At 36.2% G+C, this 56,221-nt stretch overlaps 3 protein-coding genes across 3 annotated transcripts; 2 read left to right on the forward strand and 1 right to left on the reverse strand.

Moving 5' to 3' along the window:
• Nucleotides 1-12,256: 12,256 nt before the first annotated feature.
• LOC100369168 (uncharacterized) lies at nucleotides 12,257-18,791 on the reverse strand. The gene is made up of 11 exons (XM_085500743.1): nucleotides 18,541-18,791; nucleotides 18,052-18,274; nucleotides 17,258-17,428; nucleotides 16,897-17,081; nucleotides 15,767-15,926; nucleotides 15,385-15,496; nucleotides 14,731-14,893; nucleotides 13,889-14,030; nucleotides 13,535-13,709; nucleotides 13,065-13,255; nucleotides 12,257-12,452 (listed from the first exon to the last, which is right to left on the reverse strand). The coding sequence occupies exons 1-11, from the start codon at nucleotides 18,757-18,759 to the stop codon at nucleotides 12,424-12,426; spliced, it is 1,770 nt and encodes a 589-aa protein (XP_085356869.1). The 5' UTR covers nucleotides 18,760-18,791; the 3' UTR covers nucleotides 12,257-12,423.
• Nucleotides 18,792-19,899: 1,108 nt separating this feature from the next.
• LOC100369307 (uncharacterized) lies at nucleotides 19,900-23,011 on the forward strand. Its single transcript, XM_002732840.2, has 2 exons — nucleotides 19,900-20,147; nucleotides 22,747-23,011. The coding sequence occupies exons 1-2, from the start codon at nucleotides 19,947-19,949 to the stop codon at nucleotides 22,936-22,938; spliced, it is 393 nt and encodes a 130-aa protein (XP_002732886.1). The 5' UTR covers nucleotides 19,900-19,946; the 3' UTR covers nucleotides 22,939-23,011.
• A 3,757-nt stretch (nucleotides 23,012-26,768) lies between these two features.
• LOC102808333 (uncharacterized) lies at nucleotides 26,769-31,566 on the forward strand. Its single transcript, XM_085500074.1, has 3 exons — nucleotides 26,769-27,016; nucleotides 27,142-27,208; nucleotides 27,401-31,566. The coding sequence occupies exons 1-3, from the start codon at nucleotides 26,795-26,797 to the stop codon at nucleotides 31,081-31,083; spliced, it is 3,972 nt and encodes a 1,323-aa protein (XP_085356200.1). The 5' UTR covers nucleotides 26,769-26,794; the 3' UTR covers nucleotides 31,084-31,566.
• Nucleotides 31,567-56,221: the final 24,655 nt, after the last annotated feature.

Raw genomic sequence — 56,221 nt, forward strand, 5'->3', positions numbered from 1 at the left:
TAATGCTGAAACTACCTGATTTTGTTTAACGTCAGAGCAATGTGTTACACGTTACAAAGGAATGTTTATGTGGGGATAAGTCAGTCTGGTGGATTGTGAATTCTCCAAAAATAAGAGACAACATTTGTTTGTGGGAGGCATGCATCTTGACTATATTACCCGATCAGGTGTTAAAAGAAACGGTAAAAATTGTACCGATGGGGGTGGTGGATTGACGAACATCTCACCGGCTTCCTAAATACGTAACATATGTATTATTCCGTGTTAAAACACGAAAACAATATTGGAATACGAAACTTAGTATAAAAAGTGATCCGAGCAACCGCTAATGCAATGTAATCGAATGACAATCACAATGATAGTCTATTGAAACCACTACCTTTGAAATATATTTGAAATTAAACTCCTTGAAATCATTCTGAAAAGAAACACATTCGAGTTTAATAATGAATATTATACCCAAACTTGTGGAGTTAGCATGAGATCACCATCTTCACCTGAGATTGCTGACATTACATTCCACCTACTGGAAACTCAGATTTTACTACTTGGTGCTTGTTATATTAAAACTTGGTATTGTTTTAGAGACGACATCTTCATGGTACTAGTATTCAAAGGTACCATACCTGAATTACACAAATTTGTTCAGGATGCCAATATGCTTCATGGCAGATACCGGCTCACATTTGAATACTCCATGACACAAGTCACGTAAACTGACCTTAACTTATATAAAGGTCAACGCTTCCATGATCTGAATATATTAGACGTGAAAACGCACACCAAGACAACGGAAACGTTTCAATATATAAAACGTAATTCTTGTCACCCTTCATCAGTATTCAAAGGATTTATTTAAGGCGAAACTATTCGGCATGCCAGTACATTTAATAATGTAAACGATTCTATACATAAACGTAAGTTTTTTATTGAAAAATTGCGTGAAAGAGACTACACAGATAACGATATCGAAAGATACTTTTAAATTAATGAACATGATAATCGTATCTCACATTTACGTGAATCAATGCAGTGGTGGATACAGGAGTTTTTGTGGAGGGGGTCCAAACTCAAAAATCGCTAGACTGAGTTAATTGTGTTTTTTATATTATACAAAAACAAATTGAGTAAATTTATTAATGGGGGGTCCCGGACCCCAAGAAACCACCCCCTAGATCTTCCACTGCAATGCCTAATAATGAAGGGCAAACAATATTCACAACTCATTCAACCCTCATATACAAGGGTCCTATTAAAACACTGGGACTTAATTCGGAATGATTTATTACTCAGTAACATTTTTCCAAATCCTCCCCTTATTGCATTTCGTAGAAATACTAACTTGAAAGCTAAACTTACAAGTTCTACTCCACGTACTGACAAACTCGTGAAAAACGACACACCAAACGACGAAGAATTACTTTCTATTTTAACTAAATTGTATAATGAAAGTAATAATGTCGAACATTCTGAAAGCTAAATAAATCGAACGATTAAGTACTGTTCCGACTGATGAAGGGTTCAACAAAGAACCGGAAACAGCACCATCACACTAGTGAATAATCCATTTACGGATAAATTTGAGTGCTGTATCGACATAGGCGTTCTTCGTACTCAGTTTCGTATTCCAATATTGTTTTCGTGTTCACTTCTATCGGGATCACACCTGAAATATTTTAACACGGTTAATAATACATATGTTACGTATTTAGTTAGCTAATGCAATACTGCCCTCAGTCGGTGAGATGTTCGTCAATCCACCACCCCCATCGATATAATATTATTGGACAATTGCCAGTCAGTGCCGAGGCTCTGTTCTCATTTATTTACACCGCCCAATGTACAGGGCTTCAAACCTTGCGACTGAGTTCTGCGTTCCTTGAAATGAAAGTTTATTTTATTTTCATCGTTAGCGAGTCCACCGCAGTTAATGTTTGTTCAGAATCTGTGGCACTATGTGGATTAACCTCGGTGGTACTCACATAGATGAGATATACGTAGTTTAGCGGTGAAGACAAAATGTTCACCGGGCGATATATATATATATATATATATATATATATATATATATATATATATATATCATCTTCAGTATCTTATAGAACCGAGTCTTCCCTTTGAACATCGTGTTTGGCGTTTTGTGAAAACTCAGACAACTAAAAATTAGTGAAGGTGAAAATGAGTACTTACCATATATTTTTATCAAAATGTAGAACGAAGAACTCTCAATAAAACTACCAGCGAGCATACTCTTAATGTGTTGGGATAAAAGTGCAGAGCAAACGACTGACATAACTGCGGGCTGTTTTCAAGAGAAATAACCAAACTGGTGATTCTGCGAAATAAGTTAGAGAGTTGTCACCTGCGCACGGGCGGGAATTGAGTCCCAAGCGATGATAACAACACACGGTATAAACGCAAAGACTCATGTGTAGGCGCTTGTTTGTAAACAATGACACGTCATGGCCATCTGACGCATGCGCAGGTGACGACTCCCCGGTTTTAAATTTTTGGGCGATCTAACCAGATGACCATGACAGGGACGGAGACAGAGACGACAACAACAGCTGTATTTATAAGGAATTTCCTTTATTGGCAGCACTAGACGGACAATTCATAAATTTTGAATTGTATGCGATATACATAGTCCAGTTATATAATGCGTTCTCTATATGTGAAACAGTACAATTAAAAAAAAAACTGTACATGGTCTCAGAGTGGATAATCCAGTGCAATCTCTACTAGTCTTGTGTAAGCCAATTTACCCCTAAAGACGACCGTCCTATGTGAACCACATTTCTTATACACTCGTTATTGTAACGCTAAATCAAATCAAGGAAATATCGCCGAAATAACGGCATAGCATTATGTTGAATGAAAGTAATCATGCACCGTGACTGCGTGAGTGATTCGAACCATACACCGTGTCGTGTATTCGGTGTTATTTCCTTGTATCATTCCCTATGTTGGCGGCTACTGTATTTTCGCTTGGAATTAATTTTCGCTATTATTGCCGAAGGAATGATTCAGTGAAAATAAAATCCAGAAAATATACCTTTTTTCCTATATTTTACATTCAACTCATCAGAAATCAGAGAAAATCAATTCCATACAAAACATCCAAAAATTCTTTTCAGCGAAAATTAATTCTACCTAAAATAAAGTTTTTTACAGTACTATGAGTTTATATCAAATTAAGCAAAAAGGAATTAATGATACATTTTTGATATACTGTAAAATACTTTATTTTTACTGGAATTAATTTTCGATGAAAAGACTTTTTAGGTGTGTTGTATGGAATTTATTTTTACTGATTTTTAGCGAGTTGAATGTAAAAGATAGGAAAAAAGGTATATTCACTGGATTTTATTTTCACTGAATCATACCTTCAGCGAAAATATGTTCCAAGCGAAAATAAAGTATTTCACAGTATTGTAAGTTCACAACCTGGTACCGGTTACTTTGCTTCTCTTGTACTTTTTATCTTCGGGAATTACCATTTAGACATTTCAAATCCGTTTTAACCATTCCCCATTGAAAATAATTCACAGAACATTGTATCATTATTTTTGTTTGTTGTATAACGTTTTTGCTACATTTCCACTAATCAAATATTCAATCACGGCGACTGTGTGATCTACATAAAATCCTACATAGAAGAGCACATATGTTCTTAGTTTGAATACTTCCTGGAAAACAAATACGTTTATACCGGGATAGGTTCTTTAGTTGAGAAAGTGTAGTAAATTATGGCGGCATTCTGTAGTATATATCATCGGTATATTTTTCGGCGCCACATACATTTATTTTTTTATATTTACAGCATTGTTCAATAAATGGCAAATATGCAAATTATTGCAATTTAGTTATTTTGTATGTCGATGTAATCACTTTGTTGGTTATTTATTTCACTGTACATGAAGTCAGAACAGTACAATAGCGCGCAAATTGCGTGTTTCGTAGCGCCCTCATGCGACTGTGGGGAATCTTAGCGAAACTCCGTAAATATATGTACACACAAGAGAATACTAGTATACGATATTTACGTAGACTTTATTATACTGATTACTGACAGTTATTTGTAGAATTATTTATTCAAAAAACATGTAACGTCATATCACATATATTACGTGGTAAATTCTTGGACATTGTTTCACGTATACATTCGATATTTTTGAAAAACAGCGCCCTCTGTGATTATTTTATAACATTTATCAATTATCGTTACTGTATTAGCCGCGAGTGAATTTTTTTTTTGAATCTCTGTAACAACTAAAAAAACACATGATACCCATATTTAAACAACAACAATAACACGCTACCATTTTTAGCTTATCATTTCCAAATAGTCATTGTGCGAGATCGACGGGTTTGTATTAAGAAAACAAAAGAATCACTATCCGCAAGCAAAAATGTATAAACTCGTCCCTCGTCATGGTTGCAGTGTATTTGTTCTTGTATTAGTTAGTGGTCTTATTCAGTTTTCAAATCCCGAAATAACAGAAGCATCTGTTTGAAAACGGTATCAAATATTGATAAACACGCAACAAACAACAGAACAGAACTACAGTGAAAAAATGTCGCACATATAGACAATAATGATTTAAAGGGGCATCTATTATTTTCGTTGATTACGTTACTGTCGTCAAATAGATACGTAAATTAAATGACCCCGTCACGTGACTGGAGTACAATGAATTCAATTATAGAAATATTGCAGCCAAGTAAAATGCATTTTCGAGCCTATGTATTATTTGTTGTGTCGTTTGAACCCCCAGTGTGATGTTAATTGCCACCGATTATACGGAGATAGTAAAATAGTATATAAACGTTCATCTTCTTTATTTTGGTCTTGGTGCACGGTTTTAACACATTTAACGTTTCCTGCAACACACAAGATGTTAATACATACTCTTATATTATCGTGGATGATGGTTATTGGAGCCATTGCTTCACAAAGCTTCGACTCTAGTGTTATCATTCGTTCTCGTTGGAAGAAACAGTTCATTGGCACCGTTGAAGTTGATGTTCTAGAGAAGGTGACGGATGGATGGAGCATTCATTTAAATTTTTCAACCCCGGTTACCAATTTGCAGGTATTCAAACGCATGTTTTTTTTTTATTTCAGTCTTTCCTTGTAGTCTAGAGAGCTGTTGGCATACATGACATTTCCCGTGTCTGTTGTTGTATGAATACCTAAATATAAGATTATGTTGAGAAGTTTATTTTATTCTACTCGTGAACCATGTACAAAATAATTTATTTGCCTACATTAGCATGGTATAACTGTTTATGAGAAATCACACAAGCCATTCAATATATTCAACTAATGCTCATGTTTTGACTGTTAAGTATATTAAGATACACGCCGTGAAAGTCGACACTCCCGAAAAACAATTACCTACTAACTATTTTATATTAACATATCGGGCGATTCCGTTCATAAGATGACAAAATACCAGAGCTAGGTAACGCGTGAAATTAGAGCTAGAGGTCGTTGACATATTCTCATGATAATACAAATGTATGTAAACAAAGAGAAATTATAATGACCCCTGTTTCATGGTACAGGTATGGGATGCAGAGTTGGTCTCCAGCGATAGTGGAAATTACCGCCACGTCTTATGCAATACACTGTATAACAGTGATCTGGAAGCCGGTAAACACCTCCATCTTATGTTGATGGGCAATGTCGATGAGGATAAACTATTAACCGTGGATGTTTCGATGTCTCACGAACCACTACCGGTAGCGGAAGCTGAGGAACAGAATCTACCTGGAAACTCGAGTAAGTTGTTCTAACGTGGTGGTGTGTTATTTTTCAAATATCCATTCCACACAATAAATTTTGAAAATAACGTACATGTTTTTGTTATTTTCTTAGCTACGTATGACTACAACATGGTCCTGCATCTATCCATTTTGTTTTACGAAGCCCAGCGTTCAGGCCATCTACCGTCGACCACGAGAGTTCCCTGGCGGTATGATTCCGCACTATATGACATGGGGAAGCACGGCGAAGATTTGACAGGCGGTTATTACGACGGTGAGTTCTACGTCAAAATATTTTCAGTATATATAGTCAGCAAGATACCAGAACCAATAAGTCCTGTTCTGTATCAATTGACAGTACTATAAAACTCTTGCCTGAAAAGGACACAAAACAATTCGATGTTTTTCAACAGAGTCTCTGTACTGAACAAAATCTGAATAGAACAGTTCATCTCACAAACTTACTCTATTTGGATACAAAACCCCTAGGATACCCGTCGAGTTTATGCGGTCGTGGCTCCATTCTACGTCGACTCTCCCACTCACTTAATGCACTGTATAATATTATTATAATTGTTTTCACGGTACGCAAACTGTGATGCCGTTCTAGTTAATTGGCTTGTTTTGTAGTCTATTTAAAGTATGGACTGTAGAACAATTACCCCATGTTACTTGCTAGTGGCACTGCTGGGTTATAGAAATCACGATAGTTTCAATCACAGCATGGGGCGTATTTTGAAGAAAAATAAGTACATTGTTTACAACATTTCGTCGCGTGTATTGCTGAAAGTACTTTATTATATCGCTCGTATTTTAAAACGCAAATTTGTTATTTCTCGTCCTGTTTAGCTGGCGACCATTTGAAGTTTACTCACACTAATGCTTACGCTGCCTCTGTCCTGGCCTGGGGCTTGATAGAGTATGTTGATGCTTACGAAGCAGGTGGCATGGTGGGTCAAATGCTAGATACCATTAGATGGGCAACTGACTATCTCATCAAATCACACACGGGACTTGAGGAGTTCTATTACATGGTAAGATTTAAAGCCAGAAATGTTATTATGTAAATAGAACAGAAATATTTTATTAGTAATGTAAGCCAAAATGCAAATTAAAAATTACAATAAACGAACAACTGTTATTTAAATTGACCTTTTATTAGGTCGGTGATGCAAATGATCATGCTTATTGGGGGCGTCCTGAAGACATGACAATGATCCGTCCTGCATCTGTAATCACGCCACAGAATCCTGGAACTGAACCATGCGCCTCTGCAGCCGCCGCCCTGGCTGCCGCTGCCATTGCGTTTCGAGACACAGGTGAGTATTTATATTACAGCGATGACGTCACCAGGATGTTTTTTCACATCAAGCGAAAAGAAGTATCGACATATTTTTTTTATATACAAAAACATTTACTACATATATCATCGATTTGTGATAAAGGTGTTAAGTGTAAGTTGTAATACTTGATAAGCATACCAAATGTTATTTCATTACCTTGATGTCCACAGATTCGACGTACTCGGACACAATGACACAACACGCAAAGGAACTCTATGACTTGGGTAACAACTACAGACTCAACTACAACGACAATGGGTTTTATAAGTGAGTTATATTTGTTTACAGAATATTGCCAAAGACTTATATATTTGTTAATACAAATGTATTATTGTTTGATAATTCATGCTTTAGCGAATTGTGATTTATCATAAACTAAAAATTTTGCATTTACAGAACACACAACAGTAATTCGTTGGATGAAAAATCAAAAAAACTACTACGCATGCGCAGTGATTGTTATTGTACGTACTAAAACCTTCAGTGCACATGCGTATTGGGGATTTTTTTTCATCGAACGAATACTGAGATACATGCTACAAGAACAGCGTTTTCAGTTCGTGATAAAGTATCAAACAACAATAATAAAAACTGTATATTCTCGTCCCGATAAGTTGCATCTTCGAACCGGCATAACTTTTATGGTGACAATTAACATATAAAATGATGTATTGAGTGAGGAATGTGTGGACACTCGCACAATATGCTGTCAGCGTTGACTACGAAATGTAGGCGACATTTTCTGACAATAATGTTGAAATTTGCCTGGCGTATTATATATTATCCCCGTAGTTTAGTTAGAAATGTCACGTGACTCGTTCTAGGTCTGGTTCTTACGCGGACGATCTGTGCTGGGCAGCTATCTGGTTGTATAGAGCTACAAGTGAACAGCGGTATTTGGACGATGCCGAGCAGCATTATATAGAGTTCGAGTTGTTTAAAAAAGGTTATTCGTTTGCATGGGGTGATGTGAAGGCTGGTTGTCAGGTAGGTTACGAACAAGACGGTTAATTAAAGCGGGGGAGTCGTCGCCTGCGCATGCGTCAGATAGCCATAGCGTGTCATTGTTTACAGACAAGAGTCTTGAGCCTTTGCGTTTTTAGCGCGTGTTATCGTGCGCAGGTGAAGACCCTCCCGCTTTAATACTTACACTGGGATACGTACATTTCAAATGCAATACGTTGAAATCCATTTGTAGTTGTAACAGATGTTATTTAAAGAATGGCTAGTAACTTCATTTTCAATTTCACATGATACCATGATATATCTATTCCTGTCATGTATTTACAGTTGATGCTATTCCTCGTCACAAACAACGCTGAATATTACAACGATTTTGTGACATTCATGGATGGCTGGCTGCCTGGTGGTACCATTCCGTACACAGATAATGGTTTGGTATTTCGCGATGAATGGGGTTCTTTGCGATATGCAGGTTAATCTAAAATTGTCATTACGTAATATCAACACAAACATGTTCCCTTATATTATTTATGATTTGTAAACAACAATGAACAGTGTTCACGGTCATGTGATCTCGATTGAGATAGACAAGTAAGCCGGTTTATTCAGTTTCGAACAGGGTCATAGATATAAGACCTTGCTTCAGCCAATCAGATGGTTAGATGTAGACTACCCATTATAAGCAGTAGCTTGAATAGGAACTTCGACGATATAATGTTTTGGTACAGTTCCAATTTGCGGATCAATGATATGTCGGGGTTCAAGCAACTTACTTAAGGACTCGTTTATCTTTTCCAGGTGGCGCCTCGTGGATTGCATTGGTTGCCGCTGACAACGGCATCAGAGTTAACACATATCGTGAATTTGCAAAAAGTCAGATAGGATATATCTTGGGTGATACTGGAAGAAGTTATTTGATTGGATTCGGCAAGGATTATCCACATTACCCTCACCACAGATCCAGGTGTGAAACTCGCATTTAACACTTGCTAAAACGGAGGCTTGAATGGTGTGAACATTTCTAGTATTTCTACTATGAGGTCTGCGAATTCAGAAAGTGCTGCCATCAACGTACATGGGACATAACAGTAAATTAAAAAAACAACGACCAGCGTCTCTGTATATGCAACAGACGTGTTAATTTGTCCCCAGCTATAAATAAGTAACAATGCATGAATAGTCGACATTAGTTGAAATAAATATTTCGATATATCTTAAAGCGGGGGAGTCGTCTGATGGCCATAGCGTGTCACCGTTTACAAACAAGCGTCCGCCCGTGAGCCTTTGCGTTTTTTTGCGTGTGTTGTTATCGTCGCTTGGGACTCAATTCCCGCGCGTGCGCAGGTACCCCTCGCTTTAATATATATTTTACAGCCGCTTTATTAATTCTTGTTACTCCCCTTTCTCCCCATTTGTTTCAGTTCTTGTCCCAAACCTCCAGATCTATGTACATGGGGCAATGCATTCGGTATTTCAACTCCAAATTACCATGTATTGTATGGTGGTCTGGTAGGCGGTCCAACAGATTTAAGTGATACGTACACAGACAGTCGAGAAAACTATTTTGAGAACGAGGTAGCTATAGATTACAACGCTGGTTTCCAATCTGCCGTTGCAGGTAAGTACGTGTTTACAAGTTATTTCAAGTGTATGGCACGGCAATCAAATTTTTCCTCTACCATTACACGATGTCTAGTATTTCTTACCGAATTTATTTTTGTATACCCGGTATATGATGAGATATTTAAATTTAACGTCAATTAAAAACTGTCTGTAAACTGTATATTGCTAACTACTTTAACTTCTACTCGACGTAAGTGGAGCTCGTGCACAGTGTACATTGCACTGGAACCAATTCAATCACTAGCTGCGCTAAATGTCTAAATTCTCTCACATTCATTCAATTTTACATTCTCAACAGCATTGCAGCATTTGAAGCTGACAAGCCAATTGTAGGACTGTTATGAATTCAAAATACCAAAGAAATAGTCACCGTGCTGACAGGAAGGCTGTATTTCACTGAGGTCGACGCGTGTTAGTATGTTTAGATTCAACAATCTGGTTATCTATATTATAACTTTGTATTGAATATTTATATTCAATGTGTACTTAACAGCAGAAAATGTTATAATATTCGAACACAATCTGTCAATTGATGCCCTTGTTATTAAAGTTCAAATTCAAAAAACACGACTACTTTGTTTTAATGTAACAGTCATGCGCAGATCGACAAAACATGCAAGTCAACCTGCGACCAATAAACACAAATACTTTTAGATAGTGGTTTATATTCTTAAATCAATCGTTGAGCATGTATTATCAGAGAAATGCACAATTGTTTGAATTGTTTTCTCCGGAAATCAATCTATATTCTGAGAACATCAATAGATGAACTCTAAAAATCTCAGACTCAATATTCAAATTCCCTGTTACCAGGCAACAAGTCATCGTTTACTGACCACCCAAATACAATGAGGCCATGAACATAAATAATTGTAGATCGAAACGTCGTTATCCACACTGTATCATTTATATCTTATCATATTTTCTTAAGTACCTCTCCCCACAACTATAGTCTATATGGTTTTGATCAAACTGATTTATGTTTGGGTTTGGGTGTAACAATGTAATGTAATTTAACGAACTTCGAAACACGTTTCGCGACGATTTCCTGCAATATTTATATATTTCACAAATACAGACATTTGAGCAAGCACCTTTTGATAAGCAAAATGTGAAGGTTGACTATCAGCAATAGTTTGTAATTACTATATAGTGTGTGTTGCATTGATCTCAGTTATTTGCCAAATATGCCATATTTATGGTTGCTAGGTTACTGGGCGTGCGAATTGTGGATTCCGCGATGAAATGGAAAAGATGTTTGTGAGACCGTTTGCTGCTGGCATTTAAACGCTTAATATTTCCTAACTGCCCCCTTAAAATCCGTTTCGAATTCATCCTGGATACGTTCAAAACAAAATCAACTAGCGCACTGAGACATAATATACAAGTCTCGCGTTACTAGATTTCGATGAAGAAAAACCTAGTGTTAAGTTTTGAAACACCAAACGTATCGACTTCACAGGCTCAAACGTTATGCGTTATTGCATGGTTATGTTCATGGTTTATTAAACTTACTCGAACAACTTCCTGACATCTCTGAAAAGTAACCTTTTGCTACGATATAACCGCGTTTTCAAAGTTTGAAACTTTTCGTCGCTAAAATTTGACCCTTACGCTTTTATGGTAACAGCGTCCCACATTTCCTTCTAGTTTAGTTCTACGAGTAATACTAATCATATCTCTATTTATAAACAAACAACAACAACCTGGCTATATTGCGACGCAACACGTCTGTCGCAATTTTGACGCAAAATGGTGCGATTATGGTGCGTGGCCTATTCGTCTTCTTCTCATTTCACATTGCACTCTTCGATTGGTGACTCTCGCAACGTGACGCGATTGTTAGTGCATATCACTCAAAGTTAGGTCTGTCATGTAGCGCATCAGACTAATACCGGCCGGCCAAACCGTCTTTACCGCTCCTGTCGAAATGCGAACCCTCGTACAACACGCTAGTTTGCGCCCTTTTCATCAAACGAGGTCGTTATCGAGTCTTGGTCATGCGGGGTTAACGGTACAGTTGTCACAGCGCGTGTAAAATACGTTGTTTGTTTACATAAAATTCAATCACGCGCTGCGCGACGACTCTGGCGCTTTCGATAAAATTGCATACCTGAGGTGTACCTAGACAATCTAGACACCGAGAGAGAAAAAATGCATGCAAGTTGTTGCAGGGAAAATATTTTGGCACATTCGAGAAAAATGAAAATGTTCGAACAAGATACCGCGCACACTCTTCCAGACACCCCCATGACTTGAAATGTTTTATCCCTAAATTCACCACACTATTTACTGTGATAGTAGTTTATAAATAAATAAACGCTGCTCGGGCTGATAAATATGATATATAGAAGATAATATTTGGTAATCGTAGTCCTAAATAACTATTAAAAATAGCTAGACGTTTCGAGCAATGGCTCTTTATCGATAGCATGCATGCTATTGATACAGAGCCATTGCTCGAAACAACTAGCTATTTTTAACAGTTATTTAGAACTACGATTACCAAATATTATCTTCTATATTTACTGTGATAATGGTTATATCCCAATCGATTTATACATACTTGCATAATATTTATTCTAACCCCGTAAATACAGCGTTTGCTTTGGTTAAAATGAATTTTGAAAATAATTAGTAAACAACTACGATACGTGTCGAATTGTGTTGCGTTGAGTTGCATTGTGATACGTGAATCCTCACATGTCTGGTTCATCTTTGGTTACCCTACTAATTCAAGGTGTTTTAAACCTGTTAACAGAAAAAATGTAATATATGTTAGTTAGATATTACAGTAATTTCACCATGACAACTTTTCAATAGTACCGTGACGATTGTATCAGTATACATTTTTTCAATTTTTTTGAATGGATTACAGAATCGATGACACGTAGTCCGTGTACATTATGCTGAATTGTTCGAGTTACGGATATCGAGTTACAAAAACATCGAGTTACAAAACTGAATATTGCAAAACCACGCCCAAAATATGACTCGATGTTCAATTAGCAGTTAACCGAGCTTCGACTTACGGGCAACATAAATTTGTTGTTTTGTTTAACGTTTTATGTTTCCCGTAACTAGAAGTTCGGTAAACAGTTATATATACAAAACTATATAATGTCCGTAATTCGAAGTTCTTCTACCAGTCAATTGAACATCGAGTAACAATTCGGGCGTATATTTTCAATAGCGTAGTTTCTAAAATATGAGCGTGGTCATTTTGTAACTCGATGTTTTCGTAACTCGATGTCCGTAACTCGAACAATTCAGCATCTCTCATTATGAATGCTATCAAAGATTGCACACATGAATATTTCCGTGTTTAAAAATTACTGTGGAATTCCGTCATATTAAACTCACCAGCAACTGCAGACTGGAAAGCTGCATTGTAGTCACATGCTACTTCACTCTGGTAGTAGTTTTCGCGGTCGTCAAAATATACGTCAGTTGCATTGGGTCCTCCAACCAACGCTCCTTCTAGAACATTCGAATTTGGACCTGGATCACTGAAGGTTCCCCAGTTACATGCCTCTGGTGGCAATGGACACGAACTGTTCAGAAAGAGTCCAATTAGCATGTATTATCATAGTACCAAGTTACAACGCGTCCTCGTCCGCTTGTTGCTCTCTACCTTATTAGGAAATACGAATTCCATATATGGAACGATCACGTGATTATTTCAAAATGGCGGGCAAGTTTTAAAATGTTAATACCGAGAAGGGTCCACTCATTACTCACATTACTCTACCGTTTGCAGTTATAGACTTTATATATATATATATATATGATAGCACTATGTGCGATATGTTATCGTAATTGAAAATACATACCTTGCTCTGTGATGTGGTCGCGTAGGAAAGTTTACCCCGAATCCAATGACGTAGCTGCGCCCCGTGTCTCCCAGTATATAATGAATTTGTGATTTCGCCCAGGCCTTGTATTCCGCGGCCACGGTGGCATTAGTCTGTAAGTCGGCTACGTATAAAGCGATGAACGCAGCCCCAGCTACACGAGAGACGAATATTTACATTTTAAATCACACGAATTTTAGATGAATACAAAAGTATGCAAAGTGCCCGCGAGGTAATACTTCACATAAACACTATGTTTCAAGTCACTCATGGTAATATGTATGACGCCATTGGTCCTGTAATGAATCCCTAGAATAGACGAAACATCATTACCTGCATATCGCAATGGAGCCCAGGGTGAACGATACGCCAAACCTTTCGGGGTGTAAGTCAGAACACCCCCAGGGCGATAGTTTGTAATAAATTTGTCCACCTGTACACAATACGAGAAGTCAACAAGTTTACACAGCAGCGCCTAAAAATAACAAGAGACAAAGTGAAACAATTATTCAAAGTAAAACCAAATAAAAAACTGTTTTAGTTGTCGTAAATTCAGTAACCAGTAAGGTAGAAACCTACTCGTGATCCCTGGACATATTGTAATATAATATCTGCAGTTTATAAATATTTATTAGCGTATTATGTAAAATTGAAAACTATTTTTCGTGGTACAAAGCTATATTATGAAATAGTGCACCAAATATTATGCAAGAACTGCTATTTTGTGGAGCGTTTCTATAGAACGGAAACACAATGCAATATTTCATGTCATTGTCTGACCTATTTCTACAACGCATTTTAAAATCAGTTACGATATATCAATGTATAACTCTATGATGTGAACCTATATCAATCTATGTCACTCTGTGTCACCCATGTTACTCAAGGAAATTCTATGTCATCCCATATCACCCAAGTCTCATACATCATCTTTTGTGAACTTATTTCACTCTCATTACGTCATCTATATCGCCCTATGTCATTCTATATTACGCTATATCAACAAATAATAGAAACAAATAATAACAGTGCTTTCATAGTGGTTGTCGTATTCATCATGACCAACATATTTAAAAAAAAAAAAAACTTTCTTCACTAGGATACAAGAAAAATGAAATCGGAATTCTCATTTATGAATACGATAAGCTATAACTGTAATAAAGATGATTCGTTACCTGAACGCCTGTTTTCTTGTGAGCCCACGCAAATGAATACGAGCTTCCTTTGAGATTATATTCAGTGTATAGGGCAGTCGCATTGTCCAAATACACTTGCTCGTTGGTGGCGCGGTATAGCCAAATAGCAGCCCATGCGAGCTCGTCTCCAAATGTGGAGGCACTGAGGATAATGAAAGTTTATTTAATATGAACACTTGGTTGCGGCAAACAAAGTACACAACCTCCCGTGGTACCTGGTTTTTTTTTACTGCGTTTTTTTTTCGATATGTAATTCTTCCCGGAAAACTGCAGTGTTTAATTAAGTTTGTTTGAATTAATTGATTTTAACTGGAGACAGTTAGTTCCAATGAGCGAGATTTTTTTAGATTACCGAAATTGAAAAGTAATAACTTCTTCTAGGTCAACAAAACTGAATATTGACCAACCAACACAGCTGAATCTGGTAACTACGCAATCAACCCGTGTAAACGTGCGACCACCATTGAGTTCATGGTGGTACGATGGCATCAGTTGATTGTCAGTGCTCATAAAGAAACGATATGAACATGTGTTAATCCAATTACCGAGTGTCTCAGTTTGTACCGCAACACTGCAGTAACAATACACCTGTGACCACATTCTAACCAATGAGCGATAGTAAGAATTTCTTACCTATAGTAACCGTCAACACTCACGTATTCACCTCTATATTCCGTAGCAAACTCAAACAATTCCTTGGCATGTGTTATCAAGAGAATTACATAATCTTTGTATAACACGGAATCTGAAACAAAAACAAATTGACATCTGTACGAAAGAGCAATATATAAAATGTTTATAGAACCCGCCTTACCTACGGGTCAGTCTGCGCATACGTGTTCCCATGGAGACAGCAAATCAATGATAACACAGAATTATGTGCCGACGATATAGACGATGATTCACACAACTATTCACCAGGCCATTTTTTTAGTGTAATTGGAAAGGTTGATTTCCAGGCTACTTTCTTCAATGCCCAACGTTTGAGATTCAACAACGTCGTATGAATACTTGCCCACTTTATCGAATGCTAGGGCAGCAGCGGCAAGTGCTGCTGCTGCCTCCCCCACAACCTCGGATCCTGGGTTAGAAGCGGTAATCGTGTAGCATGGTCGTATGCCCGTAAAATCTTCTGGTCGACCCCAGTAAAGGTGATCATCACCAGGGTTTCCCACCTGGTGAAATAATTCATACAAAAGCGCTATTAATAGTATGAATCTTTATTACAATATATTATTATTATTATTATTATTATTATTATTATTATTATTATTATTATTATTATTATTATTATTATTATTATTATTGTTATTATTATTATTATTATTATTATTATTATTATTATTACGCGCGCAAACGTCCTCTAATAATAAAAACTCTACAAAAAAGAAGTTCGCTGATTCTGTTCTAAACTTTTTGGATTTCGGCATTCCTATGATGTGTCCTTAGAAGGAGAAGATGTACGAGGATACCTGAAAGTATGCACGCAGAGAGTACGCCGTCGTCTCGCTGTCTTATCCTCGTAATAACCTCATATTAGTATTATTATCATCATTATTATTATTATTTGTTACAAATATAGGATTGTGTGGTAGCAACAATATTATGTGCACCACGAAAGTGGCCAATACTGCATAACTCCTTATCCGTATGTATACAAACAATTATAGCAGGCTCATTGAGCAAATACATGCTCAGCATAATATGATATTTCTTCCTTCTATAAACACGGCATAATGCTCAAATCACAGTAAAATATCTTCAATGACATAATCATTATGTAATCACATACATAATACATCACATAATCGTTATGGAATAGATAAAATATACACACATTGTATTTTCAACAGTGCGCTGCAGAACTGTTCTTTAGGGTTATGAATATTTATATATCAGATTTCATTCATATTCAAATATTTAAATTGTCTCATAAACTTACTAGAGTCTACTCAAATACTGTGCGTCGTATATATTATGTAACAATACCATTGCACTGAGGATTGGCCATTTGGATTCAACAACCATTTTGAATTCATGTAACATAGTAAATATAAACTTCACTATATAAAATATTATAAAAAATTTAAAACGTCCACGGACTTTTGCCACACACTGTATTATTATACTATCTAATTGCATTACCTGGTACACAAATTCGTACTTGGCGATGTGGCATTTTATTAAGTAATCGGTGGCCCATTTCAGACTTTTGACGGCATGCTCTGCTTCTCCTGCCGCGACGTAAGCGTCATAGTAATCTACAATACCCCAACTTAACACCGTGACAGAAAAAGCCATCGGATAACTGAATTTCAAAAAATCACCAGCTGAAAAATATAACAATTCTTCACTTGAATATACAATAAGTGGCAATACATATAATACCGATACGATCGACTAATAGATTTGATTGAATTTGCGAACAACTAGGGCATGGCGACACACAAGCAATATGAATATCATGATCAAAATGTGGATGTGGGTCTAATCTTAACATACTCACCGTCATGCCATCCACCTGTCAGATCATGACCAAAACACGTGTCATCTAGAAAGCAGCTTTCCCTCCACGGTATGTCGTTGTCTGGCAGTAAACCTGACCTCTGAGCGTCGTAGAATCGAATACTTTTTTTTAGTACATCATTGTAGTCGTAATTTGTAGGTTTCTGTGTGGCTGCAATTGAAAGAACGTTAATGGCAGGGTTACGATTGTATTATAATAATACGTTTTTTTTTCATTTTATCATTTTATTTATATTATGAATTGTTTTCTTTTAGTTTGTCCATTCATCCATTCAATAATTCATTGGTTCGGATTTAACGTAAGAAATAACTGTTTATATATTTATAAAAAAAAATAGTGATTACAGACAATAAATATTAGCATATATGAGCAATAAGAGAACGATTGCATGTCTCCCAGTGGAAAGAATCCATGCTTAGTTTGAGCGAAACACTAATGGTTAGTCTCCCATTATGTCCCAGGATGCTATTATGTCAAGTGAAGTCGACAGATTGGTGCAGCGGTTAACATACCAATTCTCCACAAACTAAGAGATTTGCAATGTTCACGTATCGGTTATACAATTCTTTCTATATATTAAACATTAGTGAATATAGTGGTTTGTTCATTCTAGTTAGTCGCTATATATATGTATGGATAAATATACTATTTGGAATAGTTTTCAGAGAGCAGTTTTGTGAATCATTGTAAGCTTTTTAGGTAAATATATACCTACGGAATATTTAATATATCAAATCAATTAATTAAGAACGAACAACAATACAGGTACTTACTGCCGGTAGGTGCAACAGTCGCGGCCGGAGTGGTAATCCCAGGGGTAATTTTCTTTGTTAATGTTATTTCTCCTTGCACTTCGGGTAGTGATCCATTATAATCGGACTTGAAGGGTATATACAAAGATTCGCCACTGAGTAGTTTAGCATTGTATTTATTGTCTTCATACATTTTGACTAAGGGATCATTATTCGGATCTTCAATTTCGACGACGTTCCACAACTGTAATTGTTAAATATCAAAAATATCTTGCATAAGATTTCAGAACTGCGATGGAAATACATTCGATTCCTAAATACACGTACACCATGAAAATCATTGAAAGCAAAGAACACATTGAAAAAGTCGATGAGTTTTTACACATGGAAGTTAAAGCGAGCAAAAATCAATGACTATGCTACATTAGACTGACAAACAATATTTGCCTCCAATGTTCCGCGTGAGTGAAACTAGAAAAGAGTTATCAGAATGCATCATAAAGTAGTTACCAGTAAATTCAAGGGTGCTTTGCCAAACCTGATGGTCAGCGTCCAACCGTAAAGCATATCTTCAGTCACATCATTGCAAACAATGACTCCTGTATAGGTATGCAACCAAACTTTGCCAATCTGTAGAGAACACGACGCTGAACCAGTTCCTAAACATGGTGATTTCAGCGCTATTAGCGACAGCATGAAACATGCCAGAAGACATTGCAGAGCTGACATGATTCTGGCTTGTTTGGTCTGGCTTGCCGGAATGAAGTGAAAGTAGAGCTAAGTGTGGTCTTTTAAATACGATGTCACGCATGTGTACTGCACAGGGTGCCACTTAGTAAACTGTTCAACAATTTACCAATTCACTATTATAGTACATATTGACGTTCACTTACTTTGTTGTCAAATGGGGTCTCCGTTTTTGATATCAACCGCACTTTTTTCCGGTTTGCCATAAGTGGATTGTAAAGCCTCAGTGGGATATTTCCATTACATTTTGTCCGTAAAAATGAAAATGTTATTAATTGATAAAATATAAAAATATGTATAACACTTTTTATAACGTGGAGTACCATCAGAAGAATATTTTAAGACTATACTTGATTAATACGGTAACAGTATAAATAGGAACAGTATTGTGTCAACATATTTAATATAAGGATGTATTCTAGATATGAAAACATCAGACAAGCACGCGACTAGCTTTATGTGTTCCTATTCACTTGACAAAATATCATAATAGTCAAGATAATATCATTGTTAAAATGTCGTATCATGGGTAGTTATTGAACCGTCTTAATTTAGCAAGTTAAAAAAATGGTATATCAGCTACATAAATTATTTCGGTGACAAGTCCGATTGCAAGTTTAATGGTTCGTGCAATTTTAGTTGTAATATGTATAGTAGAGTACACGCAATTCTTACCAGGAGTTCAACTGTTGTTTTTTACCTCGTCTGGATAAACGCTTCTCTCGAAATGGATTTGATGAACAGATTTGTACTAATTAAAATTGAAATAATTACTCCGTTTTGATTATTTTTTTCATCGATTTCGTCATCTGACTGAGCTATAATGTTTTTTTTCTGCTTTACTTTATTAATTGTCCATATTCTAATGGATGTGATGATTGCAGTGGAGGCTCGTTTGTTTGTCTGTTTCGGAAAATCATAAAAAGTATCATATAGTGAAGTAAGTGATCGCGGTTTTAGTTTGTAATTGTAAAGCTAAACCGCATTGCGTTTCTTTGTTTTGGAGAAGAGCAAATGGGTTTTCATTATGCAAATACGGCATACTGAGACCGTACGTATAAGGATGTGTAGAAAAAACACCCTTTTATTATGACAGCAATTATATATATATATAAAAGCAGCCCCGAAACTGATACTACTCTTACAGTTCCCACCAACCGTTATCCATCATGTTGGTAAGATGGGGCATACTCGTCGCCTTAGCAGTGACGGTCCTCCAGACTCGCCCAGTAGTTTCTAATGGTCAGGCTGCTATACTGACTTCGTGGAAAGATGGTTTCATTGCAACTGTCGAGACAAATGCTACAGAAAGCACCACACATGGATGGAAGCTTGATGTCACCTTTCCAGTTAAAGTCAAAAATTTAAAGGTACGACTAACTTGTTAAGGTATTCTTTATAAACACCATATTCGGTGTTATGTATGTGTCTTGTATTTATGACAATTCTGAAAACAGACTGGATGTCATTGGGCAGATATGGAAATGTAAGCATCGTAATGCATGTACTATATAGCATGTATTTTGTGTGACAAGAAATAAACTGGTTACATTCACAACTCTGTGTTTAAGATGAACAAATGTTCCATAACAACATAGTAAAAGGACGAGTATCTTAATTTATTCTGTCATGTACTCTAATTTGTCCGTTACTACGACAACATGAACACACAACATCTGAAACTTGGAACAGTGCTTGTGTATTCATCAGTGAACTATTATATACCATTTTAATTACTCGAAACTTTTTAGGATTCCATCGATTCTAAAGTATGAAAGCAGTATATTAAAACATGTCTAGCTCAGATCCCGCGTTGGGTGCAATATAAGTGAAAGAATCTAAATTATAATATGACTACAACTTTTATGATGATATGAAGTTGACAACCACTGTGTCTCATATGGTTGGTAAACTGGTTGATAAAGTTATTAATTGAAGTCGTTAACTTAACTTAAATTAAAATATTTTATTCAAATAACTCAATCATTGTTATATTAGTATTTGTTACACTTGACATATATTAAACCAAAACCATCTCTGAAACAAAACAAGTATACCGTCATATACTACTGCGTGCATATAATCCGATGCACGCAAACATTCCACGTGCCGCAAACCCAGAAACTCAAATAGACAATTAGTCGCATTCACGATAGTTTATTTGGATTTATCTGATAACATTGTCTCATACAGTAATATCTGAATACAAGAAGTTAAAGTTTCTTTTAATTTATTTTTAAATAAAAATTAAATATTGCTGCTAATAAATGTAACTACTTTGAAATGTAATTATTATTTCTCTTCTTCCAGTGCGTGTCATTCTTTCGAACAGCTGAAGCTTTATTTCTAGAAACTTCAATCAAGAAGTAATGAACGGTTTTTATATTAGGTTCCACAAAACAACACTAACAGTTTTTGGGGCTGTTAACATTTAAAAGCAAATTATATCATCAACAAGTTTATACGATTGTCGTGCCCACCATTTCAAATCATTAAATAGTTTATGCTGCATAATTAAGCAGCCATGCTAAGCAATACAAATATTATTATCAGAAATTGTAATCGGTACTGACAACAGTATAGTTTAAACATGGAAAATGTCAACCGTTGATAGACCCGTCTGGTGTCGACACACGAATGTTATAGAACATATACATTTTTTTATGATGTATAGATATAACACACGTACAATCTTGCCGTTGATTGTGGTCGATATGCCAAATTACAAGTGTAGCAAAGTGTTTGTAACAAGTGTAACAGCAATATATATAACTGCCCGACTATGGGCGTTTGTGCCCGAGCGCAGGTGATCATTCGATCAAATGATCTCCATGCGCGAGGGCACTAACGCCCATATTCGGGCTGTAATATTTTATTACATGCCTTAAAAAACATAAAGAATACAGGGTTTATATCTTAATGTTTAAAGGTAATTTTTCATAAGCAGTAACAAATAATTGCGCATGCAATCGCGCTAATCAATAAGTTCGGCACTGCGGATGAATATGTTTACGCATCCTGTTAACCGGCTCCCTTGACAACCTGCAGACGATAATGGCGACAGCGGACGAAATTGGTATTTTTCAGTGGTTACTGTCGATAGGACAGAGCCAACTTGATGAAATTATTGGACCAGCACCAGGGAATAAAATGAAGTACCAGATGAAGTGGACGGTTTTATAAAGGCACACCAGAAGCAAAGTACCGTTAAAACCACCGACCGTGATGTCCGCCGCTGTACCGAGTACCACCGGTCGAGTTGAATGAGCTTCTGGGCAAATTTTTCATCAGCATAAAGAAGAAATACCTTTGTGTAGTTTGGAGCGCTATCTTTGCAATAAGAAGTACTCTACAAGCCTAGTAGTTTCGGGAATTTCTTTGATCATTGGACCTCTCTGTTGCTATAAATGGCTTACTGGACCGCATAAATCTAAAGTGTGTGTTTGATTGGCGGGCGGGTGAAGGCATGTAATAATAACGGTTGCAGCAATTGTGTTAATAATCGGTTCAATTTATTCTCAATATTACTTTCACGGGAACTTCAGTAGTTTGACAGTCGAAGAAAATCATAAAATCAAGTAATACATCAAACATAACTTTTGCATGTTTGTGCACAATGCATTATTCGCTACAAATACAAGGCGATTGCTTCGCATTTCGCATTTATATCATCAACTAAATCCTATGATTGGACTGTTAATTAAGCAACATATATAATGTGCTTTGAACTGTATCAATTTTAATTGCTTAGACTGAACTGAGCAATGACAATATCATTGGCCAACATTATTCTTTCATAATTCAGCTTTGGCATTAATTATGTATATTAATATTAACATTATTTTTAATAATATTAACAAGTCGCAATGTTATTTTTTTTAAATTCCACTGTTCTTGTTGCTTTGAAATTAACATGAAAGCCTTTATTTACATTTATTTATGCAAACGATGTTTTCTCTCTATCACTAGATGGACCAAGCAGTGCTTACTGGCGCGACAGGTGACTATCATAACTTTGAGTTGAGCAACAACACATCAAACGGCGTGTTAACCAAAGATGACAAGATTACCATTATAATCGTTGGAGGTGGCGTTGAAGATGAAGACATCGACCGGGACTTATTTAAATCCCAATCAGTTATAACATTCACGCCACTTTAGATGGCATGTCTCACATACACATATTCGTTGTATGTGTCAACAGACTAAGTAATAAACTCGGTTTGAACAACAACTTGTTAACTGTGCTTTATTATAGCAATGTGTTGATGTGAATTGTGAATGTGGGTGGAAAGAGGGGTAATGTTTACCGCTAGTAAAATACACAGTATCAATCAATCCGCTCAGCAAAGCTACAATGAAAAGCTATAGAACACGAAATAAATAAATTGCCCAATACAGTACTGCAGTTTTAGTGAAAGGTTGCCAGCAAGTGGTGTCAGGTGTTAACTAATAACTAATTGTTGAGAAATACATACCCGGTACTCAATGCTTAATTTATCCAGTGAGGGCGTTTCAAACAATGCTCTGAAATTCTGGTTAGTATGTAAAATCTAAACACACTAATGTGGCTTGCTTCCTGGTAAAACTTTGATTATGTTTGACATCGAAAGCGGGGTTGTCAATGTTGTACTTAGTCCAATAATAGATTCCTTGAAAATCGGTGAAACTTGTTATAAAATTCCAAAGTATGTATTTTCATAATAAACATCTTTTTAATGACGTACTAACCTTATTGCACCACAAATCGCAATTTTAGACATTTTGACTAGGTTTAGCAATTTGTTTATCACGTGATACATGTGTGACCGAACTAAATGAAATATTCGCTAAAGGGAGTTTTTGAACGAAACAATTTTTTAGTAAGTGTAAAGGTTACACGCACTCGCGACCGCGATTTACAGCCCGATGCTATGTAACTGGTATTATTAATAGCTTTGTGTGAATCTGGGAGAGTGAAAACAATGCGAAAGTAGCCCTTGTGGACATTTCATTAGTATGCAAAGGTTAATCCAATATATGCTTCAGGTTTTTAATCTGGAACCAAAAGAATCATTTTGATGTATTTGATTTTTTACTGATGCCTTGGAGTCTCATTAGTACACAACGTAACACACGTACAAACATGTACAACAATGTATATAATAATGTATAATACACACAACACAGGATTCGAACTCAAGTATTATAACTGACCCAAAAATATAACTAATCTTCGCCATATGTGCAATTTACTTTGCCATTACATTTGCATTGCAGTCGAATCAAAGTGCCATTCTAACAGGTACTGTGACAGTGACTAGACCTAAATACGCCAGGCAAATCTCGGACGTTATTTAAAGTGACTGTAACATACCTGCCATTTTCTTGCCCAAAATCATTTGTTGGTCCATCAATATTATTATTTTTTATGTTATTAAGTACAAAATAATGTTGAAAAGTGAAAAATGGGTTTCAAACTCAATCTACGTCAATTTTATTTTGATGAATTTTAAAACGAGGCTTCTCATTAACTTCACATTTGCATACTCAAGTACCCCTTGTGACGTATGTAGGAGAACTAGCCCGTCATTTGCATTGCTGATAATGTATATAAGGCACATTTTTGTATTCAAATGTTCTCGTCTTTGACTAAATTGCCACTCATGTATTTGTTTATCGAGAAAGAGAGGACCACAAAAGTACATAATATCAAGTTTATCGTACAGGTTTGAGTTAGATATGAAATGTATGCCTTCTGGTGTTGAGGTGCCGAACACTCTATGATCTCTATGTCTATGTAGATTGTCATAATTACGACATCACGTTAAAAAATACGTGGTCGCAAAATATCGACAGCCCTCTTGTTATGCAGATCAAATTGCAAGAAAAAAAAATACAGAATTGTTTGGTCAACATCAATTACAAAACAATTAAGTAACTTTTAGACAGCGTAATTAAAAACAATTTCGTGTGAGTGCTGCATGATTTTTTGTTTGACTTCCTGTTCAGTTGTTACGTCACGTCACTGCTGCATCTACATCTAAAATAACTATATGGTCTCTAAAAAGAAACTTATTCAGATTCTAAAAACATTTGAAGCACTTACCCGGCGCTTCTCACTCCCTTTGAAAGCCGGCGCGGTGAACATGGGCTTGTCCAGAATCTGGCTCTTTAAAAAGTGTTAGTACTTTGCCTGGTTTAACTTTCCGACATTCGTCTTTAAATTCATGTTTGTTGTTTTCTAATTGAGGACAGATGTTCAGAGTAGGAATCTGCGGTATGGCGATATAAGGACAATGTGCATCCTAACGTGTTCTCATTGATTTTACGGCTTTCGTGTACTGAAGTTACACCTTCGAATCGTTTTCAAACGCGTAAATTCTCTATTTATTACTATACGCATTGTAGAGTCCGACAAAAATACAAGGTTTCCATAACGCGCCGACCAAAACATATACATCGTAGACAGTAGACGCAGTATTATAAACGTATAGCGCAATAGTGTGGCTTCCCCTCATATGTTGGCGTTTGGTGGCGTACCCCTACATTGGCCAGAGTCGAGAAGCCGGAACAATCGACCGTTTCAGGATAGGTGGGCGTGCTACAACACGAAAAAATATCTCAAATATATTAGTATACGAGTAATCATTTTCAATAAAAAAAATCAAGTGTCTTTTTCAGTGGGACACAAATCCAAAACGGAAAATGTGTTCACAGGCACTTTAAAATAAACACTGGTATGCATAGTACAATACGAAACACTCAGCAAAGAACATTCCACAGAGACTTGTCCACTGCTAGAAAAATCTGTTGATTAAATGTGAATAATTATAGGCAAACAAACAATCACACAGGATTCGTACTCGCTCCCAAGTGGAAGTGTTTCACCAATGCAGGCGAATGCGATAACCACTCAACCATACTAACTGACCAAATACAGTCTACTCAAACTCGTCTGTAGTAAGCACGCCCTCACAGTGATGAGATGGAAATACACAAAAGAAACGTAGACGCAAATTCGTGAACACAGTACAACAAGTCAAAATACGTGGCAACACATTACATAACATTCGCTATAAAAGATCTCAAAAATACTAATGTCATAATGAAAATTAAATTTCCAAAAAATTATGGTCATCACTTTGCACCACGTTTTCATGCCCTAATCTTAACATATACGGAAAAACACAATTTCTGTTTGTAAAGAGTTGAATATACCAGAGAAGACGGCTCATACTAGCTAGGAATACCTGTCAAATATCTTCATAGTCGGTTGTAAAGTTTCCCAGGACCATCAATTCATTGGATGTATTTGGTGTTATTGTTGGGGGGGGGGGTCAACAAGTCAACTGTCAGGTGATGGTGAAGTAAAACGCAGGTGTCTTGTTCTGCTAACGAATATGCTTGTTCGAGTGACTGCACAGCAATTGTATTTCCAAGAATTGGATATATGATGGGTTCAATGACTGATTACACTGTGAAGACGAGATTGGGTGTGAACCTGTAAGTCAACTATTACTATTATGTGAAGCACATATCATTTAGGGGACCGATCCATTTTACTTAGTTCGAAAACTACTGCAAAAGAAACTGAAGCATACTGGATTAAACCTTTGCATACTATGGTAGGCAGTTAGTAAAACTCGGATGCCTACAGGGGCTACTATTTTCCTTTCCCTCTTTTTTTACAAACCTACATACAACTAATCTGGAACGGAAAGATTCACGTACAAACATGTTGGGTATGAATATATTAATTTCTAATATCGTAACCTGCTGATATTTTTGTGCAAATGTATTATTCTACCCTATACTATAACTTGCAGCAACATCGGAAGCAAACTGGCTTAATATTAATATCATTTGTCACTAATGGCATGTGCTTGAAAACATTAAAATAATATACAGATTAATATATACAAAAATGGCTTACAATACCGGAAATCATGTGGCAATGTAGACTTCCAATTCCTATATAAGATGTTTAATAACCGCTGAAAATTGTATTCCCGTGTTGACGGTACATGTTGTCAACATGGCACGTATATTGATTGTCCTCTGTTTGGCTGCGTCATTTTACCTTGTACATCCTGCCTCACTTACTACTCTCCGAAGTCGACAACAATCCGCGCAAACTAGAGGTGGTTCGAAACCCATTACTAGATTGGAAGGTGTTAAACATCTGTCACGCAGCCGTGAAGCAAGTACAAACCAACAGTCTCCAGTTCTTCAAACTGAAACCAAACGAACATCTCAGGTAAAGCCCCATTTCAATTATAACACTTTACGTATAGAGAAAATATAGAATATAACACACACATTTACAAGGATTGGTTAAAATAACTGTGTTTATTTATAACATTATACTATTTGTTTCTATAGATAAGTGATAGAAATAGAAGAGTCCTGGGAGCTCAATCACCTAATACAAACCATCAGAAACGCCAAGGTATAGCATTTAATTTTTTGTTACTATTAGTTTACAATTAATTCAATTCCATGGGATACGGACAGTATATTGGTGCCACATAATAGTATAATAATACATTGTTCCTATGGTGACAATTGTTGCGCTGTAATTCTACTGGTGTTTGTTATTCGTCAGTAATGGTATATGCCTGTCATGTATTTATTATTTTAGTAATGATGGTTGGTACAGACATTGTACAGTGTTGGGACGGCACTTCGATTCCACTACAATACAAATGTGATGGCATAGTAGATTGCCCATATGGCGAAGATGAGTTACTCTGTCAGCAAGGAGCTCGAGGTTTTCCAACTGTTCAATGTACCTGTGACGAGATCCAGTGTGGTGATGGTTCATGTATTCCCAAGTATTGGCAGTGTGATGGCTATAACGATTGCTGTGACGGTAGTGATGAAGTCTCTTGCCCCAATGTATGTGGTTATACTGACTTCCAATGTCTTGATGGCAGTTGCATTCCGCTTATCTTCGTTTGTGACGGTTTACTTGATTGTTTAATGGGCGATGATGAAGTAAGCTGTCAGGTGTCTTGTTCTGCTAACGAATATGCTTGTCTGAGTGACAACAATTGCATTTCCAACAGCTGGGTATGTGATGGCTACAATGACTGCTTAGATGGTGAAGACGAGATTGGATGTGAACCTGAAGCTTGTGATCACAATCAATTTATGTGTGAACCTGATGTATGCATACCCTCTGACTATGTATGTGATGGTAGCTGGGACTGCTTCTGGGGAGAAGATGAAATTGATTGTTCCTGTGGTGAATGGCAGTTTACTTGTTCCGATGGTGCGTGCATCTCAGATTCATTAGTGTGCAATTCGAATAATGACTGTGCTGATGGGGAAGATGAATTCGATTGTGAAGAACAAACATGTGATGATGACGAATTCACCTGTAATAATGGCAAATGTATAATCTCATCTTGGGTTTGTGATGACTATTCTGACTGTGATGATGGAGAAGACGAAGTTGGATGTGAAGAACAAACATGTGATGATGACGAATTCACCTGTAATAATGGCAAATGTATAATCTCATCTTGGATTTGTGATGACTATTCTGACTGTGATGATGGAGAAGACGAAGTTGGATGTGAAGAACATACATGTGATGATGACGAATTCACCTGTAATAATGGCAAATGTATAATCTCATCTTGGATTTGTGATGACTATTCTGACTGTGATGATGGAGAAGACGAAGTTGGATGTGAAGAACATACATGTGATGATGACGAATTCACCTGTAATAATGGCGAATGTATAATCTTATCTTGGATTTGTGATGACTATTCTGACTGTGATGATGGAGAGGACGAAGTTGGATGTGAAGAACATACATGTGATGATGACGAATTCACCTGTAATAATGGCAAATGTATAATCTCATCTTGGATTTGTGATGAATTTGCTGACTGTGATGATGGAGAAGACGAATTTGGCTGTGAGGAAAAAACATGTGGAAACGATGAGTTCACTTGTATTAATGGACAATGCATTCCAATACAGTGGGTTTGTGATAGCGAGTCTGATTGTACAGATGGTGAAGATGAAGATGGTTGCCCGGTTACAACATGTGACACAAATGAATTCACGTGTATGGATCGTTCATGTATTGCTATGTCTTGGGTATGTGATGCATATAATGACTGCGATAATGGTGAAGATGAGTACGACTGTGATGAGAACAGTTGTAATGATTATCAGTATAAGTGTAATGGCGGGGATTGTATACCAGGTACGTGGGTATGTGATAATATGAGTGATTGCGTCGCTGGTGATGATGAGGCCGACTGCGTGGAAACCTCTTGCACTGGGAGCCAATTCAGCTGTAATAATGGTGAATGCATTCCCCAGCACTGGGTGTGCGATGAATGGTTCGATTGTGATGACGGGGAGGATGAAAACGACTGTAGTAACAGACAATGCAATGATTATCAATATAATTGTGGTAACGGACAATGCGTCCCTGCAAACCGGGTCTGCGATGGATGGCTCGATTGCATCACTGGTACTGATGAATTCGGGTGTTCTGAGTGTGATGCAAATGAATACACGTGCTCAGATGGATCCTGTATTCCCGTAGAATGGAAATGCGATGCCATGCGAGACTGTCAGATGAATGATGATGAAGAAAACTGCGACAGTAACGACTGTGCTTCATATGAATACCGTTGCCACAATGGCAAATGTATACCAACTGAATTTGTTTGTGACAGTATGGATGACTGTGATCATGGCGCGGATGAGATTGGGTGTGGGCATGAGTACTGTTCTGAGGAAGAATTCTCATGTGGTGATGACAGATGTGTGCCAAGTGAGTGGCACTGTGATGGCATGAATGATTGTGGTAATGGAGCAGATGAGATAGATTGTGTTTGTAGTGATATACAATACACATGTGATGATGGCACCTGTATTCCTGATTTTTGGGTGTGTGATGGTGAAAAGGACTGTCCTACCGGAGATGACGAGATTGACTGTGAAGGATCACAAGGAAGCAGTGAATGTTATGGGTTTGTTTGCAATGATGGGGAATGCCTAGCTCCAGCATGGGAATGTGACTCAGTGTACGATTGTGATGGTGGCGAAGACGAAATCCACTGTAGCTGTGAAGATGACATGTTCCCATGCAGTGGAGGTGGTTGCATTCCTTATTTTTGGCTCTGTGACAGTGCACAAGATTGTCCAGATGGCGATGATGAAAACAATGCAGTGTGTGGTTGTGGTGAATCACAGGCACCCTGCGGTGACCAATTAACTTGCATTGAATCTGATGCAATCTGCAATGGACAAATCGATTGTCCGGGCGGTGAAGACGAATTTGAGTGTTGTAGCACAGATGAGTTTCAATGTGTAGATGGTAGTTGTATTATCAGCAAGTTGCAATGCAATGGCTTTCCTGACTGTACATCCGGTGAAGATGAGTATCCTGGCGATTGCATGACCGTTCCAACAGGTAATAAAGTGGATGGCGACTGGATTAATTTTGGTACACCAAGTGGTAGTGCAGCTATGGATGTTAGGAAAAATAAATTGAGAAGGAAAATGCTCAATTCAGCAGCCAGTAAGCATCAGTGTCTTGAAGGGACGAGCTGCCGACAGCCGAAAAACAAAGTCTTGCCATCACGAAAGATCTTGAAAAACAATAAAGAAGAAAATGCAGAGATGCAATCTAAAAAAGAAAAGGAATACCGAGCAAAGTATTTGATTAAAATGTCAAAGGTTACACAAAATAACTTGAAGAGAAATAAAATATTTTCGACATTAGGTGAAAAATCAGTTAGGAGTGCAAACTACCAAATCAGTCGGCTACATGGTAGTAACAAAGTAGATATAGGGTTCGGAATTAATTTGAATAATAAATACATGAAAAGCTTCGGTAATGGTGGGATAATGACGAAGATTGATAAAAAACGTATTCAAGAGAAAATTGGAAAGACAACCGCAATTTCTAAGAAAAGTGTTGACGAGAGGAAAGTTACTTTGCCAGGAAACCTTAATAATAAAAATATTGATGGAGACAAATCAATGAAATTAGCCGTACGTGAGTCTAAAACCAAACAACTCACAGATAAACAGTATACAAGAACCCGCGAAACTGACAGACAAGGTGAAGGAACCAAGCCAGATATCCACGTTAAGAAATCCAAGCATCAGATGAAGGAATTAAAAACAGCTGGAAATAAAAAGAAAGAGGCCATGGTAAATGGAAACGCCAAGCAAACTAAAGAACACGGAGGATATGGTAAAAAGACTGGAGAAGGTCGTCAACAATCACCAAACGTGAAGAAAATTCATGGTTCGGCAAATATAGAGCGGGAAAATCGGGTCTAATAAGTTTAACTTGGCTGAAATAAAGATGTTACATCATGAAAACTCACGAAAAATTTAAATGACTAGCATTATAGTTCTTGGTGACACAAGTACCATTTCTGTCTTAGTTGATTTCAATCTATAAATTACATATAATAATCTAGTCTAGATATACCCCAACACATTCATGCAAATGAATACTGACAAGCCTTGCAGGGCAAAATCACGACTCTTCACATAAAATCAATCGGCAAATATGCTAAAATATAAACGCTCAGTTATCATTACAGAAGAACAACCTAAAACCATGAATTTGGAAATTTAGAATACAATTCGATAATGATATAACCAAGTTCTAAATATATATACCTTTTTACAAGTTAAATTCTATACAATTAATGTGTTCGTTAATAATTATTTACTTCATTGCTTGTATTTCACCACCACTGTTATATTATTACTGTAGAGATCATTATGTTGATGAAATATATTTAGATGAATGCATACCATATGTTGCGATTATTGTGTAATGATACATGGTGTCGATGTATGAACTAATTTGCTCAATCACTATGTGATTCAAATCCCTAGATATGTTTTTGAAACTCATTTCACTTCTTTAATAAGTCGTATCCTGTTCAATCAAATGTTGAAGCTTTAAAAACATACAAATTAATGCCAGGAACACAATCAACAGAGTGTGTGAGGGCGCTGCTCAATAAAACCCGCTGATCCCCATGTTTGAAGCAATCAAATATATTTAGGGTTTCTGTAGACTGTCGACAGTCCGCGGGCCTAATGTAATTGTGTTTCCTAGACTTTCGAACGCCGAAGTTTTTGATGGGAAATGCGAACAATTTCACGTGAGGGACTTTAGACCCGAGAGACTGTCCACGTCTGCAGGTTTCTGGTTGATATGAATAATTCATAGTGATGCTGACGTCACGAAACAAATTATATTAACATGATGTATGCAAATTTATTCCAAATGACCCCTGAATGCGTTGGTTGTTCACGTTATGGACACAATAAATACATTCACTCCAACCAAAATAGCAAAGAAAACTATTAAATCGCCTAGAACCAAAAAAACAGCGTGCATTGTTCGGACAGTCAAATAGAAAATATAGAAAACCGGAGGAGTCTGTTTCGCGGAATCGAATAAAAACATGAAATCAGTTCAGGAAGAAATTTCAACACACTAAGCGAGAGTTATTGAAAAGGTCGCAGTCATTTTCCTCTAAGAGAATGGCAACTGAACTGATCCCCCATCCCTGGTTTCTAAACGAGTTCTTTTTGACAAGACGAATGTCAACACGGCACGCAGACGAACACATCTCTCCCCTCTGTGTAGTTTGCGAAAATGTCTCGCTGGTATTCCTTGCAAGAAATATCACGGTAGTCTAAACGTTTCAGCACTTTATAATGCATTCGTCAAGATTTGTTTGTGTCATAATATCAAAAACTGCCGTGGAAAGTGTCGCGATCGCGTATAGTACAGTCATAACAAACTTCGCGTAAGTCGTGGGCGATCCTAGCTGCCAGAGACACCTGACCCTTTTCACGATTGGGCAAGATAAAATGATAGACACCTGCGCGACTATCATTTGCATATGAAAGAACCCGGATCTGGTAAGAAATCTTACCAGTGAATTGCAGCACCGGACAGTCGGTCGTGCACTCCATACTTCCTGTCCCGGCGTTCGCAATTTATTCACGCCTATTACGTTTATACACAGTATTTATTAATAATAACAGATTAGTATTAGGTACGACCGACTGTCGACAGTCTAGGGTTTATGAAATGCTTCAGTAATGTTACTAATTTTGAGTAAATTCGATTAATGTGTTTCTCACAATTCGGGAGAAATTCTCACTAGAATCGGGTAAAGCAAGTAGTGAGAGTATAGAGGAGTGACCCATCAATATATTTTATTAAACAAGTATTTTTTAAACCCGAAACAAATAAAAAAAATAATACAAGAGCTTGATAAAGCTGATATTGTAGGAGTACGAATTGTACATTCTGCTTATCATATGCATTTACTTCACAGCTTCTCAAGGCCAAACACTAGTGATTGTAAGTTGGAAACACGTATTCGACACATCATAGACCATTCTGGGTTTTGGCATAACTCATTGCCGTTCATGAACTCCGATTACTTTCAATGCCATTACAAATGATATTTATCAATAACTGTCGTATTAATATAATTCCTTCAAGAAAATTCCAAGATGATGAAGTATTTTGAAATTGGCTTTTCTGGTACCGAAATTTAAATTACACCATACTGAGATAATCACATTGAACTAACATGTTATATGGGAAGTCACTTGTAAAACTATACATGTCATATTTATGTGAGGCTAAGTCATTCATAATTTCGTGATGTATTTATGTATTCAATTCATACAATAACTACCCGTACAAGAAACATTAACTTATCTGGTAGTTGTAGTCACCTTATGATAGCGCCACGACAACCGAGCGCCATTTTATATAGTCACGATGGGATTGCCAGCCATTCGTCATGCCTCTGAATATGAACCCACCAATGAGATGGCAATGATCTGTGATTCTCTATACTCTACATTGATCAGAATCGCCAAATATGATTATCGAAGTCAATATGCTGTTATTAATTGTTAGTTGCTCATCGCGTGATGTACATATCATATAATGAAACATTTTAAACGGCATTTATGTCAACTATGTGAGCGACTATCAATCCTATAGTTCTATTCATATGCAGACTGTAAATCATTAGAATTCTATTCATACGCAGATTGCAAAATATTATAGTTATCTACATATGCAGACTGTACATCATTATAATTCTATTCATATGAAGACTGTGAATCCCTATAATTTTATTCATATGCAGACTGTAAATTATTATAATTCTATTCATATGCAGACTGTAAATCCCTACAATTCTATTCATATGCAGACTGTAAATCCTTATAATTCTATTCATATTCTGACTGTAAATCCTTATAATTCTATTCATATGCAGACTGCAAATCCCTATAATTCTATTCATATGCAGACTGTAAATCCTTATAATTCTATTCATATGCAGACTGTAAATCCTTATAATTCTATTCATATTCTGACTGTAAATCCTTATAATTCTATTCATATGCAGACTGCAAATCCCTACAATTCTATTCATATGCAGACTGTAAATCCTTATAATTCTATTCATATGCAGAGTGTAAATTATTATAATTCGATTCATATGCAGACTGTAAATCATTAGAATTCTATTCATACGCAGATTGCAAAATATTATAGTCATCTACATATGCAGACTGTACATCATTGTAATTCTATTCATATGCAGACTATAAATCCCTATAATTCTATTCATATGCTGACTGTAAATCCTTATAATTCTATTCATATGCAGACTGTAAATTATTATAAATCTATTCATATGCAGACTGTAAATTATTATAATTCTATTCATATGCAGACTGTAAATCCCTATAATTCTATTCATATGCATAATCTAAATCCTTATAATTCTATTCATATGCAGACTGCGAATCATTATAATTCTATTCATATGCAGACTGTAAAGCCATATAATTCTATTCATATGCAGACTGTAATTTATTATAATTCTATTCATATGCAGACTGTAAATTTTATAATTATATGCACATGCAGACTTCGAATCATTATAATTCTATTCGTATGAAGACTGTAAATTATTATAATTCTATTCATATGCAGACTGTAAATTATTATAATTCTATTCATATGCAGACTGTAAATTATTATAATTCTATTCATATGCAGACTGTAAATTATTATAATTCTGTTCATATGCAGACTGTAAATTATTATAATTCTATTCATATTCAGAATGTAAATTATTATAATTCTATTCATATGCAGACTGTGAATCCTATAATTCTATCCAAATGCAGAAAGTACATCATTATAATTGTATTCATATGCAGACTGTAAATTATTATAATTCTATTCATATGCAGAATGTAAATTATTATAATTCTATTCATATGCAGACTGTGAATCATATAATTCTATCCAAATGCAGAAAGTACATCATTATAATTGTATTCATATGCAGACTGTAAATTATTATAATTCTATTCATATGCAGAATGTAAATTATTATAATTCTATACATATGCAGACTGTGAATCATATAATTCTATCCAAATGCAGAAAGTACATCATTATAATTGTATTCATATGCAGACTGTAAATTATTATAATTCTATTCATATGCAGAATGTAAATTATTATAATTCTATTCATATGCAGTCTGCGAATCATTATAATTCTATTCATATGCAGACTGTAAATTCCTATAATTTTATTCATATGCAGACTGCGAATCATTATAATTCTATTCATATGCAGACTGTAAATTATTATAATTCTATTCATATGCAGACTGTAAATCCTTATAATTCTATTCATATGCAGACTGTAAATTATTATAAATCTATTCATATGCAGACTGTAAATTATTATAATTCTATTCATATGCAGACTGAAAATTATTATAATTCTATTCATATGCAGACTGTAAATTATTATAATTCTATTCATATGCAGACTGTAAATTATTATAATTCTATTCATATGCAGACTGCGAATCATTATAATTCTATTCATATGCAGACTGTAAATTATTATAATTCTATTCATATGCAGACTGTAAATTATTATAATTCTATTCATATGCAGACTGTAAATCATTATAATTCTATTCATATGCAGACTGTAAATCATTATAATTCTATTCATATGCATAATTCATAGACGGACTGTAAATCGCATTGATTCTAATCGCACGGAGATTGACTCTCTATATAAATATATAAAATATATAACAGATCGGTTTATCTATGACAGCACAATTTGAAAATCCAAGGAATCTGGAGTCTATGTTCAGTAATTTACAATGAATCAAAATTTTATATTTAAGAATTTTTTATTTTGACTTTGACGAAATCTTCTTTTTGATGTTATGAATAGGATAAAACAACTAGCCTTTAATCTGCATTACATCAGCTTATGTTAATGAGGTGATCATCGAACAAAATAATATTAACATATGTTAACGAGGTGATTATGAAATAATAATACGTCAGCACATGTTACGTCATCTGTATACGAGTTGAAGACTGCTCCCTCGATGTTAGTACATTTTGATTTTTTTGTTCTTGTACTTCTATAACGCCCTCTCGTGTTTATTGACTTTTTATGTAGTTTCTCATAGTACATGTCAGATTTGTTAAAGGGTAATAACGCACTCTACGTTGAGAGATTGTAAACTACTAAAGTTTCATTTATATCCAGATTTTAAGCTAATATGGTAAACCAATATGAGTGTATCCATATGCAGATTGTAAACTGTCAATAAACACAGATCAGAATAGATCATAACTATTTCATTGTACTGTACTGTTGTACCAGGACTGTTGTGCCAGATTGTTGGACGCCGCCACGCTGCCGTGCTTGTCGCTGAGACCGCGGAACTCAAATCATCACACCACACCACAAAATAATCATTAACTGTAAGCTACGGTAAATATGAAGAGTCTGTTGCTGCTCGGTAAATTATTGTCACATCGCAAAGACAAATCTTTATATACCCCTCAGTTACGCTGGATAATTGTTAAATCCACACCAGTTCGCAAGGTAATTCGCAAGAGTCGCGCTCAATGCAACTCATAAGGAAGTGCGACAGATTTTCTTGCTGTGATTGCTTTTCCAGTTACTCCATCCTTTAAATTTATAATTGTCAGAAATCCGTTTGAACTTCGTGGAGGAGGCTTATCCGCATACTTTGTCTCAGCCATTGGCTGCAATTTAATATATAGTTAACATTTATATGTATTGCTTGGCATTCATTGAGGCACTGCAGACACTATTGGTCCGTTGACAATTTTACCGGAAAATCTTATTCCAAAACGTCACAGTGACATTGGCAATAAATACGAAAATTGTTATGAGTACATCAAGATTGATTCGCAAACTTGGTCAATGTTTAAATGAATACATAACTTGTTTAGTCCGCACTTTTAGAATCTTCACTGTGTTCTTTACTTAAGTTTGAAGCATTTTTTCCAAAAGCATTGCAAATATGGGTATTCCGTCTGAGTGGATAAATATGATATCCTTTTGAAAATATTAATTAATAGATTTGCATACTAATTAACTTGTTTATTCATCCTAGAACTATATGGTCAAATGGGATGAAACATGATATAACATTAATTTATGTACCCGTATGATAGATGTTAAATTAGAAATACTGGCATGTTAGTTGTTAGTAGTAAACATCGCAGAATATCGCATCTATTCACCGGGGAGCACTCCTTATCATTCCCAGCATTTGAACAAGTCATTCAATTAACATCGCTCGATTCAATGCTGTACTTGACTAGACAAATACTGTTTTGTGTCGCTTCTATATTATGAACTGATACAATAAAAAACTGCAGTTTTAAAATATAGCGTTTATATATGCGTTACTGCAGTTAAAAAAACAGTACAAGTGAAACGAATAAGGCTAATACAATTCATAACATATGTTTTGGTTACACCAAAATGAAAAAAAATAGGTTTCAAAAGTTACATCCGTCAAATATTAGGATTAACAATTGTAACATAATAGTGATACGTTTACTATTGTTGAGTAATTCGATATGAACATCGCATGAACGTATGAATGAATAGGTAGGAATATGGAAGAGGTGCAATATGAATGACATTTCCTTCAGAGAGTCCTATTTTTGGTAGCACGTTATGCATAACGATACAACGCGACAATGATAGGTATAGAACTAAAATAAAATTATCAGTAATACTACTGCAAATAAGCTTATTACGTCATTAAGTTTCGATGGAACTAGTTTAACAATGTCTATTTTAAAAGAAAATTGCTAGATAAATAATTTTAAATAAAAATGAGTAGTCGCTCAAGTAACCATCCATTAATACATGTCATGTCACCCAACCCTGTGTGAACATCAGTAAATTGTCAGTATTTAAGCAGTTCCAATGAATTTAAAAAAATGAAGATGCTGTCACATTTGGTAATTGACATGATTTTCATGTATGTTACGCTCAATAATATATTAACAACCAAAAACGTAATTCAATTCATATAAAAAAAATAATAATAAAGATATAACTCCCTAAAGTAGCGCCGTGGATATGGAAAGAGATTCTTATGCGGTTGCCATGAAAACAGAGATAATATTGTGAAAAACATTAATATGGTTACCATGGTAACAGTTTTTTTGCGAATGATTCTTTCATATTGCAGGATGAAACCGAACCTATTAAATTTTGGTAGAGATGTAGATCTAATTGCCATGAAAACAACAATTTTAGAAATGATTGTGTTATTATAGCTCGAAAGTTATAGATGGATTTTCCAAAAAATACATATATTTTGTTGAAATGTGGAGCAGGTGCCATGGAAACGTAGGAATGATTTAAATTCATGGTGAATTGACATGAAAGTTTCACCAGAAATTGGCTTTGAAACAGAGGTTGACTAGAATTGCCAGAAATAGATATTGGTGAAAGAAATCGTAGGAGTATCAGATACCTTCATGGTCCATAAACGGAAATATAAAACATCGCTTATGGTTAGGCTTTGCAATGGTTTAAATTTGTTCATGTTTCTGAAGTTTTTATGACTACTTTTAAAGGTTTCCACGTCCGGCAATTCGACTATTCAGATAAATCAATTACATTTTAGTAGAGACGTGGTTAGCTGCCATGGAAACAGAAACTTTGGGAATACCTTTTTATATAAAACTCATTATTTAGGAGGGATTGACATCGGCACAGGGACAGATTTCGGCTGATATGTGCCCCTGGTTACCATGGAAATAACAATTCCCAGAATCCAGCTGCTATGGAAATAGTAAAAGATTGACGGCTACTTCACTAATGCCGAATAGGTAAATTTTATGATTTGTGAATAAATTACTCCTTATCGACAAGAAATTAGAAGGGTAATGTAAAAACGACACATGTGTTCAGTTATGGGAAGGAATTCGTCGTTGTGACGACGTTTGGCTCCCGGAGTGCCTTCCAGTTATATGTGTCGTTATTACGTTTGTTGTGGATACGAGGGGCGTTCAATAAGTAATGCCCCTGAAACTTAATGGAACTTGGCACAGTTATTAGTCTTTCTCTACATAGGAACCACACAGAGTTCTGCATTTCTCCCACCGTTCGTTGCAGCTCTGGACACCGTTTTTGTAGAACATCCTACGTCATCGTAACGTCATCTGGGAACATCATCTGGGAAAGGCTTTCCTTTCAAAAACAACCTCATGGCTGGGAAGAGATGAAAGTCAGAGGGTGCAAGGGCAGGAGAGTAAAGGAGATGGGGTGGATATTATAGCCACACACCCGTGCTTCTGATCTGGTGACATGCGAGTTGTGGACTGGAGTGTTGTCCTACAGGAGGAGGATACCTATGCTGATCTTTCCCTGCCTCTTGATTTTGATAGCTTCTCTTAATTTCATCAAAAATGAAGTGTAATAGGCTCCTGTAATTGTGGTGCCCTTTGCAAGGAAATCTGTCATCACTACTCCGTCCCGGTCCCAGAAGACTGTGAGCATGACCTTGCCAGCGGAGGTCTGCACCCTTCCCTTCTTTGGAGGTGGTGAGTCCAAGTGCTTTCACTGCGAGGAAAATTTGAGAATTGAAATTATGTCGCAAACATACGCGGCTTCATATAACACAAGTGTTTCAGCCAACGCGTGATAAGTTATTCGCATATTTGACACCGTAGGTTAGGAGAGCAAAATACCCCTCAGTTGTTCTTATTAATAATTGTTTAGTGTACCCCAGGCCTTTTTTATAATGTTAACGCGAATCAGAATAAAGTACGGTTATTTTTGTTCTACTAGTATGGCTTTCCAATTGAAGATACATATAAATTCCAAATTTATATTGGTGTGAAATTACATTCCATTTCAAATTTGTCGGGCAACTTTTCCGCTTGTTCTGTCTCTGCCATTGCCTGCAATGTCATCAATATCATTCCTATGACTTGCTTGATACATCTCATATTGTCACATTGGAACTGTGGTACTGAAGACACTATCTTCCCAATCTTACCTCAAGCGTTTGTTGCGGGTAGTAGCAGTGACATTATTTGGAATGAATTAACATCGACAGTAGACATACTCACTGCTATGAGCATTCCATTACTGATTTGGTAGCTGGAACTCTCATATTACGATTTGCAACTTATTTGTAATACATATGGGGTTAAAACGAATACCCAGTCTCATGCACGTAACTGTGTCCATCTTCACATGCCCCCTATACATTTTGTTCTGATACGCCTACATAGTAGTAATGTGTGGTGTTAAATGTTCTACCATAAACCATATTCTCATAAATTGTCTTCGCTAGTAATAAAACGCTTCTGTGGTGCAATATGGCGTATATATATATAAAACAAAATGTCGTTCAAATCCATAACTGTGTTATTGTTAGTTTTTTTGAATCAATATGTGCATTTAAATTAACCAATTTGCATGACGCAAACCTGTTTCAGTATGTTCTTTGCTTATCTTTGAAACATTTTTGCTTATTATTGAAGCATTTTATACACCAGTATTAATTGATGCTAAGGCAATAATGATTGAATGTTGGTTGTTCAGTAAACATCATTGTATTTATGACAAGCGCTGAGCTATAACAACTGATATGTCTACTACATCAATGCGTAATCCACGCAGTAATTACAATTTTCAATGTTTTAATGCTTTGACATTGACATTGAGTTATTATATGACTTTCAATAATCATATGCAATTCATGACATTTAGGTTAACAACTGAGTCACTTTGTTTTCATAAAATAATCATGATATATTTTATCGACGACAATTTTGTTATGCTGTTTGAAAATTGGTTTCAAATGTTACATTTACAATTGTTGAGTACATATATATGAACACCGCATGGACGTTTGAATGGGTAGGAATATTGAAGCAATTGCAACCACCAAACATTTTCTTCAGAGAGTCCTATTTTCCATAAGCTTATGTTGGTTGCACACTATACATAACAATACAATGCACCAGGGAGCTATATAACTGGAATACAATTATCAGTAATAATAACTGCTAATACGCTTATTATGTCATTATGCTTTGGCGGAATGGGTCTAACAATGTCTTTTTTAAAAGCAATTTTAGAAAATAATGTTCAAAAATGAGTAATCGCTCAAGCAACCGTTCATTAGTCCATGCTATGTCGCGAAAACCGCTGTGAACAGCATCACAATGGAAGTATCTAAGTAGTTTCATTGATTTTTTGTTAAAAAAACTGAAAATGCTGTAATATTTGGTAACTGATATAATCTCATCAATGCAAATAAAAAAAAATATTGAGTCCCGCAAAATATATATATTTTCCAAATCAGCGCTGTCGATTTGGGTGAGGGTCTCATACGGTTGCCATGGAAACATATTTTGGGAAGGACAAGACACCATTGCTATATTACACGAAAAGTTAATAAATTTCCATAAATAATTTAGAATGAAATGTTCTTTAGACAAACCCATGAAGTATGATGACATCTCATTTTTAATGTTCAAAAATGAGTAATCGCTCAAGCAACCGTTCATTAGTCCATGCTATGTCGCGAAAACCGCTGTGAACAGCATCACAATGGAAGTATCTAAGTAGTTTCATTGATTTTTTGTTAAAAAAACTGAAAATGCTGTAATATTTGGTAACTGATATAATCTCATCAATGCAAATAAAAAAAAATATTGAGTCCCGCAAAATATATATATTTTCCAAATCAGCGCTGTCGATTTGGGTGAGGGTCTCATACGGTTGCCATGGAAACATATTTTGGGAAGGACAAGACACCATTGCTATATTACACGAAAAGTTAATAAATTTCCATAAATAATTTAGAATGAAATGTTCTTTAGACAAACCCATGAAGTATGATGACATCTCATTTTTTGAAATCGTGTAATAGAACTCTTGGCACAGGAACAGTCCTTTAGATTACCATGGAAACAGCAATTTCCAAATTCCAGTTGCTATGGAAATAGTAAACGTTTGACGGCTTCTTCACTATTGCCAGATAGGGTCATTGTCTGAATTATTGAGTAAATAAACTAGACTCTTTTCGAAAAAAAAATTAGAAGCTATGATACAATATGTCTAGTTATGGGAAGACATACAGTAGGGAAGTGCTAGTGAGGATAAGTAATTCCTATTTGTGACGGAGTAATTCCTATTTGTTTCGCTCCGGGAGTGCCTTCTAGTTATATGTGTGGTCCTTATTACATTTGAGTTAGATTGAAGCCATAGGTCAACGGTTATTGTATTTGCGATTATATTTTATTCAAGATTTTTTTCCACTATTGTAGTTATTTTCAATTTACGGTCCTTTATATATTTGTTGCTGATTGACGCCATTATATCTCCGGTTCGAAGTTATCACGCATATGATTATATTCCATCAACGAGTTTGTAGAACTTTCAAAACCGAAGGTCAAAACATCTAGGAGCAAAACATCTTTTTTAAAGTTCTGGGATGTGCACTAAAAAGAAGATGAGATAATTGCTAATTTGCATAACAATTCACTCAGTAAGAAGTTTGCTAACGCTCATATCTAAAATGGTTGTAACAGTTCCAAATTAAAATGTATTATCGTTTTGTAAAAAGTTAAATATAGTGCATAATATGGAGATCCCGTCATTTCTTTTTTTTTACCATGTTTCTTTTTTTATTATTTATGTACAGCCTTGCTAAATCTTGATAAGCATTCAAAAGAGAGAATGTTTGCACTTGTTATCTATATTTTAAAATCGTCAATTCTACAAAATTTTAACAGAAAATAAAACAGTTTGGATAATAAAAAACAAAAAACAAATTCACTCCCAAGTGCCCACGAACCTGCATCTCTACCTTAAAATTGTCATGTGAACTTGGGCTGCCACAATACTCGACTAATTCACGAATTGTATTTACAGTGTTGCACACTTAATCGACAGCGTTACAAACTCTGCTTACGTAAGGAGAGTAGGTCTATAGTGCCAATCACGGCGGTGGGGACCAGTACTGAACTGTGACACGTATTAGTCCCAAATGACGTATACGTATGTATATAATTGCATATATGCACATTATCCATGTCACTGTCCCACTGTGCATATTTACCTAGAGATAATCTTACGCCTAAGTGCGCCAAGCACTATCAGCACCGGCATTAATGTGTTTCCACGCTGTTAAATTACACACCATGTGCTGAAATGATCTTTAGATGCAGAGATAATTGTGAGGGAAAACACAAGTAGACACTATGTGCAATCATTATGGCGTGCCTACAGGCCATTAACTGAAGTATAGCTAAGTTAATTAGTTTTATAAAGGTTATGTAACAAGAAGACTGCTTTGAGCTAATCCAATTTGGTCTATTGAGGCACATCAGTTAAGGTTGTCAATTTCGTTCAATGTAAACAGGTTACAATTCCTATTCATGTATTACAAAGATAAAGCTTATTTATTTTGCTTGTCGCGAACGTAATTTGTAATAATATATTATTAATTAAAGTAATTACGCATCAGTACATTCGCGTTCAGATTCATTTTCAATTACAATTTAATTGAATATTTCATCCAAGTTTTTGCTAGCCATATGTGCGGACGCCAGTACCAGTGCATGCCTGAAAGCATTTCCGCGTCAGTGCGTGTGTTTCAAGAGATTTCTATACATTTACTATTCCGCCGTTTTACATATGACATTGCTGTATACATTGCGTCGTGGTCGATTCGAAATGTATGTTGCGAAAATCCCGTACGAGCTGTATTACCAATCTCAGTGATACTCACGTTACGTAGATATATATGAATACGAAGCATGTGCAACGTAACCACTAATTGTTGTATGTCAAAAAGTAGTTCCCCCATCCGTATTTTCATTTCAGGGTTTCTCTGTTGCTTCAACAATGTCAAAATACAAATAGGCGTGTACTGTTAGCACGTGACGTGGTTATTGATCTATTCAGAATGCCTGCAGCAAACAATATAGTATAACCAATGACAACGACTCACACGTTATGTACGTATTTACAGCGTTTTGCTGGAGTCATGTGACCGGATTTTTTGTAAACAGTGATCAGTCGAGCACGTAGTCTTTGAACGTAATGTTGAAGTAGTGTTTGACTTTGCCATACGTGTTCCATATCGCTGAAAAGGTATGCGCTGTTCTCTGCATGATTCTAGGCTGGCAAGCATGGACAAGACATCTTTGATATTCATAACAGTGGTGTCAGTCTTTGTGCTTCTGAGCGTCTGCAGCAATATGTTGGTCATCTTAGTGATGTACAAATGCAGAAATACTAAGTCCGTCACCAATATTTTCATTGTAAACATTGCAATTAGCGACGTTATTCTTGCCGCGATTGTTTTACCCCAACAGATACACGACATCTCGCACACGAATGACTTTTACGAAGGTAAGTTTAAATCATTGCATTTATAAGCTATTGCTTGAAAAATATAAAATTAACATTATCCAAGGACGGGCGTACATCTTTAAGTTGAGGGGCACCCAAACAACCAGGTCGCTGTATGTACAAATTGCGTTTCCCTAATAATGACCATTTGCTTTAATTGTTGAGAGATTTGTCGACCAATGGTGTGGCTACATAGAAATGCAACTTATACGAGTTATTTGACATTTGGAGAATAGTTCTCAATAGTGGTTATTTTAAGTGCGTAGATATAATCATAAATTTCGATGTTACAAATTTTGGAGTGTAGTGTACAGCCATATGTTAAAATAATACATATGTTTTCAAGGATAAAACATTGTTAGGACAAGTGACGGAACGTGTTGAGTTACATTATATGTGTATGGCTGTGTATGTTATACATATTAACAGAGGCAATACCATGCGTACTGTGGGTATTGGTGATTTTCTAGCATGTTGACGGGGTTTTTCATGGGAGTCATTTTGAGTCACGCTTTATAAATGATATATTAAGCGCGTCTTTGAAAGCACACAGTGTCATCTACGACGCGTCCTGTCAAAGCAAACGTAGGGTTTTTGTTTTTGGCGACGTTTTGTCTACCTCATATGTAATTATTTCCAACCCAGCGGCTAAGTTAGGTTTATTGGTAATCGCCACATGTCGTGTTCAACATCAGCATTTTTATGTGTCAATAATGTGCATTTGTTCTTACGATTCGTATGATTTGTATATTTCTACAATACGCAAAATGTGTGTAAGTTGTATGTTTAGTTACAGCTACAAATGTAAAGTGTCACACTATTGTTAAAATACAACAGATATGAAATCATAATTTTGATCGTATACAAAAAAGACCATTGATATTATCTCATTATATTGGTACACGCTGTGAAGGTCATATGCATTTATGTTGATTAATGATACCTGGAACGACTGTTGAGATTACACATAGGCAGATAAAGATCAAAATGTGAATCACAAACGTGATTTGTTTGTGTTCAAGTTCGAATACTATTCACTCTAGGAAGATTGCATATAAACTTATCGAGCTATTAATTGGCAGACAGATAATTGGAATTAAGAGATGTCTTCGTGAAGCTAAATAAACAATTGTAATACCAACACTTCAACGTTAACATTAGTTAACGACAGGCTTGAACGTGCTTATCAGTAAAATTAGGAGATAAATACGTCTTTTTCCCTTTAGATTTATCTATCAAATGGAATACAATATTACTTAGTGAGCAAAAACTGTGGCATATACAGATATCATCGACAAAAGGCAATCAACTGATTCATACATCAATGATATGTCCGAATGAGTAATTGAATGTTTAACGTTTTTGTACCCTTAAGGTAGAGATTCGTGGGCACTTCGGAGTGAATTTTTTTTTTTTTTTTTGCTTTTTATTCATCCAAACAGTCTTGGCTATAAACTGTTAAAATTTTGTACAATTGTGAATAGTGAAACATACTCAAAAGACGATATTAAAATATAGATAACAGGTGCAAACATTCTCTCTTTTGAATACTTAGCAAGATTTAGCAAGGCTGTACATAAAAAATAAAAAAAAAATAAAAAAGAAACATGGTGAAAAAAAGAAATGACGGGATCTCCATATTATGCACTATATTTAACTTTTAACAAAACGATAATTTTAATTTGGAACTGTTACAGCCATTTTAATTATGAGCATTAGCAAACTTCTTACTGAGTGAATTGTTATGCAAATTAGCAATTATCTCAGCTTCTTTTGAGTACAAATCCCAGAACTTTAAAAAAATAGCTCCTAGACGCTTCGACCTTTTGTTTTGAAATTTTCACAAATGATTGACAATGTGTTGATCTTCAAAACGCCGTCGGGCATTGTTTTTGGTTGAACAGTGTTACAACAATCGTACCGACAACTAGCCTAGGTGTTAATTTATGCATAAACTTGAAGTAGTGAAATTTGAGCTGCCGCCCTGCAAAATTGACAACTGGTAGACAGGTGTCAAGGCGGCACTTTCTTCATAGTATGCAGATGTACCCATAAACCAATTTTGACAGGAAACAGAAGCATGGTTTAGAAGCAAATTGTTTTTAAAACACTTTTGATCAAAAAAGCACATTTTTGTGCACATTTCAAACTACAGTGTCTATAAAAAATACTAACATAATTTTAAAATTCATACAATAAGCTTTCCGAAAATATATAGTTTTGTGAATAAGAGAGGTCATCTTGGTTTCCTAATTAACTAATTAAAATACCTGTCAGGTAAACTACATCTCTACCTTAATTTATTTAAAATTATTGTCGTATATACACATCATGTCTCCTTAACCCTACTGTCAACCAGTATTTTCTCAGGTTAGTAAAATAACCTGATATGCATGGTAACGTTTTCGACAGCTTCTTGATCGAACAATTGAATAATCCAGCAACATACTTAGTCTTTTATATACTTTGGGTACCCACTATATGTTGGGGGATTTCGTCCATTTCATTCCTTATATATTTAAAGAATGGTTTGTGATAAGCAATATGCGTGTAAGTGGCGTTAAATTGTTATCCCCAGTAGTCCCAGGCTTCAGTACGACGCTCATAACAATAAGGCACTGACATACAAACACTATATTGATTGTAGCGTTATCTGTAAGGACCACGCGTCTATCGTGTAGACCTTCTAGTGCACTAGGGACTTTGAATACATATTTGTGTCGGTCGGTTATGAATAAAACATCGCATGTTTCGTATTGCATTCTCCAACTCTAACAAAGTGTCCAACTCCACTTGTCTTGCATAATATTCACAAGGGATTATTAAAATTGTGAATTAATTTGATATAATTATAGTGTGGTTTATTTTTATTTATGGATTCATGTGTAATTTGTTGACCAATTAATTTGCATTTACTTGTATATCTAGAGTATATCAATTTGTGTCAATTATTATGACTGTGGTGTATTTGTAACGGACAATAAATATTTTGTTTTTCTATCCAGGTCAAATCGCCTGCAAGCTTGTTCATTTCCTGCCCGTGTTTTGCGTCTCCATTTCAACATACAGTCTAGTTATCCTGTCTCATGAACGTTACCTTGCAATCGTACAAGTACTAAAGTTAAAGAGTATAGAAAATTTAAAACGAACGAGGAAGAACGTTTGCATATTGTGGATTGTCTCCATGGTAATAGCCTCTCCTGAGATTTACGAATACACATCAGTGCATAGATTGACATTGAACGAGACGCATGTGACCATGTGTGGTTCTTATAACGCGCCGAGATGGTTCCAGATTTCTAATGCTGTAATGTTAATATCTGTCGTCTACGTCATTCCGTTGATCACGATGGTCATAAACTATTGTAGAATCGTTGTATATATGATGCAAAAACGCGGGAACGGGTCACATGTGATCGGCAATCAAGTAAATTGCGCAATAAATCGCAATAAAATTCGAGTAATGGAAATGCTGATTGTGGTAACGTTTATGTTTGCCCTAGCATGGGCACCATTCTTTGTGCTATTAGCATCAACGGTAAGATATCATTCATCTAATTTTATATTGCCATAACAACAATGATCTAATGACGGGGTTTCCCGGCAACACATTATGGCAACGAATATAAAACATGATTCAGCCGCGGTTACCAAAAAACGTAACCGTGATTCAGCTATCAATTAAAATGTTGCGCTTTACGAGTGGAGTAAACTATGATGTTTTTAGATAATGTTTGCGATGACATGCACATTGTTTATCGGATTGCATTGGTTTGGCTTGTAAGGCTCTACATAAACATTAAGATATGTGATGTAGATATTACAATTACTACAAACAAGACATATTTGCATGGCACGTCTAGTTACGTTGTAAATATGATGTCTATGTAATATGTACCTGTTGGTTTCGATATTAGCTAATGTAATTGCTACAATTTGTATTACACAATTATTTTGTTAAAATTGATTGAAATGTGAGATTAAATACACTTTCTGTATGCCTACCTTTTTCAGGTACATTAAAATATCTCTATGTCTTACAGAAAATTACAGGAAGGGATGCTAGTACAGAAGACAGTTCGGTGGAAAACATGACTAAAATATCCTCTGCTGTATTCAGTACTTCGTATAATTTTATTATTTATTTAATGTACAACAGAACATTTCGACGGGTTTTAAAAGAAACTCTGTGCGGGAACAAAATCGAACAAACGACGAATCGAATACGAGTAGTCTCTTCTGCGTCAGGAATGGCGATGCCACGAATGAGATCTGACGGCAATAACTAACCACTTTACAACACCTACTTCACCAAGACGCTCTCAGTTTCGAGTTGGATATTTATCCGAGCAAATAAGCTAGTTCGATATGATGTGTGTGTTTGACTACTCCTTATTAAGTTTATAAGACAGAGTAAGTCATATGGATGTAACTGGCGTATTTGTGTAATGAACTATGATGTGTATATTTACATGTAATCAGGAAATAAATGACGACGCCATACCCAGTAGTGTGTGATATTGGGCGAGACGCGGTCACGTATTGTCGGGCAGTGTGTATTCCTTTATTTCAATTATGATAACCCAAAAATGTCGAAACAGAAAATGTGTGCAACGGTACTTTTGAGAAACATGAAATTTTCGGGAGTCGATGACACTCACAGTCGCATGGCCTTGGAAAACACGTTTATAGGTAACTGTACCGTTGAAAATGAACACGATTGCCCAACGTTGGTTGTTGAAACGTTCCATACAAATATGGGCAAACGTTAAATTTTGTTGATTCACGCGCAATTCTGTTCGGGCGGTTGTGCATTGTCCCCAAGCACTGCTCAGTAATAATCTGAGAAATGGGTAGCATGTGACACTGATCGGCCAATGAGAACTCGCCGTTGAAGCGTTCATTTATAATATATATTAACTTCTTCTTCACTAAACTGTATCTTCTGCCTTGCTGTTCTGTTATTTAATCATTTATTATAAAGCATGTTTCCCAATAATCGCATCGAAATGTTTCTCATGTTGTTTAGATGGGCTTTGGTTGCCTTGGTGATAGGCTTACAGCGGAAGTTGCATTGTTTTTATGTTCGCACACAGACAGCTGTATAATATGCGCGTTCTCAATGTACATACGAATGTGCAAAATGACGATTGACATGACGCGCTTTTCCAGTTTGGTCTATCAATCAATACTGTCTTCCCTGAACTATGACAACATTTATATAGCTTATATTAGTTATTATAACACCGTGCGCTGCATATATTTAGACACCGCATTCTCATTGGCCGATTAGTACCACGTGCAACCATGCTATCAGAAAATAGCAGGGTAGTATTTGATGACAATGCACAAGAATAAGAACAATATTGTGAATGTGTGCGCGATTCATCATCATTCAATGTTTCCCAACATTTTATGAATGGTTTAAACAACATACCCACCATAATTTGTTCAGCGAAAATCATCCAGGTCATTATCATCCAGAAATTTACTTATATACCTATGTTCGCATTCCGTTTCCTCGTGAACTTTTATGCATAACTGAAATACAAGCATCAACGACGTGCTAACCACACTGTCTTCTATCTTCTCAAGCTAGCTGCCCAAAAAAGCGGCTCGAAATAGTGTGAACCTAGAGTGATTAAATGGACATACACAATCGAATCTCTGATTTTACATACAACAAGCAAACTGTAAGTAACCACGCGATGACTGGGTAATTTTGAGATTTACATTCAGTGCGTGACCTGGCATACACACATAGTGAGGTAATTAAAGACAACAAGTATCATTGCAGAACGTTATAACTGCCGCGTTGTAGGAGGTGGGTCATACAAACAAATTCACACTAAATCAAATCCATACGCGAAACGATTTGGAAGGATACTGCGCAATTTTATTTATAAAATTCATGCTACATAGTGTTTATACTATAAATTGCTTATGTACTCAATATTAATTCAATTTTGTGTCGATACATAAATAATATCTTCAATAAAACAAGTTTTAGTTTGCGATTTCATTTCCCAAATCTTGACGAAGGATGCAGAATGAGATGAGCAAATATTCACTAACAGAAAACAATGAAGCCGTTGTCAAGTACTTTATGTAGAAGAATATCGGCCGCAATTTTAAAGACTTCGTTTAAAGACATGTTGGCAGTGTATTACACTGGTGCTCGACATTGAAACGACGAGAACTATTCTAAAACTTCGATGTCGTGCATCAGATCTGGTATCGCAAGACATCTGTTAAGCGTATGACAGAATGACATCGTAAACAACGTAGAGTTGTGGGATACTGACGAACAATTCATAGCCATGACTATTAAGCAGAAGAAGTTTGGGAAAGCCATGGTTAACTACAACCCCCGACGTCCCGAAAAAGCTTTACTACAAAGATATCACGGCACTGAAAAGCCAAGGGGATTGCAGAGAACTTGTGTCGCCGAGGTTTGTAGAACTCGCACGAAATGCCAAGGATGCGTTTATTATTGGTACGTCTACAGTCTTGTAAAATAAAGTTAAGAGTGAAGTAGAGTGAGTCATGTCTGTTTTAAGGTAGAGATGCAGTTTACCTGACAGGTATTTTAATTAGTTAATTAAGAAACAAAGATGACCTCCCTTGCCCACAAAACTATATGTTTTCGGAAAGCTTATTGTATAAATTTTTAAATTTTGTTAGTATTTTTTAGGACACTGTAGTTTGAAATATGCACAAAAATGTGCTTTTTTGGTCAAAAGTGATTTTTAAAAAAAATTGATCCTGAACCATGCTTCTGTTTCCTGTCGAAATTGGTTTGTGGGTACCTCTGTTTACTATGAAGAAAGTGCCGTTTTGAAAACTGTCTACCAGTTGTCAATTTTGCAGGGCAGCAGCCCAAATTTCACTACTTCAAGTTTATGCATAAATTAACACCCAGGCTAGTTGTCTGTACAATTGTTGTAACATAGTTCAATCAAAAACAATGCCCTGACGGCGTTTTGAAGATAAACACATTGTCAATCATTTGTGAAAATTTCAAAACAAAAGGTCAAGGCGTCTTGGAGCTATTTTTTTAAAGTTCTGGAATGTGCACTAAAAAGAAGCTGAGATAATTGCTAATTTGCATAACAAATCACTCAGTAAGAAGTTTGCTAATGTTCATAATTAAAATGGCTGTAACAGTTCCAAATTTAAATGTATTTTAGTTTTGTTAAAAGTTAAATATAGTGCATAATATGGAGATCCCGTCATTTCTTTTTTCACCATGTTTCTTTGTTATTATTTATGTACAGCCTTGCTAAATCTTCCTAAGCAGTCAAAAGTATAAATGTTTGCATCTGTTATCTATATTTTAAAATCGTTTTTTGAGAATGTTCGACTATTTGAATAATAAAAAGCACAAAAAAAAAATCCATTCCCAAGTGCCCACAAACCTGCATCGCTACCTTAACTAGTCGTTATTATCTTCCTAATTGTAATGGGTTGGATTATGAACGATGTTACTGAGGGAACTAACACGGAGGTTAGATGAAAATTCTTGTAAAAATTAAAAGATTTGGAATTTGCCAATGACATTGCCCTCTTTTAATCGAACATTAAACATACTAGATATACAGTCTAAGGTATCACACCAAATGAGTTATACAGGCATAAGCGGAAACCAGTTCTGAAACTAAACATCAAATCCATCAGGCTGCAAAAAAGTATAGACGACCACAACCTAAATGACGTGGACCAGTTCATCTATTTCTGCACCAACGTCTGTAAACAGGGTGGTGGAGACAATTATATGAAAAACAAAATTCACAGAGAATAAAGTGCTTTTCACCCAGCTCAGGACAATTTGACAACATTCTCAAGAAAACCAACATGGAACGGATCAAATATGAAATCGAATGCAGAATATGAACACAGGGCGTGTAGAGGGTAGGTAGATAGATGGATAGATCGATTAGAGACACATTTCATGACATACTAGTCACTGAATTTAGTTGTTTTCAGATCTCATTGATATTAATGTTTTACCAGATAAAATCATATGCGTCTCAATGGTATGTTATCTTTCGTACTCAAATGCGAATTTTGCAACAAGTGTTCGGATCTTTAATTTCGAAGAAATGCATCTAATTTTTTTTAGTAATTTGTATTTTATTGTAATATGTGAGTGTCCCAGCAATACGGAAAGAGAAAGGTGCTGGAAGCGCTGTGAAGTTTAGGGTCAGAAAGAGTTATCATTAGAGTTATTGTCATGAATTTGTTTTTGCGTATCTGTTGACCGACTTAATTAGCTGATTATTAGCTGAATTGCTGTGTTATGTCTGTCATCGTGTAGGCCTATTTGAAGTTTTGGACGGAACTTGGCTCAGTGGTTTGGAACTAATTACAAGATACCGTCGCTATTCTGACATCCGTAGTTATTAATGTAGTGAACGATTAATCAAAAGATATGACGTATTCAGTACTTAGTGTGATTGGCTTTATGATTGAAGGTTACGCCCTAGAGTCTTTTTACTGTTTTGTAATTGGTTAGAGTTTTGAAAATGAATAAAGAGAGTTTGAGTTGGTCTTGGCGAATACTCCAGAACAGACGCAGTCGAGTCGAGTCGAGAGTCCAGTCCAGGGGCGAGCCTTGAGGCAGTCCAGTCTTGGGCTAGCCTTGGGTCAGCCTTGTGAGAGTCTTGGGGACTTTTCCCCAGGGCGCTGTGTCTTATAGAGTGCTCCAAAAGATCGACTAAGACGAGAGTTGAAACGTATTTCGTTGTGTGTGCCTTATTTGACTGTAAAGTTAAAGTGACATTCCCGATCCCGTACCTCAAGGGGACGAGATATAGAGACGAGACGAGTTTCCCCCCTGACAAGTGTGGAGACCCCGAGAGAAAGAGAATTTACCCCGTGACACGTGGTGTGAGAACCCTGGGCATTGCGTCTTACGCACATTGACATCCTGTGAAGAAAAGTGAAATGACGAAGAGTTGTCTTTCTTGTGAACCGAACTAACTGGCTCGATGGCAGAGACGAAACCGCGCTTGACGACTAACGGCTTTACCCAAACGACACCGATGTACAACGCTGAAGAGATGAAGACTTCTGAACCCCTTATGAAGGATGAGTACCGGATAGGACTGTATAATTAAGAATTGAGCGACATTAAAGACAAGAAGAAGATGAAAGAACGACCCAGAATAACGCGACAAGAGAAGAGACGCTTATAGACTTTGACTTTAGCTATTTGCTTGGAGAACCGCTCGTTTGACACTGTAACTGACACTGTGTAACTCAAGACGTTGAACTCTTTTTCACAACCCTAACCCTATTGCTCAGTAATGTAATGTATTGATTGCTTTTCCTATTGTTTTACCGTTTTTTTTGTGATGTTGAATTGTATGTATGTAAGCGCCCAGATCTTTGTTTTGAACTGATATTTGGTGACGTGCGAGGTCCTTTATAACGATTTAAGCGCGCCTCAGTGGACAAGTATTTGCAACACAGTGTTTTGAGTTTTGTGAATTTTTATGGAGTTTTAATGAGTTTATGAGTACGGATTATGATGGGGAAAGTAATGCCCCAATGAGTTTTTTTTAAGAGTTTTGAGATTTGTCGATGTACAGAGATAACGACGTTTTAAGAGTTGTTTTTGTTTATGTGTTGTTTTCCGGAATACTTCTGACGCTTTTTGAGTGGATAGCACCTTTGTAATGTTTTTTTGGGATGGGAGTTTGGTGCGCTTATATACGTATTGTTTGATATCGCAAGCTTTTGTTCATGATTGACAGGTTTATGTAGCTTAGTAGTTTCTATCGTTTTAGTCTTTTCCCGTCTTTTTTGCCAGAGGAGTAATGTGTTATGATAGATTTGTCTTTGCATTCTGTTTCCACGCCGTATGACTTTTGTTTAGATTAACGAATTGTGAGTTCAGTTGAAGTTTATAAGCGTATATGACGGGAGTTTGATTAATAGCTTTTTATTCATTGTTTATTAGTTACCGCTTTGCAATGCTTTAACCAAGAGACGCATCCCTGGTAATCACGTGATCGTGCTGTCGACGGCCGCGATTGGCTGATCGCTTGGTTACACCGCCACGCCTTAGTTTTTTTGACCTTTTGATATAGAGTTTGTAACCTTAGTAACGAGAGACAGTGCAGCGAAGGGTCACCTCAGCGAACCGTTTTGAGAAAAGTGAGTCGATTGGTAGCCTTTCCCTTGTTTTTGATTTATAACCGTTGATATTTGTGACTTTATAACCATTGTATTTAGACTTTATAATCATTGTACTTAATTAGTGTGTTTTACTCTTTTTGATTTATACCTTTTTCCTTAGTATTGTATTTAACCCTATGACAATGAGTGGCTGACGGTATCTTTGGTTTGTGAACGTGTTATGCCGAGAGGCATATCTCAGTTTGGGTGAAGGGATGTGTCATGAATTTGTTTTTGCGCATCTGTTGACCGACTTAATTAGCTGATTATTAGCTGAATTGCTGTGTTATGTCTGTCATCGTGTAGGCCTATTTGAAGTTTTGGACGGAACTTGGCTCAGTTGTTTGGAACTAATTACAAGATACCGTCGCTATTCTGACATCCCTAGTTATTAATGTAGTGAACGATTAATCAAAAGATATGACGTATTCAGTACTTAGTGTGATTGGCTTTATGATTGAAGGTTACGCCCTAGAGTCTTTTTACTGTTTTGTAATTGGTTAGAGTTTTGAAAATGAATAAAGAGAGTTTGAGTTGGTCTTGGCGAATACTCCAGAACAGACGCAGTCGAGTCGAGTCGAGAGTCCAGTCCAGGGGCGAGCCTTGAGGCAGTCCAGTCTTGGGCTAGCCTTGGGTCAGCCTTGTGAGAGTCTTGGGGACTTTTCCCCAGGGCGCTGTGTCTTATAGAGTGCTCCAAAAGATCGACTAAGACGAGAGTTGAAACGTATTTCGTTGTGTGTGCCTTATTTGACTGTAAAGTTAAAGTGACATTCCCGATCCCGTACCTCAAGGGGACGAGATATAGAGACGAGACGAGTTTCCCCCCTGACAAGTGTGGAGACCCCGAGAGAAGGAGAATTTCCCCCTGATATTATATTAAAGAGTTGTATCTTCTTTTGGCGGCATCTAAAAAGGGGGGCCCGGGACAATAGAAGGAAAGGAGAGAGAAAGGATGGTAGTGGTCCACCACCAGTCCGACAGGAAACGAAAGACTTCGGAATGATTCAAATGAATATACAAATCAATATCGAACAGTTGCTACAGTAGAAACAGCTATTGCAATTATTGGTCCATCTAGGTGTATCATGGAAGGACAATTTCGTATTCCGATATTTTATTTTTGCTGTAATATAAATGTATTTTGATAATACCCAGTTTGCTAGCGAAGCTAATTAGAATAGACAACGTGCATTGTCATTGCTAATTAATATTCCTTTGTTCTTGCTTGTGCAAGACGAACGTAAACACGAGTTAGTCAGTCGTCACCCAGCTCCAAGCCAGGCCAGTGCCGTGCATTGCATTGCATTGGAGTTCAGCATTTGCTGCCCGCACGTTTCTCAAAATAATACCTGCCCAATACAGGATGCGGGGCTGATAGATACATAACAGCCGGTTATGGTTCTGCGCTGTAAAACCAACATTATTTAAAAATACGTGTTTCGCCAGAAAGCGTGAATTGTTGAT

This window comes from Saccoglossus kowalevskii, chromosome 6 (genome assembly GCF_978046115.1).
Source record: "Saccoglossus kowalevskii chromosome 6, keSacKowa6.1, whole genome shotgun sequence".
Taxonomy (NCBI): domain Eukaryota; kingdom Metazoa; phylum Hemichordata; class Enteropneusta; family Harrimaniidae; genus Saccoglossus; species Saccoglossus kowalevskii.

What these genes read in the sequence shown, in the direction of transcription:
- LOC100369168 (XM_085500743.1), bottom strand. Translation starts at nt 18,759, where the DNA reads ATGTCAGCTCTGCAATGTCTTCTGGCATGTTTCATGCTGTCGCTAATA. An exon ending in AGTGTTGACGGTTACTATAG is followed by an intron (nt 14,894 to 15,384) that starts GTAAGAAATTCT and finishes CATTATCCTCAG; the next exon opens with TGCCTCCACATTTGGAGACG. An exon ending in TTTCCAGTCTGCAGTTGCTG is followed by an intron (nt 12,453 to 13,064) that starts GTGAGTTTAATA and finishes TTCTGTTAACAG; the next exon opens with GTTTAAAACACCTTGAATTA.
- LOC100369307 (XM_002732840.2), top strand. Translation starts at nt 19,947, where the DNA reads ATGTTGGTAAGATGGGGCATACTCGTCGCCTTAGCAGTGACGGTCCTC. An exon ending in TTAAAGTCAAAAATTTAAAG is followed by an intron (nt 20,148 to 22,746) that starts GTACGACTAACT and finishes CTCTATCACTAG; the next exon opens with ATGGACCAAGCAGTGCTTAC.
- LOC102808333 (XM_085500074.1), top strand. Translation starts at nt 26,795, where the DNA reads ATGGCACGTATATTGATTGTCCTCTGTTTGGCTGCGTCATTTTACCTT. An exon ending in AAACCAAACGAACATCTCAG is followed by an intron (nt 27,017 to 27,141) that starts GTAAAGCCCCAT and finishes TTGTTTCTATAG; the next exon opens with ATAAGTGATAGAAATAGAAG. An exon ending in AAACCATCAGAAACGCCAAG is followed by an intron (nt 27,209 to 27,400) that starts GTATAGCATTTA and finishes TTATTATTTTAG; the next exon opens with TAATGATGGTTGGTACAGAC.